Genomic DNA, 70,272 nt, shown 5'->3' with positions numbered 1-70,272 from the left:
AGTGTAGGGTATAGAGTGTAGAGTGTAGGGTATAGAGTGTAGAGTGTAGGGTATAGAGTGTAGGGTATAGAGTGTATGGTATAGAGTAGGGTATAGAGTGTAGGGTATAGAGTGTAGAGTGTAGGGTATAGAGTGTAGAGTGTAAGGTATAGAGTGTAGGGTATAAAGAGTAGAGTGTAGGGTATAGAGTGTAGAGTGTAGGGTATGGAGTGTATGGTATAGAGTGTAGGGTATAGAGTGTAGAGTATAGAGTGTTGGGTATAGAGTGTAGAGTGTAGGGTATAGAGTGTAGGGTATATAGTGTAGGGTATAGAGTGTATGGTATACAGTGTAGAGTGTAGGGATTAGAGTGTAGGGTATAGAGTGTAGGGTGTAGAATGTAGGGTATAGAGTGTAGGGTATAGAGTGTATGGTATAGAGTGTAGGGTATAGAGTGTTGGGTATAGATTGTAGGGTATAGAATGTAGAGTGTAGTGTATAGAGTATAGGGTATAGAGTGTATGGTGTAGAGTGTAGGGTATAGAGTGTATAGTGTAGGGTATAGAGTGCAGGGTATAGAGTGTATGGAATAGAGTGTATGGAATATAGTGTACGGTATAGAGTGTAGAGAGTAGGGTATAGAGTGTAGGGTATAGAGCGTAGGGTGTAGGGTATAGATTGTAGGGTATAGAGTGTAGGGTATAGAGTGTAGAGTGTAGGGTATAGAGTGCATGGTATAGAGTGTAGGGTGTAGAGTGTATGGTATAGAGTGTACAGTATAGAGTGTATGGTATAGAGTGTAGAGTGTAGGGTATAGAGTGTATGGTATAGATTGTAGGGTGTAGAGTGTATAGTATAGAGTGTAGGGTACAGAGTGTAGAGTGTAGGGTATAGAGTGTAGGGTATAGAGTGTAGGGTATAGAGTGTATGGTATAGAGTGTACGGTATAGAGTGTATGATATAGAGTGTATGGTATATAGTGTAGGGTATAGAGTGTTTGGTATAGAGTGTAAGGTATAGAGTGTAGAGTGTAGGGTATAGATTATAGAGTGTAGGGTATAGAGTGTAGGGTGTAGAGTGTAGGGTATAGAGTGTAGGGTATAGAGTGTAGAGTGTAGGGTATAAAGTGTAGGGTATAGAGTGTAGGGTGTAGAGTGTAGGGTATAGAGTGTAGGGTGTAGAGTGTAGGGTATAGAGTGTAGGGTATAGAGTGTATAGTGTAGGGTATATAGTGTAGGGTATAGAGTATAGAGTGTATGGTATAGAGTGTACGGTATAGAGTGTATGATATAGAGTGTATGGTATATAGTGTAGGGTATAGAGTGTTTGGTATAGAGTGTAAGGTATAGAGTGTAGAGTGTAGGGTATAGATTATAGAGTGTAGGGTATAGAGTGTAGGGTGTAGAGTGTTTGGTATAGAGTGTAAGGTATAGAGTGTAGAGTGTAGGGTATAGATTATAGAGTGTAGGGTATAGAGTGTAGGGTGTAGAGTGTAGGGTATAGAGTGTAGGGTATAGAGTGTATAGTGTAGGGTATATAGTGTAGGGTATAGAGTATAGAGTGTAGGGTATAGAGTGTAGGGTATAGAGTGTAGAGTGTAGGGTATAGATTATAGAGTGTAGGGTATAGAGTGTAGGGTGTAGAGTGTAGGGTATAGAGTGTAGGGTATAGAGTGTAGAGTGTAGGGTATAAAGTGTAGGGTATAGAGTGTAGGGTGTAGAGTGTAGGGTATAGAGTGTAGAGTGTAGGGTATAGAGTGTATGGTATAATGTGTAGGGCATAGAGTGTAGGGTGTAGAGTGTAGGGTACAGAGTGTAGGGTATAGAGTGTAGGGTATAGAGTGTAGAGTGTAGGGTATATAGTGTAGGGTATAGAGTATAGAGTGTAGGGTATAGAGTGTAGGGTATAGAGTGTAGAGTGTAGGGTATAGAGTGTAGAGTGTAGGGTATAGAGTGTAGGGTATAGAGTGTATGGTATAGAGTAGGGTATAGAGTGTAGGGTATAGAGTGTAGAGTGTAGGGTATAGAGTGTAGAGTGTAAGGTATAGAGTGTAGGGTATAAAGAGTAGAGTGTAGGGTATAGAGTGTAGAGTGTAGGGTATGGAGTGTATGGTATAGAGTGTAGGGTATAGAGTGTAGAGTATAGAGTGTTGGGTATAGAGTGTAGAGTGTAGGGTATAGAGTGTAGGGTATATAGTGTAGGGTATAGAGTGTATGGTATACAGTGTAGAGTGTAGGGATTAGAGTGTAGGGTATAGAGTGTAGGGTGTAGAATGTAGGGTATAGAGTGTAGGGTATAGAGTGTATGGTATAGAGTGTAGGGTATAGAGTGTTGGGTATAGATTGTAGGGTATAGAATGTAGAGTGTAGTGTATAGAGTATAGGGTATAGAGTGTATGGTGTAGAGTGTAGGGTATAGAGTGTATAGTGTAGGGTATAGAGTGCAGGGTATAGAGTGTATGGAATAGAGTGTATGGAATATAGTGTACGGTATAGAGTGTAGAGAGTAGGGTATAGAGTGTAGGGTATAGAGCGTAGGGTGTAGGGTATAGATTGTAGGGTATAGAGTGTAGGGTATAGAGTGTAGAGTGTAGGGTATAGAGTGCATGGTATAGAGTGTAGGGTGTAGAGTGTATGGTATAGAGTGTACAGTATAGAGTGTATGGTATAGAGTGTAGAGTGTAGGGTATAGAGTGTATGGTATAGATTGTAGGGTGTAGAGTGTATAGTATAGAGTGTAGGGTACAGAGTGTAGAGTGTAGGGTATAGAGTGTAGGGTATAGAGTGTAGGGTATAGAGTGTATGGTATAGAGTGTACGGTATAGAGTGTATGATATAGAGTGTATGGTATATAGTGTAGGGTATAGAGTGTTTGGTATAGAGTGTAAGGTATAGAGTGTAGAGAGTAGGGTATAGATTTTAGAGTGTAGAGTGTAGGGTATAGAGTGTAGGGTATAGAGTGTATGGAATAGAGTGTATAATATAGAGTGTAGGGTGTAGAGTGTAGGGTGTAGAGTGTGGGGTATAGAGTGTAGAGTGTAGGGTATAGAGTGTATGATATAGAGTGTAGGGTATAGAGTGTATGGTATAGATTGCAGGGTATAGAGTGTAGGGTGTAGAGTGTAGGGTATAGAGTGTAGGGTATAGAGTGTATGGTATAGAGTGTATGGTATAGATTGTAGGGTATAGAGTGTAGGGTATAGAGTGTAGAGTGTAGGGTATAGAGTGTAGAAAGTAGGGTATAATGTGTAGGGTATGAAGTGTAGAGTGTAGGGTATAGAGTGTAGGGTATAGAGTGTAGATTGTATGGTATAGAGTGTAGGGTATAGAGTGTATAGTGTAGGGTGTAGAGTGTAGGGTATAGAGTGTAGGGTATAAAGTGTTGGGATATAGAGTGTAGGGTATAGAGTGTAGGGTATAGAGTGTAGGGTATAGATTGTAGGGTATAGAGTGTAGGGTATAGAGTGTAGGGTATAGAGTATATAGTGTAGGGTATAGAGTGTAGGGTATAGAGTGTAGAGTGTAGGGTATAGAGTGTAGGGTATAGAGTGTAGGGTATAGAGTGGAGGGTATAAAGTGTAGAGTGTAGGGTATAGAGTGTAGGGTATAGAGTGTAGGGTATAGAGTGTAGAGTGTAGGGTGTAGAGTGTAGGGTATAGAGTGTAAGATATAGAGTGTAGGGTATAGAGTGTATGTTATAGAGTGTAGGGTATAGAGTGTAGAGTGTAGGGTATAGAGTGTAGGGTATAGAATGTAGGGTATAGAGTGTAGGGTATAGAGTGTAGGGTATAAAGTGTAGAGTGTAGGGTATAGAGTGTAGGGTTTAGAGTGTATGTTATAGAGTGTAGGGTATAGAGTGTAGAGTGTAGGATATAGAGTGTAGAGTGTAGGGTATAAAGTGTAGGGTATATAGTGTAGGGTATAGAGTGTAGGGTATAGAGTGTAGGGTATAGAGTGTATGGTATAGAGTGTATAGTGTAGGGTATAGAGTGTAGGGTATAGAGTGTAGATTGTATGGTATAGAGTGTAGGGTATAGAGTGTATAGTGTAGGGTATAGAGTGTAGAGTGTAGGGTATAGAGTGTAGGGTATAGAGTGTTGGGATATAGAGTGTAGGGTATAGATTGTCGGGTATAGAGTGTAGGGTATAGATTGTAGGGTATAGAGTGTAGGGTATAGAGTATATAGTATAGGGTATAGAGTGTAGGGTATATAGTGTAGAGTGTAGGGTATAGAGTGTAGGGTATAGAGTGTAGAGTGTAGGGTGTAGAGTGGAGAGTGTAGGGTATAGAGTGTAAGGTATAGAGTGTAGGGTATAGAGTGTATGTTATAGAGTGTAGGGTGTAGAGTGTAGGGTATAGAGTGTAGAAAGTAGGGTATAGTGTGTAGGGTATAGAGTGTAGGGTATAGAGTGTATGGTATAGAGTGTAGAGTGTAGGATATAGAGTGTAGAAAGTAGGGTATAGTGTGTAGGGTATAGAGTGTAGAGTGTAGGGTATAGAGTGTAGGGTATAGAGTGTAGATTGTATGGTATAGAGTGTAGGGTATAGAGTGTATAGTGTAGGGTATAGAGTGTAGAGTGTAGGGTATAGAGTGTAGGGTATAGAGTGTTGGGATATAGAGTGTAGGGTATAGATTGTCGGGTATAGAGTGTAGGGTATAGATTGTAGGGTATAGAGTGTAGGGTATAGAGTATATAGTATAGGGTATAGAGTGTAGGGTATATAGTGTAGAGTGTAGGGTATAGAGTGTAGGGTATAGAGTGTAGAGTGTAGGGTGTAGAGTGGAGAGTGTAGGGTATAGAGTGTAAGGTATAGAGTGTAGGGTATAGAGTGTATGTTATAGAGTGTAGGGTGTAGAGTGTAGGGTATAGAGTGTAGAAAGTAGGGTATAGTGTGTAGGGTATAGAGTGTAGGGTATAGAGTGTATGGTATAGAGTGTAGAGTGTAGGATATAGAGTGTAGAAAGTAGGGTATAGTGTGTAGGGTATAGAGTGTAGATTGTATGGTATAGAGTGTAGGGTATAGAGTGTAGAGTGTAGGGTATAGAGTGTAGGGTATAGAGTGTTGGGATATAGAGTGTAGGGTATAGAGTGTAGGGTATAGAGTGTAGTGTATAGATTTTAGGGTATAGAGTGTAGGGTATAAAGTGTAGGGTATAGAGTATATAGTGTAGGGTATAGACTGTAGGGTATAGAGTGTAGAGTTTAGGGTATAGAGTGTAGGGTATAGAGTGTAGGGTATAGAGTGTAGGGTATAAAGTGTAGAGTGTAGGGTATAGAGTGTAGGGTATAGAGTGTAGGGTGTAGAGTGGAGAGTGTAAGGTATAGAGTGTAAGGTATAGAGTGTAGGGTATAGAGTGTATGTTATAGAGTGTAGGGTATAGAGTGTAGAGTGTAGGGTATAGAGTGTAGGGTATAGAGTGTAGGGTATAGAGTGTAGAGTATAAAGTGTAGAGTGTAGGGTATAGAGTGTAGGGTATAGAGTGTAGAGTGTAGGATATAGAGTGTAGAGTGTACGGTATAGAGTGTAGGGTATATAGTGTAGGGTATAGATTGTAGGGTATAGAGTGTAGAGTGTAGGGTATAGAGTGTAGGGTATAGAGTGTAGAATGTAGGGTATAGAGTGTATGGTATAGAGTGTAGGGTGTAGAGTGCATGGTATAGAGTGTAGGGTATAGAGTGTAGAGTGTAGGTTATAGAGTGTAGGGTGTAGAGTGTAGGGTATAGAGTGTAGGGTGTAGAGTGTAGGGTATAAAGTGTAGGGTATAGAGTGTAGGGTGTAGAGTGTAGGGTATAGAGTGTAGAGTGTAGGGTATAGAGTGTATGGTATGATGTGTAGGGTATAGAGTGTAGGGTGTAGAGTGTAGGGTATAGAGTGTAGGGTATAGAGTGTAGGGTATAGAGTGTAGGGTATAGAGTGTAGAGTGTAGGTTATATAGTGTAGGGTATAGAGTATAGAGTGTAGGGTATAGAGTGTAGGGTATAGAGTGTAGAGTGTAGGGTGTAGGGTATAGAGTGTAGAGTGTAGAGTATAGAGTGTAGGGTATAGAGTGTATGGTATAGAGTGTAGGGTATAGAGTGTAGGGTATAGAGTGTAGAGTGTAGGGATTAGAGTGTAGGGTATAGAGTGTATTGTATAGAGTGTAGAGTGTAGGGTATAGAGTGTAGGGTATAGAGTGTACGGTATAGAGTGTTGGGCTATAGAGTGCCATAGAGTATAGGGTATAGAGTGTAGGGTATAGAGTGTAGGGTATACAGTGTAGGGTATAAAGTGTAGAGTGTAGGGTATAGAGTGTAGGGTATAGAGTGTAGGGTATAGAGTGTAGAGTGTAGAGTGTAGGGTATAGAGTGTAGAGTTTAGGGTATAGAGTGTAGGGTATAGAGTGTAGGGTTTAGAGTGTATGGTATAGAGTGTAGGGTATAGAGTGTAGAGTGTAGGGTATAGAGTGTAGGGTATAGAGTGTAGGGTATAGAGTGTATGGTATAGAGTGTACGGTATAGAGTGTAGAGTGTAGGGTATAGAGTGTAGGGTATAAAGTGTAGGGTATAGATTGTAGGGTATAGAGTGTAGAATGTAGGGTATAGAGTATAGGGTATAGAGTGTATGGTGTAGAGTGTAAGGTATAGAGTGTATAGTGTAGGGTATAGAGTGTAGGGTTTAGAGTGTAGGGTATTGAGTGTAGGGTATAGAGTGTAGAGTGTAGGGTATAGAGTGTATGGTATAGAGTGTAGGGTATAGAGTGTAGGGTATAGAGTGTAGGGTATAGAGTGTAGAGTGTAGGGTATAAAGTTTATGGTATAGAGTGTATGGTGTAGAGTGTAGGGTATAGAGTGTAGGGTATAGAGTGTATGGTATAGAGTGTAGGGAAAAGAGTGTAGAGTGTAGGGTATAGAGTATATGGTATAGAGTGTAGCGTATAGAGTGTAGAGTATAGAGTGTAGGGTATAGAGTGTAGGGTATAGAGTGTATGGTATAGAGTGTAGGGAATAGAGTGTAGAGTGTAGGGTATAGAGTGTATGGTATAGAGTGTAGGGTATAGAGTGTAGAGGGTAGAGTGTAGGGTATAGAGTGTAGGGTATAGAGTGTAGAGTGTAGGGTATAGAGTGTAGGGTATAGAGTGTAGGGTATAGAGTGTAGGGTATAGAGTGTAGGGTGTAGAGTGTAGGGTATAAAGTGTAGGGTATAGAGTGTAGGGTGTAGAGTGTAGGGTATAGAGTGTAGAGTGTAGGGTATAGAGTGTATTGTATAATGTGTAGGGTATAGAGTGTAGAGTGTAGGGTATAGAGTGTAGGGTATAGAGTGTAGAGTGTAGGGTATAGAGTTTAGAGTGTAGGGTATAGAGTGTAGGGTATAGAGTGTATGGTATAGAGTGTAGGGTATAGTGTGTAGGGTATAGAGTGTAGGGATTAGAGTGTAGGGTATAGAGTGTAGGGTATAGAGTGTAGAGTGTAGGGTATAGAGTGTAGGGTATAGAGTGTAGGGTATAGAGTGTAGGGTATAGAGTGTAGGGTATACAGTGTAGGGTATAAAGTGTAGAGTGTAGGGTATAGAGTGTAGGGTATAGAGTGTAGGGTATAGAGTGTAGGGTATAGAGTGTAGAGTGTAGGGTATAGAGTGTAGAGTTTAGGGTATAGAGTGTAGGGTATAGAGTGTAGGGTTTAGAGTGTATGGTATAGAGTGTAGGGTATAGAGTGTAGAGTTTAGGGTATAGAGTGTAGGGTATAGAGTGTAGGGTTTAGAGTGTATGGTATAGATTGTAGGGTATAGAGTGTAGAATGTAGGGTATAGAGTATAGGGTATAGAGTGTATGGTGTAGAGTGTAGGGTATAGAGTGTATAGTGTAGGGTATAGAGTGTAGGGTTTAGAGTGTAGGGTATTGAGTGTAGGGTATAGAGTGTAGAGTGTAGGGTATAGAGTGTATGGTATAGAGTGTAGGGTATAGAGTGTATGGTATAGAGTGTAGGGTATAGAGTGTAGAGGGTAGAGTGTAGGGTATAGAGTGTAGGGTATAGAGTGTAGGGTATAGAGTGTAGAGTGTAGGGTATAGAGTGTAGGTATAGAGTGTAGGGTGTAGAGTGTAGGGTATAGAGTGTAGGTTATAGAGTGTAGAGTGTAGGGTATAAAGTGTAGGGTATAGAGTGTAGGGTGTAGAGTGTAGGGTATAGAATGTAGAGTGTAGGGTATAGAGTGTATGGTATAATGTGTAGGGTATAGAGTGTAGAGTGTAGGGTATAGAGTGTAGGGTATAGAGTGTAGGGTATAGAGTGTAGGGTATAGAGTGTAGAGTGTAGGGTATAGAGTGTAGAGTGTAGGGTATAGAGTGTAGGGTATAGAGTGTATGGTATAGAGTGTAGGGTATAGAGTGTAGGGTATAGAGTGTAGAGTGTAGGGATTAGAGTGTAGGGTATAGAGTGTAGGGTATAGAGTGTAGAGTGTAGGGTATAGAGTGTAGGGTATAGAGTGTACGGTATAGAGTGTTGGGCTATAGAGTGTAGGGTATAGAGTGTAGGGTATAGAGTGTAGAGTATAGAGTGTAGGGTATACAGTGTAGGGTATAAAGTGTAGAGTGTAGGGTATAGAGTGTAGGGTATAGAGTGTAGGGTATAGAGTGTAGGGTATAGAGTGTAGAGTGTAGGGTATAGAGTGTAGGGTATAAAGTGTAGGGTATAGATTGTAGGGTATAGAGTGTAGAATGTAGGGTATAGAGTATAGGGTATAGAGTGTATGGTGTAGAGTGTAGGGTATAGAGTGTATAGTGTAGGGTATAGAGTGTAGGGTTTTGAGTGTAGGGTATTGAGTGTAGGGTATAGAGTGTAGAGTGTAGGGTATAGAGTGTATGGTATAGAGTGTAGTGTATAGAGTGTAGGGTATAGAGTGTAGGGTATAGAGTGTAGAGTGTAGGGTATGGAGTTTAGGGTATAGAGTGTATGGTATAGAGTGTAGAGTGTAGGGTATAGAGTGTATAGTGTAGGGTATAGAGTGTAGGGTATAGAGTGTAGGGTATAGAGTGTATGGTATAGAGTGTAGGGAATAGAGTGTAGAGTGTAGGGTATAGAGTGTATGGTATAGAGTGTAGGGTATAGAGTGTAGAGTATAGAGTGTAGGGTATAGAGTGTAGGGTATAGAGTGTAGGGTATAGAATGTATGGTATAGATTGTAGGGAATAGAGTGTAGAGTGTAGGGTATAGAGTGTATGGTATAGAGTGTAGGGTATAGAGTGTAGAGGGTAGAGTGTAGGGTATAGAGTGTAGGGTATAGAGTGTAGGGTATAGAGTTTAGAGTGTAGGGTATAGAGTGTAGGGTATAGAGTGTAGGGTATAGAGTGTAGAGTGTAGGGATTAGAGTGTAGGGTATAGAGTGTAGGGTATAGAGTGTAGAGTGTAGGGTATAGAGTGTAGAGTATAGAGTATAGAGTGTAGGGTATAGATTGTAGGGTATAGAGTGTAAAGTGTAGAGTGTAGAGTATAGAGTGTAGAGTGTAGGGTATAGAGTGTAGGGTATAGAACGTAGGGTGTAGGGTATAGAGTGTAGGGTATAGAGTGTAGGGTATAGAGTGTAGAGTGTAGAGTATAGAGTGTATGGTATAGAGTGTAGGGTGTAGAGTGTAGGGTATAGAGTGTAGAGTGTAGGGTATAGAGTGTAGGGTATATAGTGTATGGTATACAGTGTAGAGTGTAGAGTGTAGGGTATGGAGTGTATATTGTAGGGTATAGAGTGTAGGGTATAGAGTGTATGGTATAGAGTGTAGGGTATAGAGTGTAGAGTGTAGGGTATAGAGTGTAGGGTATAGTGTGTAGGGTATAGAGTGTAGGGTATAGGGTGTAGGTTATAGATTGTAGGGTATAGGGTGTAGGGTATAGAGTATAGAGTGCAGGGTATAGAGTGTAGGGTATATAGTGTAGAGTATAGAGTGTAGGGTATAGAGTGTAGGGTGTAGAGTGTAGGGTATAGAGTGTAGGGTATAGAGTGTAGGGTATAGAGTGTAGAGTGTAGGGTATAGAGTGTAGGGTATAGAGTGTAGAGTGTAGGGTATAGAGTGTAGAGTGTAGGGTATAGAGTGTAGGGTATAGAGTGTAGGGTATAGAGTGTAGGGTATAGAGTGTAGAGTGTAGGGTATAGCGTGTAGGGTATAGAGTGTAGGGTATATAGTGTAGGGTATAGAGTGTAGAGTGTAGGGTATAGAGTGTAGGGTATAGAGTGTATGGAATAGAGTTTAGAGTGTAGAGTGTAGGGTATAGAGTGTAGGGTATAGAGTGTATGGTATAGAGTGTAGGGTATAGAGTGTGGGGTATAGAGTGTAGGGTATAGAGTGTAGAGTGTAGGGATTAGAGTGTAGGGTATAGAGTGTAGGATATAGAGTGTATGGAATAGAGTGTAGGGTATAGAGTGAAGAGTGTAGGGTATAGAGTGTAGGGTATAGAGCGTAGGGTGTAGGGTATAGAGTGTAGGGTATAGAGTGTAGGGTATATAGTGTATGGTATAGAGTGTAGGGTGTAGAGTGTAGGGTATAGAGTGTAGGTTATAGAGTGTAGAGTGTAGGGCATAGAGTGTATGGTATAGAGTGTAGGGTGTAGAGTGTATAGTATAGAGTGTAGGGTATAGATTGTATGGTATAGAGTTTAGAGTGTAGGGTATAGATTGTAGAATATAGAGTGTAGAGTGTAGGGTATAGAGTGTAGGGTATAGAGTGTATGGAATAGAGTGTATGGTATAGAGTGTAGGGTGTAGAGTGTAGGGTATAGAGTGTAGAGTGTGGGGTATAGAGTGTAGAGTGTAGGGTATAGAGTGTATGATATAGAGTGTAGGGTATAGAGTGTATGGTATAGATTGCAGGGTATAAAGTGTAGGGTATAGAGTGTAGGGTATAGAGTGTAGAGTGTAGGGTATAGAGTGTAGGGTATAGAGTGTATGGTATAGAGTGTATGGTATAGATTGTAGGGTATAGAGTGTAGGGTATAGAGTGTAGAGTGTAGGGTATAGAGTGTAGAAAGTAGGGTATAGTGTGTAGGGCATAGAGTGTAGAGTGTAGGGTATAGAGTGTAGGGTATAGAGTGTAGAATGTATGGTATAGAGTGTAGGGTATAGAGTGTATAGTGTAGAGTATAGAGTGTAGGGTATAGAGTGTAGGGTATAGCGTGTAGGGTATAGAGTGTAGGGTATAGAGTATATAGTGTAGGGTATAGAGTGTAGGGTATAGAGTGTAGAGTATAGGGTATAGAGTGTAGGGTATAGAGTGTAGGGTATAGAGTGTAGGGTATAAAGTGTAGAGTGTAGGGTATAGAGTGTAGGGTATAGAGTGTAGAGTGTAGGGTGTAGAGTGTAGAGTGTAGGGTATAGAGTGTAAGGTATAGAGTGTAGGGTATAGAGTATATGTTATAGAGTGTAGGAAATAGAATGTAGAGTGTAGGGTATAGAGTGTAGGGTATAGAGTGTAGGGTATAGAGTGTAGGGTATAGAGTGTAGGGTATAAAGTGTAGAGTGTAGGGTATAGAGTGTAGGGTATAGAGTGTAGGGTATATATTGTAGGGTATAGAGTGTAGAGTGTAGGGTATAGAGTGTAGGGTATAGAGTGTATGGTGTAGAGTGTAGGGTATAGAGTGTATAGTGTAGGGTATAGAGTGTAGGGTATAGAGTGTAGGGTATAGAGTGTATGGTATAGAGTGTACAGTATAGAGTGTATGGTATAGAGTGTAGAGTTTAGGGTATAGAGTGTAGTGTGTAGAGTGTATGGTGTAGTGTGTAGGGTACAGAGTGTAGAGTGTAGGGTATAGAGTGTAGGGTATAGAGTGTAGGGTATAGAGTGTACGGTATAGAGTGTATGATATAGAGTGTATATGGTTAAACTGTGCAATGGTTAAACTCTTCAATATTGTACTGAGTGCCGGCTACTTCCCTCGTACCTGGAACCAAGGCCTCATCACACCCATCCACAAGAGTGGGGACAGGTATGACCCAGCCAACTACAGAGGCATATGCGTCAGCAGCAACCTGGGAAAACTGTTCAACAGTATCCTGAACAAGAGGATCCTCACCTTCCTCACCGAGCACAACGTCCTCAGCAAGAGCCAAGCAGGGTTCATGCCGAACCACCGCACCACTGACCACATCTATACTCTGCACAGCCTCATTCAGAGACACATCTACAATACAAAGAATGGGAAGATATACGCCTGCTTTGTGGACTTTAAAAAGGCCTTTGATTCAGTGTGGCACCCGGGCTTATTCCTGAAACTGCTGGAGAGTGGAATAGGAGGAAAGACCTACGATGTCATCAAAAGCTCCTACACCGAGAGCAGCTGCAGCGTGAGTGTGAGCGGCAAAAGAACGGCTTTTTTCCAGCAGAGCCGCGGAGTAAGACAAGGCTGCAGCCTAAGCCCAACGCTCTTCAACATCTACATCAACGAGCTGGCTACCGCCATGGAATCCTCCTCAGCACCAGGACTCACCCTCCACGACGCTCAGGTGAAATTCCTGCTGTATGCAGATGACCTGCTGCTGCTGTCACCAACCGAGAAAGGCCTCCAGGACAACCTGAAAATCCTAGAGAAATTCAGCTCCACCTGGGCCCTACCGGTCAACCTAAAGAAAACCAACACCATGGTGTTCCAGAGGAGAAAGAGAAGATCAGACCAACACTCATCATTTATCCTCAACAACTGCGACCTCACAGGAACGGACAAATATACCTACCTGGGCCTAGAGATTCACCGGTCAGGGAACTTCAAACAAGCCATAGAGACCCTGAAAGACAAGGCCTGCAAAACCTTCTATGCCATCCGAAGGACACTCTACCATCTGAAGCCACCAGTGAGGGTCTGGCTAAAAATCTTCGACTCCATCATCGCCCCAATCCTCCTGTATGGCAGCGAAGTCTGGGGTCCTCACACCTACCCAGACTGGTCAAAGTGGGACTCCAGTCCAACAGAAATATTCCACCTGGAATTCTGCAAGCACCTTCTCCAGGTCCATCGGAGCACCTCCAACAGTGCTTGTCGGGCCGAGCTGGGCAGATTCCCTCTACACCTGACAGTTCTAAAGAGGGCGCTGTCATTCCGGGCTCACCTGCATAGGAGCAATCCAAGCTCCCATCACCATAAAGCCCTGATACATGAAGGTGAAACAGAAAAACCAGAACCCCCGGAACAGCCCAGCCAAACCCAACCGGAGCAGAACACCAATCAAAACAACCTGACAAAAGCCGGAATTAGGAAGATGGCAGATGAAGGCCAGGAGAGGTATGTCAGTGACTGGAAGAATGATATCATCAGCTCACAGAAACTGACCATGTACCGGAGCCTACAGAGAGACTACAGACTGGCGCCATATCTGGAGAAACTCCCGGACCCCAGAGACCGCCAGATCCTGAGCCGATATAGACTCAGTGCCCACAGTCTGGCCATCGAATGTGGCCGACACAGGCAGAGCTACAAGCCCAGGGAGGAAAGACTGTGCCAACACTGTGACCAGGAGGCCATAGAGGACGAAACCCACTTCCTGCTACACTGCTCCAAATACTCAGCAGTGAGGGACACTCACTTCAGGAGACTCTCACATCTCTTCCCAGACTTCATCACCATGAAGGAGGAAGAGAAAACATATATCTTGCTGGGAGAAGAAGAGAGAGCGGTGGAGATAGCAGCGCGGTATGTGAGCGAATGCCATAGACTGCGAGAAAGAGAACTATGTTGCCATGGACTATAGCCCCCAACCTGGATCTGCCCCATCCACCTCCCCTATGCCATGGACTATAGCCCCCACAATGGACCTGCCCCATCCACCTCCCCTATGCCATGGACTATAGCCCCCAACCTGAACCTGCCCCATCCACCTTCCCTATGCCATGGACTATAGCCCCCAACCTGGATCTGCCCCATCCACCTCCCCTATGCCATGGACTATAGCCCCCAAACCTGGATCTGCCCCATCCACCTCCCCCCACAGCTCCTACCCAACATCCCCACAGTCCCTATCCCTATTGCCTCTATACACTTGCTTTGGCAAAACTGATGTGTATTTGGTCCTGCCAATAAAGCTTCTTTGAATCTTGAATCTTGAGTGTATGGTATATAGTGTAGGGTATAGAGTGTTTGGTATAGAGTGTAGAGAGTAGGGTATAGATTTTAGAGTGTAGAGTGTAGGGTATAGAGTGTAGGGTATAGAGTGTATGGAATAGAGTGTATGGTATAGAGTGTAGGGTGTAGAGTGTAGAGTGTGGTTTATAGAGTGTAGAGTGTAGGGTATAGAGTGTAGAGTGTAGAGTGTAGGGTATAGAGTGTAGGGTATAGAGTGTAGAGTGTAGGGTATAGAGTGTAGGGTATAGAGTGTATGGTATAGAGTGTAGGGTATAGAGTGTAGGCTATAGAGTGTAGAGTGTAGGGATTAGAGTGTAGGGTATAGAGTGTAGGGTATAGAGTGTAGGGTATAGAGTGTTGGGCTATAGAGTGTTGGGTATAGAGTGTAGGGTATAGAGTGTAGGGTGTAGAGTGTAGGGTATACAGTGTAGGGTATAAGGTGTAGAGTGTAGGGTATAGAGTGTAGGGTATAGAGTGTAGGGTATAGAGTGTAGAGTGTAGGGTATAGAGTGTAGAGTTTAGGGTATAGAGTGTAGGGTATAGAGTGTAGGGTATAGAGTGTAGAGTGTAGGGTATAGAGTGTATGATATAGAGTGTAGGGTATAGAGTGTATGGAATAGAGTGTATGGTATAGAGTGTAGGGTGTAGAGTCTAGGGTATAGAGTGTAGAGTGTAGGGTATAGAGTATATGGTATAATGTGTAGGGTATTTAGTGTAGAGTGTAGGGTATAGAGTGTAGGGTATAGAGCATAGAGTGTAGGGTATAGTGTGTAGAGTGTAGGGTATAGAGTGTAGAGTGTAGGGTATAGTGTGTAGAGAATAGAGTGTATGGTATAGAGTGTAGGGTATAGAGTGTAGGGTATAGAGTGTAGAGTGTAGGGATTAGAGTGTAGGGTATAGAGTGTAGAGTGTAGGGTATAGAGTGTAGGGTATAGAGTGTACGGTATAGAGTGTTGGGCTATAGAGTGTAGGGTATAGAGTGTAGGGTATAGAGTGTAGGGTATACAGTGTAGGGTATAAAGTGTAGAGTGTAGGGTATAGAGTGTAGGGTATAGAGTGTAGGGTATAGAGTGTAGGGTATTGAGTGTAGAGTGTAGGGTATAGAGTGTAGAGTTTAGGGTATAGAGTGTAGGGTATAGAATCTAGGGTTTAGAATGTATGGTATAGAGTGTAGGGTATAGAGTGTAGGGTATAGAGTGTAGGGTATAGAGTGTATGGTATAGAGTGTACGGTATAGAGTGTAGAGTGTAGGGTATAGAGTGTAGGGTATAAAGTGTAGGGTATAGATTGTAGGGTATAGAGTGTAGAATGTAGGGTATAGAGTCTAGGGGATAGAGTGTATGGTGTAGAGTGTAGGGTATAGAGTGTATAGTGTAGGGTATAGAGTGTAGGGTTTAGAGTGTAGGGTATAGAGTGTAGGGTATAGAGTGTAGAGTGTAGGGTATAGAGTGTATGGTATAGAGTGTAGGGTATAGAGTGTAAGGTATAGAGTGTAGGGTATAGAGTGTAGGGTATAGAGTGTAGAGTGTAGGGTATAGAGTTAGGGTATAGAGTGTATGGTATAGAGTGTAGGGTATAGAGTGAATAGTGTAGGGTATAGAGTGTAGGGTATATAGTGTAGGGTATAGAGTGTATGGTATAGAGTGTAGGGAATAGAGTGTAGAGTGTAGGGTATAGAGTGTATGGTATAGAGTGTAGGGTATAGAGTGTAGGGTATAGAGTGTAGGGTATAGAGTGTAGGGTATAGAATGTATGGTATAGAGTGTAGGGAATAGAGTGTAGAGTGTAGGGTATAGAGTGTATGGTGTAGAGTGTAGGGTATAGAGTGTATAGTGTAGGGTATAGAGTGCAGGGTATAGAGTGTATGGAATAGAGTGTATGGAATATAGTGTACGGTATAGAGTGTAGAGTGTAGGGTATAGAGTGTAGGGTATAGAGCGTAGGGTGTAGGGTGTAGATTGTAGGGTATAGAGTGTAGGGTATAGAGTGTAGAGTGTAGGGTATAGACTGCATGGTATAGAGTGTAGGGTGTAGAGTGTATGGTATAGAGTGTACAGTATAGAGTGTATGGTATAGAGTGTAGAGTGTAGGGTATAGAGTGTATGGTATAGAGTATAGGGTGTAGAGTGTATAGTATAGAGTGTAGGGTACAGAGTGTAGAGTGTAGGGTATAGAGTGTAGGGTATAGAGTGTAGGGTATAGAGTGTAGGGTATAGAGTGTACGGTATAGAGTGTATGATATAGAGTGTATGGTATATAGTGTAGGGTATAGAGTGTTTGGTATTGAGTGTAAGGTATAGAGTGTAGAGAGTAGGGTATAGATTTTAGAGTGTAGAGTGTAGGGTATAGAGTGTAGGGTATAGAGTGTATGGAATAGAGTGTATGGTATAGAGTGTAGGGTGTAGAGTGTAGGGTATAGAGTGTAGAGTGTGGGGTATAGAGTGTAGAGTGTAGGGTATAGAGTGTATGATATAGAGTGTAGGGTATAGAGTGTATGGTATAGATTGCAGGGTATAGAGTGTAGGATATAGAGTGTAGGGTATAGAGTGTAGAGTGTAGGGTATAGAGTGTAGGGTATAGAGTGTATGGTATAGAGTGTATGGTATAGATTGTAGGGTATAGAGTGTAGGGTATAGAGTGTAGAGTGTAGGGTATAGAGTGTAGAAAGTAGGGTATAGTGTGTAGGGTATAGAGTGTAGAGTGTAGGGTATAGAGTGTAGGGTATAGAGTGTAGATTGTATGGTATAGAGTGTAGGGTATAGAGTGTATAGTGTAGGGTATAGAGTGTAGAGTGTAGGTTATAGAGTGTAGGGTATAGAGTGTTGGGATATAGAGTGTAGGGTATAGAGTGTAGGGTATAGATTGTAGGGTATAGAGTATAGGGTATAGAGTGTAGGGTATAGAGTATATAGTGTAGGGTATAGTGTGTAGGGTATAGAGTGTAGAGTGTAGGGTATAGAGTGTAGGGTATAGAGTGTAGGGTATAGAGTGTAGGGTATAAAGTGTAGAGTGTAGGGTATAGAGTGTAGGGTATAGAATGTAGGGTATAGAGTGTAGGGTATAGAGTGTAGAGTGTAGGATATAGAGTGTAGAGTATAGAGTGTAGAGTGTAGGGTATAGAGTGTAGAGTGTAGGGTATAGAGTGTACGGTATATAGTGTTGGGCTATAGAGTGTAGGGTATAGAGTGTAGGGTATAGAGTATAGGGTATAGAGTGTAGGGTATACAGTGTAGGGTATAAAGTGTAGAGTGTAGGGTATAGAGTGTAGGGTATAGAGTGTAGGGTTTAGAGTGTATGGTATAGAGTGTAGGGTATAGAGTGTAGAGTGTAGGGTATAGAGTGTAGGGTATAGAGTGTAGGGTATAGAGTGTATGGTATAGAGTGTACGGTATAGAGTGTAGAGTGTAGGGTATAGAGTGTAGGGTATAAAGTGTAGGGTATAGATTGTAGGGTATAGAGTGTAGAGTGTAGGGTATAGAGTGTATGGTATAGAGTGTAGGGTATAGAGTGTATAGTGTAGGGTATAGAGTGTAGGGTTTAGAGTGTAGGGTATAGAGTGTAGGGTATAGAGTGTAGAGTGTAGGGTATAGAGTGTATGGTATAGAGTGTAGGGTATAGAGTGTAGGGTATAGAGTGTAGGGTATAGAGTGTAGAGTGTAGGGTATAGAGTTTAGGGTATAGAGTGTATGGTATAGAGTGTAGGGTATAGAGTGTATAGTGTAGGGTATAGAGTGTAGGGTATAGAGTGTAGGGTATAGAGCGTATGGTATAGAGTGTAGGGAATAGAGTGTAGAGTGTAGGGTATAGAGTGTATGGTATAGAGTGTAGGGTATAGAGTGTATAGTGTAGGGTATAGAGTGCAGGGTATAGAGTGTATGGAATAGAGTGTATGGAATATAGTGTACGGTATAGAGTGTAGAGTGTAGGGTATAGAGTGTAGGGTATAGAGCGTAGGGTGTAGGGTATAGATTGTAGGGTATAGAGTGTAGGGTATAGAGTGTAGAGTGTAGGGTATAGAGTGCATGATATAGAGTGTAGGGTGTAGAGTGTATGGTATAGAGTGTACAGTATAGAGTGTATGGTATAGAGTGTAGAGTGTAGGGTATAGAGTGTATGGTATAGAGTGTAGGGTGTAGAGTGTATAGTATAGAGTGTAGGGTACAGAGTGTAGAGTGTAGGGTATAGAGTGTAGGGTATAGAGTGTAGGGTATAGAGTGTAGGGTATATATTGTAGGGTATAGAGTGTAGAGTGTAGGGTATAGAGTGTAGGGTATAGAGTGTATGGTGTAGAGTGTAGGGTATAGAGTGTATAGTGTAGGGTATAGAGTGTAGGGTATAGAGTCTAGGGTATAGAGTGTATGGTATAGAGTGTACAGTATAGAGTGTATGGTATAGAGTGTAGAGTGTAGGGTATAGACTGTAGTGTGTAGAGTGTATGGTATAGTGTGTAGGGTACAGAGTGTAGAGTGTAGGGTATAGAGTGTAGGGTATAGAGTGTGGGGTATAGAGTTTACGGTATAGAGTGTATGATATAGAGTGTATGGTATATAGTGTACGGTATAGAGTGTTTGGTACAGAGTGTAAGGTATAGAGTGTAGAGAGTAGGGTATAGATTTTAGAGTGTAGAGTGTAGGGTATAGAGTGTAGGGTATAGAGTGTATGGAATAGAGTGTATGGTATAGAGTGTAGGGTGTAGAGTGTAGGGTATAGAGTGTAGAGTGTGGTTTATAGAGTGTAGAGTGTAGGGTATAGAGTGTATGGTATAGATTGCAGGGTATAGAGTGTAGGGTATATAGTGTAGGGTATAGAGTATAGAGTGTAGGGTATAGAGTGTAGGGTATAGAGTGTAGAGTGTAGAGTGTAGGGTATAGAGTGTAGAGTGTAGGGTATAGAGTGTAGGGTATAGAGTGTATGGTATAGAGTGTAGGGTATAGAGTGTAGGCTATAGAGTGTAGAGTGTAGGGATTAGAGTGTTGGGTATAGAGTGTAGGGTATAGAGTGTAGGGTATAGAGTGTTGGGCTATAGAGTGTTGGGTATAGAGTGTAGGGTATAGAGTGTAGGGTATAGAGTGTAGGGTATACAGTGTAGGGTATAAGGTGTAGAGTGTAGGGTATAGAGTGTAGGGTATAGAGTGTAGGGTATAGAGTGTAGAGTGTAGGGTATAGAGTGTAGAGTTTAGGGTATAGAGTGTAGGGTATAGAGTGTAGAGTGTAGGGTATAGAGTGTATGATATAGAGTGTAGGGTATAGAGTGTATGGAATAGAGTGTATGGTATAGAGTGTAGGGTGTAGAGTCTAGGGTATAGAGTGTAGAGTGTAGGGTATAGAGTGTATGGTATAATGTGTAGGGTATAGAGTGTAGAGTGTAGGGTATAGAGTGTAGGGTATAGAGTATAGAGTGTAGGGTATAGAGTGTAGAGTGTAGGGTATAGAGTGTAGAGTGTAGGGTATAGAGTGTAGGGTATAGAGTGTATGGTATAGAGTGTAGGGTATAGAGTGTAGGGTATAGAGTGTAGAGTGTAGGGATTAGAGTGTAGGGTATAGAGTGTAGAGTGTAGGGTATAGAGTGTAGGGTATAGAGTGTTGGGCTATAGAGTGTAGGGTATAGAGTGTAGGGTATAGAGTTAAGGGTATACAGTGTAGGGTATAAAGTGTAGAGTGTAGGGTATGGAGTGTAGGGTATAGAGTGTAGGGTATTGAGTGTAGAGTGTAGAGTGTAGGGTATAGAGTGTAGAGTTTAGGGTATAGAGTGTAGGGTATAGAGTCTAGGGTTTAGAGTGTATGGTATAGAGTGTAGGGTATAGAGTGTAGAGTGTAGGGTATAGAGTGTAGGGTATAGAGTGTAGGGTATAGAGTGTATGGTATAGAGTGTACGGTATAGAGTGTAGAGTGTAGGGTATAGAGTGTAGGGTATAAAGTGTAGGGTATAGATTGTGGGGTATAGAGTGTAGAATGTAGGGTATAGGGTATAGAGTGTATGGTGTAGAGTGTAGGGTATAGAGTGTATAGTGTAGGGTATAGAGTGTAGGGTTTAGAGTGTAGGGTATAGAGTGTAGGGTATAGAGTGTAGAGTGTAGGGTATAGAGTGTATGGTATAGAGTGTAGGGTATAGAGTGTAGGGTATAGAGTGTAGGGTATAGAGTGTAGGGTATAGAGTGTAGAGTGTAGGGTATAGAGTTTAGGGTATAGAGTGTATGGTATAGAGTGTAGAGTGTAGGGTATAGAGTGTATAGTGTAGGGTATAGAGTGTAGGGTATAGAGTGTAGGGTATAGAGCGTATGGTATAGAGTGTAGGGAATAGAGTGTAGAGTGTAGGGTATAGAGTGTATGGTATAGAGTGTAGGGTATAGAGTGTATAGTGTAGGGTATAGAGTGCAGGGTATAGAGTGTATGGAATAGAGTGTATGGAATATAGTGTACGGTATAGAGTGTAGAGTGTAGGGTATAGAGTGTAGGGTATTGAGCGTAGGGTGTAGGGTATAGATTGTAGGGTATAGAGTGTAGGGTGTAGAGTGTATAGTATAGAGTGTAGGGTACAGAGTGTAGAGTGTAGGGTATAGAGTGTACGGTATAGTGTGTATGGTATAGAGTGTACGGTATAGAATGTATGATATAGAGTGTATGGTATATAGTGTAGGGTATAGAGTGTTTGGTATAGAGTGTAAGGTATAGAGTGTAGAGAGTAGGGTATAGATTTTAGAGTGTAGAGTGTAGGGTATAGAGTGTAGGGTATAGAGTGTATGGAATAGAGTGTATGGTATAGAGTGTAGGGTGTAGAGTGTAGGGTATAGAGTGTAGAGTGTGGGGTAAAGAGTGTAGAGTGTAGGGTATAGAGTGTATGATATAGAGTGTAGGGTATAGAGTGTATGGTATAGATTGCAGGGTATAGAGTGTAGGGTATAGAGTGTAGGGTACAGAGTGTAGAGTGTAGGGTATAGAGTGTAGGGTATAGAGTGTTTGGTATAGAGTGTATGGTATAGATTGTAGGGTATAGAGTGTAGGGTATGGAGTGTAGAGTGTAGGGTATAGAGTGTAGAAAGTAGGGTATAGTGTGTAGGGTATAGAGTGTAGAGTGTAGGGTATAGAGTGTAGGGTATAGAGTGTAGATTGTATGGTATAGAGTGTAGGGTATAGAGTGTATAGTGTAGGGTATAGAGCGTAGAGTGTAGGGTATAGAGTGTAGGGTATAGAGTGTTGGGATATAGAGTGTAGGGTATAGAGTGTAGGGTATAGATTGTAGGGTATAGAGTGTATTGTATAGGGTATAGAGTGTATGGTGTAGAGTGTAGGGTATAGAGTGTATAGTGTAGGGTATAGAGTGTAGGCTATAGAGTGTATGATATAGAGTGTAGGGTATAGAGTGTATGGTATAGATTGCAGGGTATAGAGTGTAGGGTATAGAGTGTAGGGTATAGAGTGTAGAGTGTAGGGTATAGAGTGTAGGATATAGAGTGTAGGGTATAGAGTGTATGGTATAGAGTGTACGGTATAGAGTGTAGGGTATAGAGTGTAGGGTATAGACTGTAGGGTATAAAGTGTATTGTATAGGGTATAGAGTGTATGGTGTAGAGTGTAGGGTATAGAGTGTATAGTGTAGGGTATAGAGTGTAGGGTATAGAGTGTAGGGTATAGAGTGTAGAGTGTAGGGTATAGAGTGTATGGTATAGAGTGTAGGGTATAGAGTGTATGGTATAGAGTGTAGGGTATAGAGTGTAGAGTGTAGGGTATAGAGTGTAGTGTATAGAGTGTAGGGTATAGAGTGTAGAGTGTAGATATAGAGTTTAGGGTATAGAGTGTATGGTATATAGTGTAGAGTGTAGGGTATAGAGTGTATAGTGTAGGGTATAGAGTGTAGGGTATAGAGTGTAGGGTATAGAGTGTAGGGTATAGAGTGTATGGTATAGAGTGTAGGGAATAGAGTGTAGAGTGTAGGGTATAGAGTGTATGGTATAGAGTGTAGGGTATAGAGTATAGAGTGTAGGGTATAGAGTGTAGGGTATAGAGTGTAGGGTATAGAGTGTATGGTATAGAGTTTAGGGAATAGAGTGTAGAGTGTATGGTATAGAGTGTATGGTATAGAGTGCAGGGTATAGAGGGTAGAGTGTAGGGTATAGAGTGTAGGGTATAGAGTGTAGAGTGTAGGGTATAGAGTGTAGGGTATAGAGTGTAGGGTGTAGAGTGTAGGGTATAGAGTGTAGGGTATAGAGTGTAGAGTGTAGGGTATAAAGTGTAGGGTATAGAGTGTAGGGTGTAGAGTGTAGGGTATAGAGTGTAGAGTGTAGGGTATAGAGTTTAGGGTATAGAGTGTATGGTATAGAGTGTAGAATGTAGGGTATAGAGTGTATAGTGTAGGGTATAGAGTGTAGGGTATAGAGTGTAGGGTATAGAGTGTAGGGTATAGAGTGTAGAGTGTAGGGTATAGAGTTTAGGGTATAGAGTGTATGGTATAGAGTGTAGAGTGTAGGGTATAGAGTGTATAGTGTACGGTATAGAGTGTAGGGTATAGAGTGTAGGGTATAGAGTGTATGGTATAGAGTGTAGGGAATAGAGTGTAGAGTGTAGGGTATAGAGTGTATGGTATAGAGTGTAGGGTATAGAGTGTAGATTATAGAGTGTAGGGTATAGAGTGTAGGGTATAGAGTGTAGGGTATAGAATGTATGGTATAGAGTGTAGGGAATAGAGTGTAGAGTGTAGGGTATAGAGTGTATGGTATAGAGTGTAGGGTATAGAGTGTAGAGGGTAGAGTGTAGGGTATAGAGTGTAGGGTATAGAGTGTAGGGTATAGAGTGTAGAGTGTAGGGTATAGAGTGTAGGGTATAGAGTGTAGAGTGTAGGGATTAGAGTGTAGGGTATAGAGTGTAGGGTATAGAGTGTAGAGTGTAGGGTATAGAGTGTAGAGTATAGAGTGTAGGGTATAGAGTGTAGGGTATAGAGTGTAAAGTGTAGAGTGTAGAGTATAGAGTGTAGAGTGTAGGGTATAGAGTGTAGGGTATAGAACGTAGGGTGTAGGGTATACAGTGTAGGGTATAGAGTGTAGGGTATAGAGTGTAGAGTGTAGAGTATAGAGTGTATGGTATAGAGTGTAGGGTGTAGAGTGTAGGGTATAGAGTGTAGGGTATAGGGTGTAGGTTATAGAGTGTAGGGTATAGAGTGTAGGGTATAGGGTATAGAGTGCAGGGTATAGAGTGTAGGGTATATAGTGTAGAGTATAGAGTGTAGGGTATAGAGTGTAGAGTGTAGGGTATAGAGTGTAGGGTATATAGTGTATGGTATACAGTGTAGAGTGTAGAGTGTAGGGTATAGAGTGTATATTGTAGGGTATAGAGTGTAGGGTATAGAGTGTATGGTATAGAGTGTAGGGTATAGAGTGTAGAGTGTAGGGTATAGAGTGTAGGGTATAGTGTGTAGGGTATAGAGTGTAGGGTATAGGGTGTAGGTTATAGAGTGTAGGGTATAGAGTGTAGGGTATAGAGTATAGAGTGCAGGGTATAGAGTGTAGGGTATATAGTGTAGAGTATAGAGTGTAGGGTATAGAGTGTAGGGTGTAGAGTGTAGAGTGTAGGGTATAGAATGTAGGGTATAGAGTGTAGGGTATAGAGTGTATGGTATAGAGTGTAGAGTGTAGGGTTTAGAGTGTAGGGTATAGAGTGTAGAGTGTAGGGTATAGAGTGTAGGGTATATAGTGTAGGGTATAGAGTGTAGAGTGTAGGGTATAGAGTGTAGGGTATATAGTGTAGGGTATAGAGCGTAGGGTATAGAGTGTAGGGTATAGAGTGCATGGAATAGAGTTTAGAGTGTAGGGTATAGAGTGTAGGGTATAGAGTGTATGGAATAGAGTTTAGAGTGTAGAGTGTAGGGTATAGAGTGTAGGGTACAGAGTGTATGGTATAGAGTGTAGGGTATAGAGGGTGGGGTATAGAGTGTAGGGTATAGAGTGTAGAGTGTAGGGATTAGAGTGTAGGGTATAGAGTGTAGGATATAGAGTGTATGGAATAGAGTGTAGGGTATAGAGTGAAGAGTGTAGGGTATAGAGTGTAGGGTATAGAGCGTAGGGTGTAGGGTATAGAGTGTAGGGTATAGAGTGTAGGGTATAGAGTGTATGGTATAGAGTGTATGGTGTACAGTGTAGGGTATAGAGTGTAGGTTATAGAGTGTAGAGTGTAGGGCATAGAGTGTATGGTATAGAGTGTAGGGTATAGATTGTATGGTATAGAGTTTAGAGTGTAGGGTATAGAGTGTAGAATATAGAGTGTAGAGTGTAGGGTATAGAGTGTAGGGTATAGAGTGTACGGTATAGAGCGTATGATATAGAGTGTATGTTATATAGTGTAGGGTATAGAGTGTTTGGTATAGAGTGTAAGGTATAGAGTGTAGAGAGTAGGGTATAGATTTTAGAGTGTAGAGTGTATGGTATAGCATGTAGGGTATAGAGTGTATGGAATAGAGTGTATGGTATAGAGTGTAGGGTGTAGAGTGTAGGATATAGAGTGTAGAGTGTGGGGTATAGAGTGTAGAGTGTGGGGTATAGAGTGTAGAGTGTAGGGTATAGAGTGTATGATACAGAGTGTAGGGTATAGAGTGTATGGTATAGATTGCAGGGTATAAAGTGTAGGGTATAGAGTGTAGGGTATAGAGTGTAGAGTGTAGGGTATAGAGTGTAGGGTATAGAGTGTATGGTATAGATTGTAGGGTATAGAGTGTAGGGTATAGAGTGTAGAGTGTAGGGTATAGAGTGTAGAAAGTAGGGTATAGTGTGTAGGGCATAGAGTGTAGAGTGTAGGGTATAGAGTGTAGGGTATAGAGTGTAGAGTGTAGGGTATAGAGTGTAGGGTATAGAGTGTAGGGTATAGAGTGTAGGGTATAAAGTGTAGAGTGTAGGGTATAGAGTGTAGGGTATAGAATGTAGGGTATAGAGTGTAGGGTATAGAGTGTAGAGTGTAGGATATAGAGTGTAGAGTATAGAGTGTAGAGTGTAGGGTATAGAGTGTAGAGTGTAGGGTATAGAGTGTAGGGTATAGAGTGTATGGTATAGAGTGTAGGGTATAGAGTGTAGGGTAAAGAGTGTAGAGTGTAGGGATTAGAGTGTAGGGTATAGAGTGTAGGGTATAGAGTGTAGAGTGTTGGGCTATAGAGTGTAGGGTATAGAGTGTAGGGTATAGAGTGTAGGGTATAGAGTGTAGGGTATACAGTGTAGGGTATAAAGTGTAGAGTGTAGGGTATAGAGTGTAGGGTATAGAGTGTAGGGTATAGAGTGTAGGGTATAGAGTGTAGGGTATTGAGTGTAGAGTGTAGAGTGTAGGGTATAGAGTGTAGAGTTTAGGGTATAGAGTGTAGGGTATAGAGTGTAGGGTTTAGAGTGTATGGTATAGAGTGTAGGGTATAGAGTGTAGAGTGTAGGGTATAGAGTGTAGGGTATAGAGTGTAGGGTATAGAGTGTATGGTATAGAGTGTACGGTATAGAGTGTAGAGTGTAGGGTATAGAGTGTAGGGTATAAAGTGTAGGGTATAGATTGTAGGGTATAGAGTGTAGAATGTAGGGTATAGGGTATAGAGTGTATGGTGTAGAGTGTAGGGTATAGAGTGTATAGTGTAGGGTATAGAGTGTAGGGTTTAGAGTGTAGGGTATAGAGTGTAGGGTATAGAGTGTAGAGTGTAGGGTATAGAGTGTATGGTATAGAGTGTAGGGTATAGAGTGTAGGGTATAGAGTGTAGGGTATAGAGTGTAGAGTGTAGGGTATAGAGTTTAGGGTATAGAGTGTATGGTATAGAGTGTAGAGTGTAGGGTATAGAGTGTATAGTGTAGGGTATAGAGTGTAGGGTATAGAGTGTAGGGTATAGAGCGTATGGTATAGAGTGTAGGGAATAGAGTGTAGAGTGTAGGGTATAGAGTGTATGGTATAGAGTGTAGGGTATAGAGTGTATAGTGTAGGGTATAGAGTGCAGGGTATAGAGTGTATGGAATAGAGTGTATGGAATATAGTGTACGGTATAGAGTGTAGAGTGTAGGGTATAGAGTGTAGGGTATTGAGCGTAGGGTGTAGGGTATAGATTGTAGGGTATAGAGTGTAGGGTGTAGAGTGTATAGTATAGAGTGTAGGGTACAGAGTGTAGAGTGTAGGGTATAGAGTGTAGGGTATAGTGTGTATGGTATAGAGTGTACGGTATAGAATGTATGATATAGAGTGTATGGTATATAGTGTAGGGTATAGAGTGTTTGGTATAGAGTGTAAGGTATAGAGTGTAGAGAGTAGGGTATAGATTTTAGAGTGTAGAGTGTAGGGTATAGAGTGTAGGGTATAGAGTGTATGGAATAGAGTGTATGGTATAGAGTGTAGGGTGTAGAGTGTAGGGTATAGAGTGTAGAGTGTGGGGTAAAGAGTGTAGAGTGTAGGGTATAGAGTGTATGATATAGAGTGTAGGGTATAGAGTGTATGGTATAGATTGCAGGGTATAGAGTGTAGGGTATAGAGTGTAGGGTACAGAGTGTAGAGTGTAGGGTATAGAGTGTAGGGTATAGAGTGTATGGTATAGAGTGTATGGTATAGATTGTAGGGTATAGAGTGTAGGGTATAGAGTGTAGAGTGTAGGGTATAGAGTGTAGAAAGTAGGGTATAGTGTGAAGGGTATAGAGTGTAGAGTGTAGGGTATAGAGTGTAGGGTATAGAGTGTAGATTGTATGGTATAGAGTGTAGGGTATAGAGTGTATAGTGTAGGGTATAGAGTGTAGAGTGTAGGGTATAGAGTGTAGGGTATAGAGTGTTGGGATATAGAGTGTAGGGTATAGAGTGTAGGGTATAGATTGTAGGGTATAGAGTGTATTGTATAGGGTATAGAGTGTATGGTGTAGAGTGTAGGGTATAGAGTGTATAGTGTAGGGTATAGAGTGTAGGGTATAGAGTGTAGGGTGTAGAGTGTAGGCTATAGAGTGTATGATATAGAGTGTAGGGTATAGAGTGTATGGTATAGATTGCAGGGTATAGAGTGTAGGGTATAGAGTGTAGGGTATAGAGTGTAGAGTGTAGGGTATAGAGTGTAGGATATAGAGTGTAGGGTATAGAGTGTATGGTATAGAGTGTACGGTATAGAGTGTAGGGTATAGAGTGTAGGGTATAGACTGTAGGGTATAGAGTGTATTGTATAGGGTATAGAGTGTATGGTGTATAGTGTAGGGTATAGAGTGTATAGTGTAGGGTATAGAGTGTAGGGTATATAGTGTAGGGTATAGAGTGTAGAGTGTAGGGTATAGAGTGTATGGTATAGAGTGTAGGGTATAGAGTGTATGGTATAGAGTGTAGGGTATAGAGTGTAGAGTGTAGGGTATAGAGTGTAGTGTATAGAGTGTAGGGTATAGAGTGTAGAGTGTAGGATATAGAGTTTAGGGTATAGAGTGTATGGTATATAGTGTAGAGTGTAGGGTATAGAGTGTATAGTGTAGGGTATAGAGTGTAGGGTATAGAGTGTAGGGTATAGAGTGTAGGGTATAGAGTGTATGGTATAGAGTGTAGGGAATAGAGTGTAGAGTGTAGGGTATAGAGTGTATGGTATAGAGTGTAGGGTATAGAGTGTAGAGTATAGAGTGTAGGGTATAGAGTGTAGGGTATAGAGTGAAGGGTATAGAGTGTATGGTATAGAGTTTAGGGAATAGAGTGTAGAGTGTATGGTATAGAGTGTATGGTATAGAGTGCAGGGTATAGAGTGTAGAGGGTAGAGTGTAGGGTATAGAGTGTAGGGTATAGAGTGTAGAGTGTAGGGTATAGAGTGTAGGGTATAGAGTGTAGGGTGTAGAGTGTAGGGTATAGAGTGTAGGGTATAGAGTGTAGGGTATAAAGTGTAGGGTATAGAGTGTAGGGTGTAGAGTGTAGGGTATAGAGTGTAGAGTGTAGGGTATAGAGTTTAGGGTATAGAGTGTATGGTATAGAGTGTAGAGTGTAGGGTATAGAGTGTATAGTGTAGGGTATAGAGTGTAGGGTATAGAGTGTAGGGTATAGAGTGTAGGGTATAGAGTGTAGAGTGTAGGGTATAGAGTTTAGGGTATAGAGTGTATGGTATAGAGTGTAGAGTGTAGGGTATAGAGTGTATAGTGTAGGGTATAGAGTGTAGGGTATAGAGTGTATGGTATAGAGTGTAGGGAATAGAGTGTAGAGTGTAGGGTATAGAGTGTATGGTATAGAGTGTAGGGTATAGAGTGTAGAGTATAGAGTGTAGGGTATAGAGTGTAGGGTATAGAGTGTAGGGTATAGAATGTATGGTATAGAGTGTAGGGAATAGAGTGTAAAGTGTAGGGTATAGAGTGTATGGTATAGAGTGTAGGGTATAGAGTGTAGAGGGTAGAGTGTAGGGTATAGAGTGTAGGGTATAGAGTGTAGAGTGTAGGGTATAGAGTGTAGGGTATAGAGTGTAGAGTGTAGGGATTAGAGTGTAGGGTATAGAGTGTAGGGTATAGAGTGTAGAGTGTAGGGTATAGAGTGTAGAGTATAGAGTGTAGGGTATAGAGTGTAGGGTATAGAGTGTAAAGTGTAGAGTGTAGAGTATAGAGTGTAGAGTGTAGGGTATAGAGTGTAGGGTATAGAGTGTAGAGTATAGAGTGTAGGGTATAGAGTGTAGGGTATAGAGTGTAAAGTGTAGAGTGTAGAGTATAGAGTGTAGAGTGTAGGGTATAGAGTGTAGGGTATAGAACGTAGGGTGTAGGGTATACAGTGTAGGGTATAGAGTGTAGGGTATAGAGTGTAGAGTGTAGAGTATAGAGTGTATGGTATAGAGTGTAGGGTGTAGAGTGTAGGGTATAGAGTGTAGGGTATAGGGTGTAGGTTATAGAGTGTAGGGTATAGAGTGTAGGGTATAGGGTATAGAGTGCAGGGTATAGAGTGTAGGGTATATAGTGTAGAGTATAGAGTGTAGGGTATAGAGTGTAGAGTGTAGGGTATAGAGTGTAGGGTATATAGTGTATGGTATACAGTGTAGAGTGTAGAGTGTAGGGTATAGAGTGTATATTGTAGGGTATAGAGTGTAGGGTATAGAGTGTATGGTATAGAGTGTAGGGTATAGAGTGTAGAGTGTAGGGTATAGAGTGTAGGGTATAGTGTGTAGGGTATAGAGTGTAGGGTATAGGGTGTAGGTTATAGAGTGTAGGGTATAGAGTGTAGGGTATAGAGTATAGAGTGCAGGGTATAGAGTGTAGGGTATATAGTGTAGAGTATAGAGTGTAGGGTATAGAGTGTAGGGTGTAGAGTGTAGAGTGTAGGGTATAGAGTGTAGGGTATAGAGTGTAGGGTATAGAGTGTAGGGTATAGAGTGTAGAGTGTAGGGTATAGAGTGTAGGGTATAGAGTGTAGAGTGTAGGGATTAGAGTGTAGGGTATAGAGTGTAGGGTATAGAGTGTAGAGTGTAGGGTATAGAGTGTAGAGTATAGAGTGTAGGGTATAGAGTGTAGGGTATAGAGTGTAAAGTGTAGAGTGTAGAGTATAGAGTGTAGAGTGTAGGGTATAGAGTGTAGGGTATAGAACGTAGGGTGTAGGGTATACAGTGTAGGGTATAGAGTGTAGGGTATAGAGTGTAGAGTGTAGAGTATAGAGTGTATGGTATAGAGTGTAGGGTGTAGAGTGTAGGGTATAGAGTGTAGGGTATAGGGTGTAGGTTATAGAGTGTAGGGTATAGAGTGTAGGGTATAGGGTATAGAGTGCAGGGTATAGAGTGTAGGGTATATAGTGTAGAGTATAGAGTGTAGGGTATAGAGTGTAGAGTGTAGGGTATAGAGTGTAGGGTATATAGTGTATGGTATACAGTGTAGAGTGTAGAGTGTAGGGTATAGAGTGTATATTGTAGGGTATAGAGTGTAGGGTATAGAGTGTATGGTATAGAGTGTAGGGTATAGAGTGTAGAGTGTAGGGTATAGAGTGTAGGGTATAGTGTGTAGGGTATAGAGTGTAGGGTATAGGGTGTAGGTTATAGAGTGTAGGGTATAGAGTGTAGGGTATAGAGTATAGAGTGCAGGGTATAGAGTGTAGGGTATATAGTGTAGAGTATAGAGTGTAGGGTATAGAGTGTAGGGTGTAGAGTGTAGAGTGTAGGGTATAGAGTGTAGGGTATAGAGTGTAGGGTATAGAGTGTAGGGTATAGAGTGTAGAGTGTAGGGTATAGAGTGTAGAGTGTAGGGTATAGAGTGTAGAGTGTAGGGTATAGAGTGTAGGGTATATAGTGTAGGGTATAGAGTGTAGAGTGTAGGGTATAGAGTGTAGGGTATATAGTGTAGTGTATAGAGTGTAGGGTATAGAGTGTAGGGTATAGAGTGCATGGAATAGAGTTTAGAGTGTAGGGTATAGAGTGTAGGGTATAGAGTGTATGGAATAGAGTTTAGAGTGTAGAGTGTAGGGTATAGAGTGTAGGGTATAGAGTGTATGGTATAGAGTGTAGGGTATAGAGTGTAGAGTGTAGGGATTAGAGTGTAGGGTATAGAGTGTAGGATATAGAGTGTATGGAATAGAGTGTAGGGTATAGAGTGAAGAGTGTAGGGTATAGAGTGTAGGGTATAGAGCGAAGGGTGTAGGGTATAGAGTGTAGGGTATAGAGTGTATGGTATAGAGTGTAGGGTGTACAGTGTAGGGTATAGAGTGTAGGTTATAGAGTGTAGAGTGTAGGGCATAGAGTGTATGGTATAGAGTGTAGGGTATAGATTGTATGGTATAGAGTTTAGAGTGTAGGGTATAGAGTGTAGAATATAGAGTGTAGAGTGTAGGGTATAGAGTGTAGGGTATAGAGTGTACGGTATAGAGCGTATGATATAGAGTGTATGTTATATAGTGTAGGGTATAGAGTGTTTGGTATAGAGTGTAAGGTATAGAGTGTAGAGAGTAGGGTATAGATTTTAGAGTGTAGAGTGTAGGGTATAGCATGTAGGGTATAGAGTGTATGGAATAGAGTGTATGGTATAGAGTGTAGGGTGTAGAGTGTAGGATATAGAGTGTAGAGTGTGGGGTATAGAGTGTAGAGTGTGGGGTATAGAGTGTAGAGTGTAGGGTATAGAGTGTATGATATAGAGTGTAGGGTATAGAGTGTATGGTATAGATTGCAGGGTATAAAGTGTAGGGTATAGAGTGTAGGGTATAGAGTGTAGAGTGTAGGGTATAGAGTGTAGGGTATAGAGTGTATGGTATAGATTGTAGGGTATAGAGTGTAGGGTATAGAGTGTAGAGTGTAGGGTATAGAGTGTAGAAAGTAGGGTATAGTGTGTAGGGCATAGAGTGTAGAGTGTAGGGTATAGAGTGTAGGGTATATAGTGTATGGTATACAGTGTAGAGTGTAGAGTGTAGGGTATAGAGTGTATATTGTAGGGTATAGAGTGTAGGGTATAGAGTGTATGGTATAGAGTGTAGGGTATAGAGTGTAGAGTGTAGGGTATAGAGTGTAGGGTATAGTGTGTAGGGTATAGAGTGTAGGGTATAGGGTGTAGGTTATAGAGTGTAGGGTATAGAGTGTAGGGTATAGAGTATAGAGTGCAGGGTATAGAGTGTAGGGTATATAGTGTAGAGTATAGAGTGTAGGGTATAGAGTGTAGGGTGTAGAGTGTAGAGTGGGTATAGAATGTAGGGTATAGAGTGTAGGGTATAGAGTGTATGGTATAGAGTGTAGAGTGTAGGGTTTAGAGTGTAGGGTATAGAGTGTAGAGTGTAGGGTATAGAGTGTAGGGTATATAGTGTAGGGTATAGAGTGTAGAGTGTAGGGTATAGAGTGTAGGGTATATAGTGTAGGGTATAGAGCGTAGGGTATAGAGTGTAGGGTATAGAGTGCATGGAATAGAGTTTAGAGTGTAGGGTATAGAGTGTAGGGTATAGAGTGTATGGAATAGAGTTTAGAGTGTAGAGTGTAGGGTATAGAGTGTAGGGTATAGAGTGTATGGTATAGAGTGTAGGGTATAGAGGGTGGGGTATAGAGTGTAGGGTATAGAGTGTAGAGTGTAGGGATTAGAGTGTAGGGTATAGAGTGTAGGATATAGAGTGTATGGAATAGAGTGTAGGGTATAGAGTGAAGAGTGTAGGGTATAGAGTGTAGGGTATAGAGCGTAGGGTGTAGGGTATAGAGTGTAGGGTATAGAGTGTAGGGTATAGAGTGTATGGTATAGAGTGTATGGTGTACAGTGTAGGGTATAGAGTGTAGGTTATAGAGTGTAGAGTGTAGGGCATAGAGTGTATGGTATAGAGTGTAGGGTATAGATTGTATGGTATAGAGTTTAGAGTGTAGGGTATAGAGTGTAGAATATAGAGTGTAGAGTGTAGGGTATAGAGTGTAGGGTATAGAGTGTACGGTATAGAGCGTATGATATAGAGTGTATGTTATATAGTGTAGGGTATAGAGTGTTTGGTATAGAGTGTAAGGTATAGAGTGTAGAGAGTAGGGTATAGATTTTAGAGTGTAGAGTGTAGGGTATAGCATGTAGGGTATAGAGTGTATGGAATAGAGTGTATGGTATAGAGTGTAGGGTGTAGAGTGTAGGATATAGAGTGTAGAGTGTGGGGTATAGAGTGTAGAGTGTGGGGTATAGAGTGTAGAGTGTAGGGTATAGAGTGTATGATACAGAGTGTAGGGTATAGAGTGTATGGTATAGATTGCAGGGTATAAAGTGTAGGGTATAGAGTGTAGGGTATAGAGTGTAGAGTGTAGGGTATAGAGTGTAGGGTATAGAGTGTATGGTATAGATTGTAGGGTATAGAGTGTAGGGTATAGAGTGTAGAGTGTAGGGTATAGAGTGTAGAAAGTAGGGTATAGTGTGTAGGGCATAGAGTGTAGAGTGTAGGGTATAGAGTGTAGGGTATAGAGTGTAGAGTGTAGGGTATAGAGTGTAGGGTATAGAGTGTAGGGTATAGAGTGTAGGGTATAAAGTGTAGAGTGTAGGGTATAGAGTGTAGGGTATAGAATGTAGGGTATAGAGTGTAGGGTATAGAGTGTAGAGTGTAGGATATAGAGTGTAGAGTATAGAGTGTAGAGTGTAGGGTATAGAGTGTAGAGTGTAGGGTATAGAGTGTAGGGTATAGAGTGTATGGTATAGAGTGTAGGGTATAGAGTGTAGGGTAAAGAGTGTAGAGTGTAGGGATTAGAGTGTAGGGTATAGAGTGTAGGGTATAGAGTGTAGAGTGTAGGGTATAGAGTGTAGGGTATAGAGTGTACGGTATAGAGTGTTGGGCTATAGAGTGTAGGGTATAGAGTGTAGGGTATAGAGTGTAGGGTATAGAGTGTAGGGTATAAAGTGTAGAGTGTAGGGTATAGAGTGTAGGGTATAGAATGTAGGGTATAGAGTGTAGGGTATAGAGTGTAGAGTGTAGGATATAGAGTGTAGAGTATAGAGTGTAGAGTGTAGGGTATAGAGTGTAGAGTGTAGGGTATAGAGTGTAGGGTATAGAGTGTATGGTATAGAGTGTAGGGTATAGAGTGTAGGGTAAAGAGTGTAGAGTGTAGGGATTAGAGTGTAGGGTATAGAGTGTAGGGTATAGAGTGTAGAGTGTAGGGTATAGAGTGTAGGGTATAGAGTGTACGGTATAGAGTGTTGGGCTATAGAGTGTAGGGTATAGAGTGTAGGGTATAGAGTGTAGGGTATAGAGTGTAGGGTATACAGTGTAGGGTATAAAGTGTAGAGTGTAGGGTATAGAGTGTAGGGTATAGAGTGTAGGGTATAGAGTGTAGGGTATAGAGTGTAGGGTATTGAGTGTAGAGTGTAGAGTGTAGGGTATAGAGTGTAGAGTTTAGGGTATAGAGTGTAGGGTATAGAGTGTAGGGTTTAGAGTGTATGGTATAGAGTGTAGGGTATAGAGTGTAGAGTGTAGGGTATAGAGTGTAGGGTATAGAGTGTAGGGTATAGAGTGTATGGTATAGAGTGTACGGTATAGAGTGTAGAGTGTAGGGTATAGAGTGTAGGGTATAAAGTGTAGGGTATAGATTGTAGGGTATAGAGTGTAGAATGTAGGGTATAGGGTATAGAGTGTATGGAGTAGAGTGTAGGGTATAGAGTGTATAGTGTAGGGTATAGAGTGTAGGGTTTAGAGTGTAGGGTATAGAGTGTAGGGTATAGAGTGTAGAGTGTAGGGTATAGAGTGTATGGTATAGAGTGTAGGGTATAGAGTGTAGGGTATAGAGTGTAGGGTATAGAGTGTAGAGTGTAGGGTATAGAGTTTAGGGTATAGAGTGTATGGTATAGAGTGTAGAGTGTAGGGTATAGAGTGTATAGTGTAGGGTATAGAGTGTAGGGTATAGAGTGTAGGGTATAGAGCGTATGGTATAGAGTGTAGGGAATAGAGTGTAGAGTGTAGGGTATAGAGTGTATGGTATAGAGTGTAGGGTATAGAGTGTATAGTGTAGGGTATAGAGTGCAGGGTATAGAGTGTATGGAATAGAGTGTATGGAATATAGTGTACGGTATAGAGTGTAGAGTGTAGGGTATAGAGTGTAGGGTATTGAGCGTAGGGTGTAGGGTATAGATTGTAGGGTATAGAGTGTAGGGTGTAGAGTGTATAGTATAGAGTGTAGGGTACAGAGTGTAGAGTGTAGGGTATAGAGTGTAGGGTATAGTGTGTATGGTATAGAGTGTACGGTATAGAATGTATGATATAGAGTGTATGGTATATAGTGTAGGGTATAGAGTGTTTGGTATAGAGTGTAAGGTATAGAGTGTAGAGAGTAGGGTATAGATTTTAGAGTGTAGAGTGTAGGGTATAGAGTGTAGGGTATAGAGTGTATGGAATAGAGTGTATGGTATAGAGTGTAGGGTGTAGAGTGTAGGGTATAGAGTGTAGAGTGTGGGGTAAAGAGTGTAGAGTGTAGGGTATAGAGTGTATGATATAGAGTGTAGGGTATAGAGTGTATGGTATAGATTGCAGGGTATAGAGTGTAGGGTATAGAGTGTAGGGTACAGAGTGTAGAGTGTAGGGTATAGAGTGTAGGGTATAGAGTGTATGGTATAGAGTGTATGATATAGATTGTAGGGTATAGAGTGTAGGGTATAGAGTGTAGAGTGTAGGGTATAGAGTGTAGAAAGTAGGGTATAGTGTGAAGGGTATAGAGTGTAGAGTGTAGGGTATAGAGTGTAGGGTATAGAGTGTAGATTGTATGGTATAGAGTGTAGGGTATAGAGTGTATAGTGTAGGGTATAGAGTGTAGAGTGTAGGGTATAGAGTGTAGGGTATAGAGTGTTGGGATATAGAGTGTAGGGTATAGAGTGTAGGGTATAGATTGTAGGGTATAGAGTGTATTGTATAGGGTATAGAGTGTATGGTGTAGAGTGTAGGGTATAGAGTGTATAGTGTAGGGTATAGAGTGTAGGGTATAGAGTGTAGGGTGTAGAGTGTAGGCTATAGAGTGTATGATATAGAGTGTAGGGTATAGAGTGTATGGTATAGATTGCAGGGTATAGAGTGTAGGGTATAGAGTGTAGGGTATAGAGTGTAGAGTGTAGGGTATAGAGTGTAGGATATAGAGTGTAGGGTATAGAGTGTATGGTATAGAGTGTACGGTATAGAGTGTAGGGTATAGAGTGTAGGGTATAGACTGTAGGGTATAGAGTGTATTGTATAGGGTATAGAGTGTATGGTGTATAGTGTAGGGTATAGAGTGTATAGTGTAGGGTATAGAGTGTAGGGTATATAGTGTAGGGTATAGAGTGTAGAGTGTAGGGTATAGAGTGTATGGTATAGAGTGTAGGGTATAGAGTGTATGGTATAGAGTGTAGGGTATAGAGTGTAGAGTGTAGGGTATAGAGTGTAGTGTATAGAGTGTAGGGTATAGAGTGTAGAGTGTAGGATATAGAGTTTAGGGTATAGAGTGTATGGTATATAGTGTAGAGTGTAGGGTATAGAGTGTATAGTGTAGGGTATAGAGTGTAGGGTATAGAGTGTAGGGTATAGAGTGTAGGGTATAGAGTGTATGGTATAGAGTGTAGGGAATAGAGTGTAGAGTGTAGGGTATAGAGTGTATGGTATAGAGTGTAGGGTATAGAGTGTAGAGTATAGAGTGTAGGGTATAGAGTGTAGGGTATAGAGTGAAGGGTATAGAGTGTATGGTATAGAGTTTAGGGAATAGAGTGTAGAGTGTATGGTATAGAGTGTATGGTATAGAGTGCAGGGTATAGAGTGTAGAGGGTAGAGTGTAGGGTATAGAGTGTAGGGTATAGAGTGTAGAGTGTAGGGTATAGAGTGTAGGGTATAGAGTGTAGGGTGTAGAGTGTAGGGTATAGAGTGTAGGGTATAGAGTGTAGAGTGTAGGGTATAAAGTGTAGAGTATAGAGTGTAGGGTGTAGAGTGTAGGGTATAGAGTGTAGAGTGTAGGGTATAGAGTTTAGGGTATAGAGTGTATGGTATAGAGTGTAGAGTGTAGGGTATAGAGTGTATAGTGTAGGGTATAGAGTGTAGGGTATAGAGTGTAGGGTATAGAGTGTAGGGTATAGAGTGTAGAGTGTAGGGTATAGAGTTTAGGGTATAGAGTGTATGGTATAGAGTGTAGAGTGTAGGGTATAGAGTGTATAGTGTAGGGTATAGAGTGTAGGGTATAGAGTGTATGGTATAGAGTGTAGGGAATAGAGTGTAGAGTGTAGGGTATAGAGTGTATGGTATAGAGTGTAGGGTATAGAGTGTAGAGTATAGAGTGTAGGGTATAGAGTGTAGGGTATAGAGTGTAGGGTATAGAATGTATGGTATAGAGTGTAGGGAATAGAGTGTAAAGTGTAGGGTATAGAGTGTATGGTATAGAGTGTAGGGTATAGAGTGTAGAGGGTAGAGTGTAGGGTATAGAGTGTAGGGTATAGAGTGTAGAGTGTAGGGTATAGAGTGTAGGGTATAGAGTGTAGAGTGTAGGGATTAGAGTGTAGGGTATAGAGTGTAGGGTATAGAGTGTAGAGTGTAGGGTATAGAGTGTAGGGTATAGAGTGTAGGGTATAGAGTGTAGGGTATAGAGTGTAAAGTGTAGAGTGTAGAGTATAGAGTGTAGAGTGTAGGGTATAGAGTGTAGGGTATAGAGTGTAGAGTATAGAGTGTAGGGTATAGAGTGTAGGGTATAGAGTGTAAAGTGTAGAGTGTAGAGTATAGAGTGTAGAGTGTAGGGTATAGAGTGTAGGGTATAGAACGTAGGGTGTAGGGTATACAGTGTAGGGTATAGAGTGTAGGGTATAGAGTGTAGAGTGTAGAGTATAGAGTGTATGGTATAGAGTGTAGGGTGTAGAGTGTAGGGTATAGAGTGTAGGGTATAGGGTGTAGGTTATAGAGTGTAGGGTATAGAGTGTAGGGTATAGGGTATAGAGTGCAGGGTATAGAGTGTAGGGTATATAGTGTAGAGTATAGAGTGTAGGGTATAGAGTGTAGAGTGTAGGGTATAGAGTGTAGGGTATATAGTGTATGGTATACAGTGTAGAGTGTAGAGTGTAGGGTATAGAGTGTATATTGTAGGGTATAGAGTGTAGGGTATAGAGTGTATGGTATAGAGTGTAGGGTATAGAGTGTAGAGTGTAGGGTATAGAGTGTAGGGTATAGTGTGTAGGGTATAGAGTGTAGGGTATAGGGTGTAGGTTATAGAGTGTAGGGTATAGAGTGTAGGGTATAGAGTATAGAGTGCAGGGTATAGAGTGTAGGGTATATAGTGTAGAGTATAGAGTGTAGGGTATAGAGTGTAGGGTGTAGAGTGTAGAGTGTAGGGTATAGAGTGTAGGGTATAGAGTGTAGGGTATAGAGTGTAGGGTATAGAGTGTAGAGTGTAGGGTATAGAGTGTAGGGTATAGAGTGTAGAGTGTAGGGATTAGAGTGTAGGGTATAGAGTGTAGGGTATAGAGTGTAGAGTGTAGGGTATAGAGTGTAGAGTATAGAGTGTAGGGTATAGAGTGTAGGGTATAGAGTGTAAAGTGTAGAGTGTAGAGTATAGAGTGTAGAGTGTAGGGTATAGAGTGTAGGGTATAGAACGTAGGGTGTAGGGTATACAGTGTAGGGTATAGAGTGTAGGGTATAGAGTGTAGAGTGTAGAGTATAGAGTGTATGGTATAGAGTGTAGGGTGTAGAGTGTAGGGTATAGAGTGTAGGGTATAGGGTGTAGGTTATAGAGTGTAGGGTATAGAGTGTAGGGTATAGGGTATAGAGTGCAGGGTATAGAGTGTAGGGTATATAGTGTAGAGTATAGAGTGTAGGGTATAGAGTGTAGAGTGTAGGGTATAGAGTGTAGGGTATATAGTGTATGGTATACAGTGTAGAGTGTAGAGTGTAGGGTATAGAGTGTATATTGTAGGGTATAGAGTGTAGGGTATAGAGTGTATGGTATAGAGTGTAGGGTATAGAGTGTAGAGTGTAGGGTATAGAGTGTAGGGTATAGTGTGTAGGGTATAGAGTGTAGGGTATAGGGTGTAGGTTATAGAGTGTAGGGTATAGAGTGTAGGGTATAGAGTATAGAGTGCAGGGTATAGAGTGTAGGGTATATAGTGTAGAGTATAGAGTGTAGGGTATAGAGTGTAGGGTGTAGAGTGTAGAGTGTAGGGTATAGAGTGTAGGGTATAGAGTGTAGGGTATAGAGTGTAGGGTATAGAGTGTAGAGTGTAGGGTATAGAGTGTAGAGTGTAGGGTATAGAGTGTAGAGTGTAGGGTATAGAGTGTAGGGTATATAGTGTAGGGTATAGAGTGTAGAGTGTAGGGTATAGAGTGTAGGGTATATAGTGTAGTGTATAGAGTGTAGGGTATAGAGTGTAGGGTATAGAGTGCATGGAATAGAGTTTAGAGTGTAGGGTATAGAGTGTAGGGTATAGAGTGTATGGAATAGAGTTTAGAGTGTAGAGTGTAGGGTATAGAGTGTAGGGTATAGAGTGTATGGTATAGAGTGTAGGGTATAGAGTGTAGAGTGTAGGGATTAGAGTGTAGGGTATAGAGTGTAGGATATAGAGTGTATGGAATAGAGTGTAGGGTATAGAGTGAAGAGTGTAGGGTATAGAGTGTAGGGTATAGAGCGAAGGGTGTAGGGTATAGAGTGTAGGGTATAGAGTGTATGGTATAGAGTGTAGGGTGTACAGTGTAGGGTATAGAGTGTAGGTTATAGAGTGTAGAGTGTAGGGCATAGAGTGTATGGTATAGAGTGTAGGGTATAGATTGTATGGTATAGAGTTTAGAGTGTAGGGTATAGAGTGTAGAATATAGAGTGTAGAGTGTAGGGTATAGAGTGTAGGGTATAGAGTGTACGGTATAGAGCGTATGATATAGAGTGTATGTTATATAGTGTAGGGTATAGAGTGTTTGGTATAGAGTGTAAGGTATAGAGTGTAGAGAGTAGGGTATAGATTTTAGAGTGTAGAGTGTAGGGTATAGCATGTAGGGTATAGAGTGTATGGAATAGAGTGTATGGTATAGAGTGTAGGGTGTAGAGTGTAGGATATAGAGTGTAGAGTGTGGGGTATAGAGTGTAGAGTGTGGGGTATAGAGTGTAGAGTGTAGGGTATAGAGTGTATGATATAGAGTGTAGGGTATAGAGTGTATGGTATAGATTGCAGGGTATAAAGTGTAGGGTATAGAGTGTAGGGTATAGAGTGTAGAGTGTAGGGTATAGAGTGTAGGGTATAGAGTGTATGGTATAGATTGTAGGGTATAGAGTGTAGGGTATAGAGTGTAGAGTGTAGGGTATAGAGTGTAGAAAGTAGGGTATAGTGTGTAGGGCATAGAGTGTAGAGTGTAGGGTATAGAGTGTAGGGTATAGAGTGTAGATTGTATGGTATAGAGTGTAGGGTATAGAGTGTATAGTGTAGAGCATAGAGTGTAGAGTGTAGGGTATAGAGTGTAGGGTATAGAGTGTTGGGATATAGAGTGTAGGGTGTAGAGTGTAGAGTATAGAGTGTAGAGTGTAGGGTATAGAGTGTAGGGTATAGAGTTTAGGGTATAGAGTGTAGGGTATAAAGTGTAGAGTGTAGGGTATAGAGTGTAGGGTATAGAGTGTAGAGTGTAGGGTGTAGAGTGTAGAGTGTAGGGTATAGAGTGTAAGGTATAGAGTGTAGGGTATAGAGTATATGTTATAGAGTGTAGGGTATAGAGTGTAGAGTGTAGGGTATAGAGTGTAGGGTATAGAGTGTAGGGTATAGAGTGTAGGGTATAAAGTGTAGAGTGTAGGGTATAGAGTGTAGGGTATAGAGTGTATGGTATAGATTGTTTGGTATAGAGTGTAGAGTGTAGGGTATAGAGTGTAGGGTATAGCGTGTCTGGTATAGAGTGTAGGGTATAGAGTATATAGTGTATGGTATAGAGTGTAGGGTATAGAGTGTAGAGTGTAGGGTATAGAGTGTAGGGTATAGAGTTTAGGGTATAGAGTGTAGGGTATAAAGTGTAGAGTGTAGGGTATAGAGTGTAGGGTATAGAGTGTAGAGTGTAGGGTGTAGAGTGTAGAGTGTAGGGTATAGAGTGTAAGGTATAGAGTGTAGGGTATAGAGTATATGTTATAGAGTGTAGGGTATAGAGTGTAGAGTGTAGGGTATAGAGTGTAGGGTATAGAGTGTAGGGTATAGAGTGTAGGGTATAAAGTGTAGAGTGTAGGGTATAGAGTGTAGGGTATAGAGTGTAGGGTATAGAGTGTATGGTATAGATTGTATGGTATATAGTGTAGAGTGTAGGGTATAGAGTGTAGGGTATAGAGTGTAGGGTATATATTGTAGGGTATAGAGTATAGAGTGTAGGGTATAGAGTGTAGGGTATAGAGTGTATGGTGTAGAGTGTAGGGTATAGAGTGTATAGTGTAGGGTATAGAGTGTAGGGTATAGAGTGTAGGGTATAGAGTGTATGGTATAGAGTGTACAGTATAGAGTGTATGGTATAGAGTGTAGAGTGTTGGGTATAGAGTGTATGGTATAGAGTGTAGTGTGTAGAGTGTATGGTATAGTGTGTAGGGTACAGAGTGTAGAGTGTAGGGTATAGAGTGTAGGGTATAGAGTGTAGAGTGTAGGGTATAGAGTGTATGATATAGAGTGTAGGGTATAGAGTGTATGGTATAGATTGCAGGGTATAAAGTGTAGGGTATAGAGTGTAGGGTATAGAGTGTAGAGTGTAGGGTATAGAGTGTAGGGTATAGAGTGTATGGTATAGATTGTAGGGTATAGAGTGTAGGGTATAGAGTGTAGAGTGTAGGGTATAGAGTGTAGAAAGTAGGGTATAGTGTGTAGGGCATAGAGTGTAGAGTGTAGGGTATAGAGTGTAGGGTATAGAGTGTAGATTGTATGGTATAGAGTGTAGGGTATAGAGTGTATAGTGTAGAGCATAGAGTGTAGAGTGTAGGGTATAGAGTGTAGGGTATAGAGTGTTGGGATATAGAGTGTAGGGTATAGAGTGTAGAGTATAGAGTGTAGGGTATAGAGTGTAGGGTATAGCGTGTAGGGTATAGAGTGTAGGGTATAGAGTATATAGTGTAGGGTATAGAGTGTAGGGTATAGAGTGTAGAGTGTAGGGTATAGAGTGTAGGGTATAGAGTGTAGGGTATAGAGTGTAGGGTATAGAGTGTAGAGTGTAGGGTATAGAGTGTAGGGTATAGAGTGTAGAGTGTAGGGTGTAGAGTGTAGAGTGTAGGGTATAGAGTGTAAGGTATAGAGTGTAGGGTATAGAGTATATGTTATAGAGTGTAGGGTATAGAGTGTAGAGTGTAGGGTATAGAGTGTAGGGTATAGAGTGTAGGGTATAGAGTGTAGGGTATAGAGTGTGGGGTATAAAGTGTAGAGTGTAGGGTATAGAGTGTAGGGTATAGAGTGTATGGTATAGATTGTATGGTATAGAGTGTAGAGTGTAGGGTATAGAGTGTAGGGTATAGAGTGTAGGGTATATATTGTAGGGTATATAGTGTAGAGTGTAGGGTATAGAGTGTAGGGTATAGAGTGTATGGTGTAGAGTGTAGGGTATAGAGTGTATAGTGTAGGGTATAGAGTGTAGGGTATAGAGTGTAGGGTATAGAGTGTATGGTATAGAGTGTACAGTATAGAGTGTATGGTATAGAGTGTAGAGTGTAGGGTATAGAGTGTATGGTATAGAGTGTAGTGTGTAGAGTGTATGGTATAGTGTGTAGGGTACAGAGTGTAGAGTGTAGGGTATAGAGTGTAGGGTATAGAGTGTAGAGTGTAGGGTATAGAGTGTATGATATAGAGTGTAGGGTATAGAGTGTATGGTATAGATTGCAGGGTATAAAGTGTAGGGTATAGAGTGTAGGGTATAGAGTGTAGAGTGTAGGGTATAGAGTGTAGGGTATAGAGTGTATGGTATAGATTGTAGGGTATAGAGTGTAGGGTATAGAGTATAGAGTGTAGGGTATAGAGTGTAGAAAGTAGGGTATAGTGTGTAGTTCATAGAGTGTAGAGTGTAGGGTATAGAGTGTAGGGTATAGAGTGTAGATTGTATGGTATAGAGTGTAGGGTATAGAGTGTTTGGTATAGAGTGTAAGGTATAGAGTGTAGAGAGTAGGGTATAGATTTTAGAGTGTAGAGTGTAGGGTATAGCATGTAGGGTATAGAGTGTATGGAATAGAGTGTATGGTATAGAGTGTAGGGTGTAGAGTGTAGGATATAGAGTGTAGAGTGTGGGGTATAGAGAGTAGAGTGTGGGGTATAGAGTGTAGAGTGTAGGGTATAGAGTGTATGATATAGAGTGTAGGGTATAGAGTGTATGGTATAGATTTCAGGGTATAAAGTGTAGGGTATAGAGTGTAGGGTATAGAGTGTAGAGTGTAGGGTATAGAGTGTAGGGTATAGAGTGTATGGTATAGATTGTAGGGTATAGAGTGTAGGGTATAGAGTGTAGAGTGTAGGATATAGAGTGTAGAAAGTAGGGTATAGTGTGTAGGGCATAGAGTGTAGAGTGTAGGGTATAGAGTGTAGGGTATAGAGTGTAGATTGTATGGTATAGAGTGTAGGGTATAGAGTGTAGAGTATAGAGTGTAGGGTATAGAGTGTAGGGTATAGCGTGTAGGGTATAGAGTGTAGGGTATAGAGTATATAGTGTAGGGTATAGAGTGTAGGGTATAGAGTGTAGAGTGTAGGGTATAGAGTGTAGGGTATAGAGTGTAGGGTATAGAGTGTAGGGTATAAAGTGTAGAGTGTAGGGTATAGAGTGTAGGGTATAGAGTGTAGAGTGTAGGGTGTAGAGTGTAGAGTGTAGGGTATAGAGTGTAAGGTATAGAGTGTAGGGTATAGAGTATATGTTATAGAGTGTAGGGTATAGAGTGTAGAGTGTAGGGTATAGAGTGTAGGGTATAGAGTGTAGGGTATAGAGTGTAGGGTATAGAGTGTAGGGTATAAAGTGTAGAGTGTAGGGTATAGAGTGTAGGGTATAGAGTGTAGGGTATAGAGTGTATGGTATAGATTGTATGGTATAGAGTGTAGAGTGTAGGGTATAGAGTGTAGGGTATAGAGTGTAGGGTATATATTGTAGGGTATAGAGTGTAGAGTGTAGGGTATAGAGTGTAGGGTATAGAGTGTATGGTGTAGAGTGTAGGGTATAGAGTGTATAGTGTAGGGTATAGAGTGTAGGGTATAGAGTGTAGGGTATAGAGTGTATGGTATAGAGTGTACAGTATAGAGTGTATGGTATAGAGTGTAGAGTGTAGGGTATAGAGTGTATGGTATAGAGTGTAGTGTGTAGAGTGTATGGTATAGTGTGTAGGGTACAGAGTGTAGAGTGTAGGGTATAGAGTGTAGGGTATAGAGTGTAGAGTGTAGGGTATAGAGTGTATGATATAGAGTGTAGGGTATAGAGTGTATGGTATAGATTGCAGGGTATAAAGTGTAGGGTATAGAGTGTAGGGTATAGAGTGTAGAGTGTAGGGTATAGAGTGTAGGGTATAGAGTGTATGGTATAGATTGTAGGGTATAGAGTGTAGGGTATAGAGTGTAGAGTGTAGGGTATAGAGTGTAGAAAGTAGGGTATAGTGTGTAGGGCATAGAGTGTAGAGTGTAGGGTATAGAGTGTAGGGTATAGAGTGTAGATTGTATGGTATAGAGTGTAGGGTATAGAGTGTATAGTGTAGAGCATAGAGTGTAGAGTGTAGGGTACAGAGTGTAGGGTATAGAGTGTTGGGATATAGAGTGTAGGGTATAGAGTGTAGAGTATAGAGTATAGAGTGTATGATATAGAGTGTAGGGTATAGAGTGTATGGTATAGATTGCAGGGTATAAAGTGTAGGGTATAGAGTGTAGGGTATAGAGTGTAGAGTGTAGGGTATAGAGTGTAGGGTATAGAGTGTATGGTATAGATTGTAGGGTATAGAGTGTAGGGTATAGAGTGTAGAGTGTAGGGTATAGAGTGTAGAAAGTAGGGTATAGTGTGTAGGGCATAGAGTGTAGAGTGTAGGGTATAGAGTGTAGGGTATAGAGTGTAGATTGTATGGTATAGAGTGTAGGGTATAGAGTGTATAGTGTAGAGCATAGAGTGTAGAGTGTAGGGTATAGAGTGTAGGGTATAGAGTGTTGGGATATAGAGTGTAGGGTATAGAGTGTAGAGTATAGAGTGTAGGGTATAGAGTGTAGGGTATAGCGTGTAGGGTATAGAGTGTAGGGTATAGAGTATATAGTGTAGGGTATAGAGTGTAGGGTATAGAGTGTAGAGTGTAGGGTATAGAGTGTAGGGTACAGAGTGTAGGGTATAGAGTGTAGGGTATAGAGTGTAGAGTGTAGGGTATAGAGTGTAGGGTATAGAGTGTAGAGTGTAGGGTGTACAGTGTAGAGTGTAGGGTATAGAGTGTAAGGTATAGAGTGTAGGGTATAGAGTATATGTTATAGAGTGTAGGGTATAGAGTGTAGAGTGTAGGGTATAGAGTGTAGGGTATAGAGTGTAGGGTATAGAGTGTAGGGTATAAAGTGTAGAGTGTAGGGTATAGAGTGTAGGGTATAGATTGTAGGGTATAGAGTGTATGGTATAGATTGTATGGTATAGAGTGTAGAGTGTAGGGTATAGAGTGTAGGGTATAGAGTGTAGGGTATATATTGTAGGGTATAGAGTGTAGAGTGTAGGGTATAGAGTGTAGGGTATAGAGTGTATGGTGTAGAGTGTAGGGTATAGAGTGTATAGTGTAGGGTATAGAGTGTAGGGTATAGAGTGTAGGGTATAGAGTGTATGGTATAGAGTGTACAGTATAGAGTGTATGGTATAGAGTGTAGAGTGTAGGGTATAGAGTGTATGGTATAGAGTGTAGTGTGTAGAGTGTATGGTATAGTGTGTAGGGTACAGAGTGTAGAGTGTAGGGTATAGAGTGTAGGGTATAGAGTGTAGAGTGTAGGGTATAGAGTGTATGATATAGAGTGTAGGGTATAGAGTGTATGGTATAGATTGCAGGGTATAAAGTGTAGGGTATAGAGTGTAGGGTATAGAGTGTAGAGTGTCGGGTATAGAGTGTAGGGTATAGAGTGTATGGTATAGATTGTAGGGTATAGAGTGTAGGGTATAGAGTGTAGAGTGTAGGGTATCGAGTGTAGAAAGTAGGGTATAGTGTGTAGTTCATAGAGTGTAGAGTGTAGGGTATAGAGTGTAGGGTATAGAGTGTAGATTGTATGGTATAGAGTGTAGGGTATAGAGTGTTTGGTATAGAGTGTAAGGTATAGAGTGTAGAGAGTAGGGTATAGATTTTAGAGTGTAGAGTGTAGGGTATAGCATGTAGGGTATAGAGTGTATGGAATAGAGTGTATGGTATAGAGTGTAGGGTGTAGAGTGTAGGATATAGAGTGTAGAGTGTGGGGTATAGAGAGTAGAGTGTGGGGTATAGAGTGTAGAGTGTAGGGTATAGAGTGTATGATATAGAGTGTAGGGTATAGAGTGTATGGTATAAATTTCAGGGTATAAAGTGTAGGGTATAGAGTGTAGGGTATAGAGTGTAGAGTGTAGGGTATAGAGTGTAGGGTATAGAGTGTATGGTATAGATTGTAGGGTATAGAGTGTAGGGTATAGAGTGTAGAGTGTAGGGTATAGAGTCTAGAAAGTAGGGTATAGTGTGTAGGGCATAGAGTGTAGAGTGTAGGGTATAGAGTGTAGGGTATAGAGTGTAGATTGTATGGTATAGAGTGTAGGGTATAGAGTGTAGAGTATAGAGTGTAGGGTATAGAGTGTAGGGTATAGCGTGTAGGGTATAGAGTGTAGGGTATAGAGTATATAGTGTAGGGTATAGAGTGTAGGGTATAGAGTGTAGAGTGTAGGGTATAGAGTGTAGGGTATAGAGTGTAGGGTATAGAGTGTAGGGTATAAAGTGTAGAGTGTAGGGTATAGAGTGTAGGGTATAGAGTGTAGAGTGTAGGGTGTAGAGTGTAGAGTGTAGGGTATAGAGTGTAAGGTATAGAGTGTAGGGTATAGAGTATATGTTATAGAGTGTAGGGTATAGAGTGTAGAGTGTAGGGTATAGAGTGTAGGGTATAGAGTGTAGGGTATAGAGTGTAGGGTATAGAGTGTAGGGTATAAAGTGTAGAGTGTAGGGTATAGAGTGTAGGGTATAGAGTGTAGGGTATAGAGTGTATGGTATAGATTGTATGGTATAGAGTGTAGAGTGTAGGGTATAGAGTGTAGGGTATAGAGTGTAGGGTATATATTGTAGGGTATAGAGTGTAGAGTGTAGGGTATAGAGTGTAGGGTATAGAGTGTATGGTGTAGAGTGTAGGGTATAGAGTGTATAGTGTAGGGTATAGAGTGTAGGGTATAGAGTGTAGGGTATAGAGTGTATGGTATAGAGTGTACAGTATAGAGTGTATGGTATAGAGTGTAGAGTGTAGGGTATAGAGTGTATGGTATAGAGTGTAGTGTGTAGAGTGTATGGTATAGTGTGTAGGGTACAGAGTGTAGAGTGTAGGGTATAGAGTGTAGGGTATAGAGTGTAGAGTGTAGGGTATAGAGTGTATGATATAGAGTGTAGGGTATAGAGTGTATGGTATAGATTGCAGGGTATAAAGTGTAGGGTATAGAGTGTAGGGTATAGAGTGTAGAGTGTAGGGTATAGAGTGTAGGGTATAGAGTGTATGGTATAGATTGTAGGGTATAGAGTGTAGGGTATAGAGTGTAGAGTGTAGGGTATAGAGTGTAGAAAGTAGGGTATAGTGTGTAGGGCATAGAGTGTAGAGTGTAGGGTATAGAGTGTAGGGTATAGAGTGTAGATTGTATGGTATAGAGTGTAGGGTATAGAGTGTATAGTGTAGAGCATAGAGTGTAGAGTGTAGGGTACAGAGTGTAGGGTATAGAGTGTTGGGATATAGAGTGTAGGGTATAGAGTGTAGAGTATAGAGTGTAGGGTATAGAGTGTAGGGTATAGCGTGTAGGGTATAGAGTGTAGGGTATAGAGTATATAGTGTAGGGTATAGAGTGTAGGGTATAGAGTGTAGAGTGTAGGGTATAGAGTGTAGGGTATAGAGTGTAGGGTATAGAGTGTAGGGTATAAAGTGTAGAGTGTAGGGTATAGAGTGTAGGGTATAGAGTGTAGAGTGTAGGGTGTAGAGTGTAGAGTGTAGGGTATAGAGTGTAAGGTATAGAGTGTAGGGTATAGAGTATATGTTATAGAGTGTAGGGTATAGAGTGTAGAGTGTAGGGTATAGAGTGTAGGGTATAGAGTGTAGGGTATAGAGTGTAGGGTATAGAGTGTAGGGTATAAAGTGTAGAGTGTAGGGTATAGAGTGTAGGGTATAGAGTGTATGGTATAGAGTGTAGGGTATAGAGTGTAGGGTATATATTGTAGGGTATAGAGTGTAGAGTGTAGGGTATAGAGTGTAGGGTATAGAGTGTATGGTGTAGAGTGTAGGGTATAGAGTGTATAGTGTAGGGTATAGAGTGTAGGGTATAGAGTGTAGGGTATAGAGTGTATGGTATAGAGTGTACAGTATAGAGTGTATGGTATAGAGTGTAGAGTGTAGGGTATAGAGTGTATGGTATAGAGTGTAGTGTGTAGAGTGTATGGTATAGTGTGTAGGGTACAGTGTGTAGAGTGTAGGGTATAGAGTGTAGGGTATAGAGTGTAGAGTGTAGGGTATAGAGTGTATGATATAGAGTGTAGGGTATAGAGTGTATGGTATAGATTGCAGGGTATAAAGTGTAGGGTATAGAGTGTAGGGTATAGAGTGTAGAGTGTAGGGTATAGAGTGTAGGGTATAGAGTGTATGGTATAGATTGTAGGGTATAGAGTGTAGGGTATAGAGTGTAGAGTGTAGGGTATAGAGTGTAGAAAGTAGGGTATAGTGTGTAGGGCATAGAGTGTAGAGTGTAGGGTATAGAGTGTAGGGTATAGAGTGTAGATTGTATGGTATAGAGTGTAGGGTATAGAGTGTATAGTGTAGAGCATAGAGTGTAGAGTGTAGGGTATAGAGTGTAGGGTATAGAGTGTAGGGTATAGAGTGTAGGGTATAGAGTGTAGAGTGTAGGGTATAGAGTGTATGATATAGAGTGTAGGGTATAGAGTGTATGGTATAGATTGCAGGGTATAAAGTGTAGGGTATAGAGTGTAGGGTATAGAGTGTAGAGTGTAGGGTATAGAGTGTAGGGTATAGAGTGTATGGTATAGATTGTAGGGTATAGAGTGTAGGGTATAGAGTGTAGAGTGTAGGGTATAGAGTGTAGAAAGTAGGGTATAGTGTGTAGGGCATAGAGTGTAGAGTGTAGGGTATAGAGTGTAGGGTATAGAGTGTAGATTGTATGGTATAGAGTGTAGGGTATAGAGTGTATAGTGTAGAGCATAGAGTGTAGAGTGTAGGGTACAGAGTGTAGGGTATAGAGTGTTGGGATATAGAGTGTAGGGTATAGAGTGTAGAGTATAGAGTGTAGGGTATAGAGTGTAGGGTATAGCGTGTAGGGTATAGAGTGTAGGGTATAGAGTATATAGTGTAGGGTATAGAGTGTAGGGTATAGAGTGTAGAGTGTAGGGTATAGAGTGTAGGGTATAGAGTGTAGGGTATAGAGTGTAGGGTATAAAGTGTAGAGTGTAGGGTATAGAGTGTAGGGTATAGAGTGTAGAGTGTAGGGTGTAGAGTGTAGAGTGTAGGGTATAGAGTGTAAGGTATAGAGTGTAGGGTATAGAGTATATGTTATAGAGTGTAGGGTATAGAGTGTAGAGTGTAGGGTATAGAGTGTAGGGTATAGAGTGTAGGGTATAGAGTGTAGGGTATAGAGTGTAGGGTATAAAGTGTAGAGTGTAGGGTATAGAGTGTAGGGTATAGAGTGTATGGTATAGAGTGTAGGGTATAGAGTGTAGGGTATATATTGTAGGGTATAGAGTGTAGAGTGTAGGGTATAGAGTGTAGGGTATAGAGTGTAGAGTATATAGTGTAGGGTATAGAGTGTAGGGTATAGAGTGTAGAGTGTAGGGTATAGAGTGTAGGGTATAGAGTGTAGGGTATAGAGTGTAGGGTATAAAGTGTAGAGTGAAGGGTATAGAGTGTAGGGTATAGAGTGTAGAGTGTAGGGTGTAGAGTGTAGAGTGTAGGGTATAGAGTGTAAGGTATAGAGTGTAGGGTATAGAGTATATGTTATAGAGTGTAGGGTATAGAGTGTAGAGTGTAGGGTATAGAGTGTAGGGTATAGAGTGTAGGGTATAGAGTGTAGGGTATAGAGTGTAGGGTATAAAGTGTAGAGTGTAGGGTATAGAGTGTAGGGTATAGAGTGTATGGTATAGAGTGTAGGGTATAGAGTGTAGGGTATATATTGTAGGGTATAGAGTGTAGAGTGTAGGGTATAGAGTGTAGGGTATAGAGTGTATGGTGTAGAGTGTAGGGTATAGAGTGTATAGTGTAGGGTGTAGAGTGTAGGGTATAGAGTGTAGGGTATAGAGTGTATGGTATAGAGTGTACAGTATAGAGTGTATGGTATAGAGTGTAGAGTGTAGGGTATAGAGTGTAGGGTATAGAGTGTAGGGTATAGAGTGTAGAGTGTAGGGTATAGAGTGTATGATATAGAGTGTAGGGTATAGAGTGTATGGTATAGATTGCAGGGTATAAAGTGTAGGGTATAGAGTGTAGGGTATAGAGTGTAGAGTGTAGGGTATAGAGTGTAGGGTATAGAGTGTATGGTATTGATTGTAGGGTATAGAGTGTAGGGTATAGAGTGTAGAGTGTAGGGTATAGAGTGTAGAAAGTAGGGTATAGTGTGTAGGGCATAGAGTGTAGAGTGTAGGGTATAGAGTGTAGGGTATAGAGTGTAGATTGTATGGTATAGAGTGTAGGGTATAGAGTGTATAGTGTAGAGCATAGAGTGTAGAGTGTAGGGTATAGAGTGTAGGGTATAGAGTGTTGGGATATAGAGTGTAGGGTATAGAGTGTAGAGTATAGAGTGTAGGGTATAGAGTGTAGGGTATAGCGTGTAGGGTATAGAGTGTAGGGTATAGAGTATATAGTGTAGGGTATAGAGTGTAGGGTATAGAGTGTAGAGTGTAGGGTATAGAGTGTAGGGTATAGAGTGTAGGGTATAGAGTGTAGGGTATAAAGTGTAGAGTGTAGGGTATAGAGTGTAGGGTATAGAGTGTAGAGTGTAGGGTGTAGAGTGTAGAGTGTAGGGTATAGAGTGTAAGGTATAGAGTGTAGGGTATAGAGTATATGTTATAGAGTGTAGGGTATAGAGTGTAGAGTGTAGGGTGTAGAGTGTAGAGTGTAGGGTATAGAGTGTAAGGTATAGAGTGTAGGGTATAGAGTATATGTTATAGAGTGTAGGGTATAGAGTGTAGAGTGTAGGGTATAGAGTGTAGGGTATAGAGTGTAGGGTATAGAGTGTAGGGTATAAAGTGTAGAGTGTAGGGTATAGAGTGTAGGGTATAGAGTGTAGGGTATAGAGTGTATGGTATAGATTGTATGGTATAGAGTGTAGAGTGTAGGGTATAGAGTGTAGGGTATAGTGTGTAGGGTATATATTGTAGGGTATAGAGTGTAGAGTGTAGGGTATAGAGTGTAGGGTATAGAGTGTATGGTGTAGAGTGTAGGGTATAGAGTGTATAGTGTAGGGTATAGAGTGTAGGGTATAGAGTGTAGGGTATAGAGTGTATGGTATAGAGTGTAGAGTATAGAGTGTATGGTATAGAGTGTAGAGTGTAGGGTATAGAGTGTATGGTATAGATTGCAGGGTATAGAGTGTAGGGTATATAGTGTAGGGTATAGAGTATAGAGTGTAGGGTATAGAGTGTAGGGTATAGAGTGTAGAGTGTAGGGTATAGAGTGTAGGGTATAGAGTGTATGGTAGAGTGTAGAGTATAGAGTGTAGGGTATAGAGTGTAGGGTATATATTGTAGGGTATAGAGTGTAGAGTGTAGGGTATAGAGTGTAGGGTATAGAGTGTATGGTGTAGAGTGTAGGGTATAGAGTGTATAGTGTAGGGTATAGAGTGTAGGGTATAGAGTGTAGGGTATAGAGTGTATGCTATAGAGTGTACAGTATAGAGTGTATGGTATAGAGTGTAGAGTGTAGGGTATAGAGTGTAGGGTATAGAGTGTAGGGTATAGAGTGTACGGTATAGAGTGTATGATATAGAGTGTATGGTATACAGTGTAGGGTATAGAGTGTTTGGTATAGAGTGTAAGGTATAGAGTGTAGAGAGTAGGGTATAGATTTTAGAGTGTAGAGTGTATGGTTTAGAGTGTAGGGTATAGAGTGTATGGAATAGAGTGTATGGTATAGAGTGTAGGGTGTAGAGTGTAGGGTATAGAGTGTAGAGTGTGGTTTATAGAGTGTAGAGTGTAGGGTATAGAGTGTATGGTATAGATTGCAGGGTATAGAGTGTAGGGTATATAGTGTAGGGTATAGAGTATAGAGTGTAGGATATAGAGTGTAGGGTATAGAGTGTAGAGTGTAGAGTGTAGGGTATAGAGTGTAGAGTGTAGGGTATAGAGTGTAGGGAATAGAGTGTATGGTATAGAGTGTAGGGTATAGAGTGTAGGCTATAGAGTGTAGAGTGTATGGATTAGAGTGTAGGGTATAGAATGTAGGGTATAGAGTGTAGAGTGTAGAATATAGAGTGTAGGGTATAGAGTGTACGGTATAGAGTGTTGGGCTATAGAGTGTTGGGTATAGAGTGTAGGGTATAGAGTGTACGGTATAGAGTGTAGGGTATAGAGTGTAGGGTATAGAGTGTATGGTATAGATTGTATGGTATAGAGTGTAGAGTGTAGGGTATAGAGTGTAGGGTATAGAGTGTAGGGTATATATTGTAGGGTATAGAGTGTAGAGTGTAGGGTATAGAGTGTAGGGTATAGAGTGTATGGTGTAGAGTGTAGGGTATAGAGTGTATAGTGTAGGGTATAGAGTGTAGGGTATAGAGTGTAGGGTATAGAGTGTATGGTATAGAGTGTACAGTATAGAGTGTATGGTATAGAGTGTAGAGTGTAGGGTATAGAGTGTATGGTATAGAGTGTAGTGTGTAGAGTGTATGGTATAGTGTGTAGGGTACAGAGTGTAGAGTGTAGGGTATAGAGTGTAGGGTATAGAGTGTAGAGTGTAGGGTATAGAGTGTATGATATAGAGTGTAGGGTATAGAGTGTATGGTATAGATTGCAGGGTATAAAGTGTAGGGTATAGAGTGTAGGGTATAGAGTGTAGAGTGTAGGGTATAGAGTGTAGGGTATAGAGTGTATGGTATAGATTGTAGGGTATAGAGTGTAGGGTATAGAGTGTAGAGTGTAGGGTATAGAGTGTAGAAAGTAGGGTATAGTGTGTAGGGCATAGAGTGTAGAGTGTAGGGTATAGAGTGTAGGGTATAGAGTGTAGATTGTATGGTATAGAGTGTAGGGTATAGAGTGTATAGTGTAGAGCATAGAGTGTAGAGTGTAGGGTACAGAGTGTAGGGTATAGAGTGTTGGGATATAGAGTGTAGGGTATAGAGTGTAGAGTATAGAGTGTAGGGTATAGAGTGTAGGGTATAGCGTGTAGGGTATAGAGTGTAGGGTATAGAGTATATAGTGTAGGGTATAGAGTGTAGGGTATAGAGTGTAGAGTGTAGGGTATAGAGTGTAGGGTATAGAGTGTAGGGTATAGAGTGTAGGGTATAAAGTGTAGAGTGTAGGGTATAGAGTGTAGGGTATAGAGTGTAGAGTGTAGGGTGTAGAGTGTAGAGTGTAGGGTATAGAGTGTAAGGTATAGAGTGTAGGGTATAGAGTATATGTTATAGAGTGTAGGGTATAGAGTGTAGAGTGTAGGGTATAGAGTGTAGGGTATAGAGTGTAGGGTATAGAGTGTAGGGTATAGAGTGTAGGGTATAAAGTGTAGAGTGTAGGGTATAGAGTGTAGGGTATAGAGTGTATGGTATAGAGTGTAGGGTATAGAGTGTAGGGTATATATTGTAGGGTATAGAGTGTAGAGTGTAGGGTATAGAGTGTAGGGTATAGAGTGTATGGTGTAGAGTGTAGGGTATAGAGTGTATAGTGTAGGGTATAGAGTGTAGGGTATAGAGTGTAGGGTATAGAGTGTATGGTATAGAGTGTACAGTATAGAGTGTATGGTATAGAGTGTAGAGTGTAGGGTATAGAGTGTATGGTATAGAGTGTAGTGTGTAGAGTGTATGGTATAGTGTGTAGGGTACAGTGTGTAGAGTGTAGGGTATAGAGTGTAGGGTATAGAGTGTAGAGTGTAGGGTATAGAGTGTATGATATAGAGTGTAGGGTATAGAGTGTATGGTATAGATTGCAGGGTATAAAGTGTAGGGTATAGAGTGTAGGGTATAGAGTGTAGAGTGTAGGGTATAGAGTGTAGGGTATAGAGTGTATGGTATAGATTGTAGGGTATAGAGTGTAGGGTATAGAGTGTAGAGTGTAGGGTATAGAGTGTAGAAAGTAGGGTATAGTGTGTAGGGCATAGAGTGTAGAGTGTAGGGTATAGAGTGTAGGGTATAGAGTGTAGATTGTATGGTATAGAGTGTAGGGTATAGAGTGTATAGTGTAGAGCATAGAGTGTAGAGTGTAGGGTATAGAGTGTAGGGTATAGAGTGTAGGGTATAGAGTGTAGGGTATAGAGTGTAGAGTGTAGGGTATAGAGTGTATGATATAGAGTGTAGGGTATAGAGTGTATGGTATAGATTGCAGGGTATAAAGTGTAGGGTATAGAGTGTAGGGTATAGAGTGTAGAGTGTAGGGTATAGAGTGTAGGGTATAGAGTGTATGGTATAGATTGTAGGGTATAGAGTGTAGGGTATAGAGTGTAGAGTGTAGGGTATAGAGTGTAGAAAGTAGGGTATAGTGTGTAGGGCATAGAGTGTAGAGTGTAGGGTATAGAGTGTAGGGTATAGAGTGTAGATTGTATGGTATAGAGTGTAGGGTATAGAGTGTATAGTGTAGAGCATAGAGTGTAGAGTGTAGGGTACAGAGTGTAGGGTATAGAGTGTTGGGATATAGAGTGTAGGGTATAGAGTGTAGAGTATAGAGTGTAGGGTATAGAGTGTAGGGTATAGCGTGTAGGGTATAGAGTGTAGGGTATAGAGTATATAGTGTAGGGTATAGAGTGTAGGGTATAGAGTGTAGAGTGTAGGGTATAGAGTGTAGGGTATAGAGTGTAGGGTATAGAGTGTAGGGTATAAAGTGTAGAGTGTAGGGTATAGAGTGTAGGGTATAGAGTGTAGAGTGTAGGGTGTAGAGTGTAGAGTGTAGGGTATAGAGTGTAAGGTATAGAGTGTAGGGTATAGAGTATATGTTATAGAGTGTAGGGTATAGAGTGTAGAGTGTAGGGTATAGAGTGTAGGGTATAGAGTGTAGGGTATAGAGTGTAGGGTATAGAGTGTAGGGTATAAAGTGTAGAGTGTAGGGTATAGAGTGTAGGGTATAGAGTGTATGGTATAGAGTGTAGGGTATAGAGTGTAGGGTATATATTGTAGGGTATAGAGTGTAGAGTGTAGGGTATAGAGTGTAGGGTATAGAGTGTAGAGTATATAGTGTAGGGTATAGAGTGTAGGGTATAGAGTGTAGAGTGTAGGGTATAGAGTGTAGGGTATAGAGTGTAGGGTATAGAGTGTAGGGTATAAAGTGTAGAGTGAAGGGTATAGAGTGTAGGGTATAGAGTGTAGAGTGTAGGGTGTAGAGTGTAGAGTGTAGGGTATAGAGTGTAAGGTATAGAGTGTAGGGTATAGAGTATATGTTATAGAGTGTAGGGTATAGAGTGTAGAGTGTAGGGTATAGAGTGTAGGGTATAGAGTGTAGGGTATAGAGTGTAGGGTATAGAGTGTAGGGTATAAAGTGTAGAGTGTAGGGTATAGAGTGTAGGGTATAGAGTGTATGGTATAGAGTGTAGGGTATAGAGTGTAGGGTATATATTGTAGGGTATAGAGTGTAGAGTGTAGGGTATAGAGTGTAGGGTATAGAGTGTATGGTGTAGAGTGTAGGGTATAGAGTGTATAGTGTAGGGTGTAGAGTGTAGGGTATAGAGTGTAGGGTATAGAGTGTATGGTATAGAGTGTACAGTATAGAGTGTATGGTATAGAGTGTAGAGTGTAGGGTATAGAGTGTATGGTATAGAGTGTAGTGTGTAGAGTGTATGGTATAGTGTGTAGGGTACAGAGTGTAGAGTGTAGGGTATAGAGTGTAGGGTATAGAGTGTAGAGTGTAGGGTATAGAGTGTATGATATAGAGTGTAGGGTATAGAGTGTATGGTATAGATTGCAGGGTATAAAGTGTAGGGTATAGAGTGTAGGGTATAGAGTGTAGAGTGTAGGGTATAGAGTGTAGGGTATAGAGTGTATGGTATTGATTGTAGGGTATAGAGTGTAGGGTATAGAGTGTAGAGTGTAGGGTATAGAGTGTAGAAAGTAGGGTATAGTGTGTAGGGCATAGAGTGTAGAGTGTAGGGTATAGAGTGTAGGGTATAGAGTGTAGATTGTATGGTATAGAGTGTAGGGTATAGAGTGTATAGTGTAGAGCATAGAGTGTAGAGTGTAGGGTATAGAGTGTAGGGTATAGAGTGTTGGGATATAGAGTGTAGGGTATAGAGTGTAGAGTATAGAGTGTAGGGTATAGAGTGTAGGGTATAGCGTGTAGGGTATAGAGTGTAGGGTATAGAGTATATAGTGTAGGGTATAGAGTGTAGGGTATAGAGTGTAGAGTGTAGGGTATAGAGTGTAGGGTATAGAGTGTAGGGTATAGAGTGTAGGGTATAAAGTGTAGAGTGTAGGGTATAGAGTGTAGGGTATAGAGTGTAGAGTGTAGGGTGTAGAGTGTAGAGTGTAGGGTATAGAGTGTAAGGTATAGAGTGTAGGGTATAGAGTATATGTTATAGAGTGTAGGGTATAGAGTGTAGAGTGTAGGGTGTAGAGTGTAGAGTGTAGGGTATAGAGTGTAAGGTATAGAGTGTAGGGTATAGAGTATATGTTATAGAGTGTAGGGTATAGAGTGTAGAGTGTAGGGTATAGAGTGTAGGGTATAGAGTGTAGGGTATAGAGTGTAGGGTATAAAGTGTAGAGTGTAGGGTATAGAGTGTAGGGTATAGAGTGTAGGGTATAGAGTGTATGGTATAGATTGTATGGTATAGAGTGTAGAGTGTAGGGTATAGAGTGTAGGGTATAGTGTGTAGGGTATATATTGTAGGGTATAGAGTGTAGAGTGTAGGGTATAGAGTGTAGGGTATAGAGTGTATGGTGTAGAGTGTAGGGTATAGAGTGTATAGTGTAGGGTATAGAGTGTAGGGTATAGAGTGTAGGGTATAGAGTGTATGGTATAGAGTGTAGAGTATAGAGTGTATGGTATAGAGTGTAGAGTGTAGGGTATAGAGTGTATGGTATAGATTGCAGGGTATAGAGTGTAGGGTATATAGTGTAGGGTATAGAGTATAGAGTGTAGGGTATAGAGTGTAGGGTATAGAGTGTAGAGTGTAGGGTATAGAGTGTAGGGTATAGAGTGTATGGTAGAGTGTAGAGTATAGAGTGTAGGGTATAGAGTGTAGGGTATATATTGTAGGGTATAGAGTGTAGAGTGTAGGGTATAGAGTGTAGGGTATAGAGTGTATGGTGTAGAGTGTAGGGTATAGAGTGTATAGTGTAGGGTATAGAGTGTAGGGTATAGAGTGTAGGGTATAGAGTGTATGCTATAGAGTGTACAGTATAGAGTGTATGGTATAGAGTGTAGAGTGTAGGGTATAGAGTGTAGGGTATAGAGTGTAGGGTATAGAGTGTACGGTATAGAGTGTATGATATAGAGTGTATGGTATACAGTGTAGGGTATAGAGTGTTTGGTATAGAGTGTAAGGTATAGAGTGTAGAGAGTAGGGTATAGATTTTAGAGTGTAGAGTGTATGGTTTAGAGTGTAGGGTATAGAGTGTATGGAATAGAGTGTATGGTATAGAGTGTAGGGTGTAGAGTGTAGGGTATAGAGTGTAGAGTGTGGTTTATAGAGTGTAGAGTGTAGGGTATAGAGTGTATGGTATAGATTGCAGGGTATAGAGTGTAGGGTATATAGTGTAGGGTATAGAGTATAGAGTGTAGGATATAGAGTGTAGGGTATAGAGTGTAGAGTGTAGAGTGTAGGGTATAGAGTGTAGAGTGTAGGGTATAGAGTGTAGGGAATAGAGTGTATGGTATAGAGTGTAGGGTATAGAGTGTAGGCTATAGAGTGTAGAGTGTATGGATTAGAGTGTAGGGTATAGAATGTAGGGTATAGAGTGTAGAGTGTAGAATATAGAGTGTAGGGTATAGAGTGTACGGTATAGAGTGTTGGGCTATAGAGTGTTGGGTATAGAGTGTAGGGTATAGAGTGTACGGTATAGAGTGTAGGGTATACAGTGTAGGGTATAAGGTGTAGAGTGTAGGGTATAGAGTGTAGGGTATAGAGTGTAGGGTATAGAGTGTAGAGTGTAGGGTATAGAGTGGAGAGTTTAGGGTATAGAGTGTAGGGTATAGAGTGTAGGGTATAGAGTGTATGGTATAGAGTGTACGGTATAGAGTGTAGAGTGTAGGGTATAGAGTGTAGGGTATAGATTGTAGGGTATAGAGTGTATTGTATAGGGTATAGAGTGTATGGTGTAGATTGTAGGGTATAGAGTGTATAGTGTAGGGTATAGAGTGTAGGGTATAGAGTGTAGGGTATAGAGTGTAGAGTGTAGGGTATAGAGTGTATGGTATAGAGTGTAGGGTATAGAGTGTATGGTATAGAGTGTAGGGTATAGAGTGTAGAGTGTAGGGTATAGAGTGTAGGGTATAGAGTGTAGGGTATAGAGTGTAGAGTGTAGGGTATAGAGTTTAGGGTATAGAGTGTATGGTATAGAGTGTGGAGTGTAGGGTATAGAGTGTATAGTGTAGGGTATAGATTGTAGGGTATAGAGTGTAGGGTATAGAGTGTATGGTATAGAGTGTAGGGAATAGAGTGTAGAGGGTAGAGTGTAGGGTATAGAGTGTAGGGTATAGAGTGTAGGGTATAGAGTGTAGAGTGTAGGGTATAGAGTGTAGGGTGTAGAGTGTAGGGTATAGAGTGTAGGGTATAGAGTGTAGAGTGTAGGGTATAAAGTGTAGGGTATAGAGTGTAGGGTGTAGAGTCTAGGGTATAGAGTGTAGAGTGTAGGGTATAGAGTGTATGGTATAATGTGTAGGGTATAGAGTGTAGAGTGTAGGGTATAGAGTGTAGGGTATAGAGTGTAGGGTATAGAGTGTATGCTATAGAGTGTACAGTAAAGAGTGTATGGTATAGAGTGTAGAGTGTAGGGTATAGAGTGTATGGTATAGAGTGTAGTGTGTAGAGTGTATGGTATAGTGTGTAGTGTACAGAGTGTAGAGTGTAGGGTATAGAGTGTAGGGTATAGAGTGTAGGGTATAGAGTGTACGGTATAGAGTGTATGATATAGAGTGTATGGTATATAGTGTAGGGTATAGAGTGTTTGGTATAGAGTGTAAGGTATAGAGTGTAGAGAGTAGGGTATAGATTTTAGAGTGTAGAGTGTATGGTTTAGAGTGTAGGGTATAGAGTGTATGGAATAGAGTGTATGGTATAGAGTGTAGGGTGTAGAGTGTAGGGTATAGAGTGTAGAGTGTGGTTTATAGAGTGTAGAGTGTAGGGTATAGAGTGTATGGTATAGATTGCAGGGTATAGAGTGTAGGGTATATAGTGTAGGGTATAGAGTATAGAGTGTAGGGTATAGAGTGTAGAGTGTAGAGTGTAGGGTATAGAGTGTAGAGTGTAGGGTATAGAGTGTAGGGAATAGAGTGTATGGTATAGAGTGTAGGGTATAGAGTGTAGGCTATAGAGTGTAGAGTGTATGGATTAGAGTGTAGGGTATAGAATGTAGGGTATAGAGTGTAGAGTGTAGGGTATAGAGTGTAGGGTATAGAGTGTACGGTATAGAGTGTTGGGCTATAGAGTGTTGGGTATAGAGTGTAGGGTATAGAGTGTACGGTATAGAGTGTAGGGTATACAGTGTAGGGTATAAGGTGTAGAGTGTAGGGTATAGAGTGTAGGGTATAGAGTGTAGGGTATAGAGTGTAGAGTGTAGGGTATAGAGTGTAGAGTTTAGGGTATAGAGTGTAGGGTATAGAGTGTAGGGTATAGAGTGTATGGTATAGAGTGTACGGTATAGAGTGTAGAGTGTAGGGTATAGAGTGTAGGGTATAGATTGTAGGGTATAGAGTGTATTGTATAGGGTATAGAGTGTATGGTGTAGATTGTAGGGTATAGAGTGTATAGTGTAGGGTATAGAGTGTAGGGTATAGAGTGTAGGGTATAGAGTGTAGAGTGTAGGGTATAGAGTGTATGGTATAGAGTGTAGGGTATAGAGTGTATGGTATAGAGTGTAGGGTATAGAGTGTAGAGTGTAGGGTATAGAGTGTAGGGTATAGAGTGTAGGGTATAGAGTGTAGAGTGTAGGGTATAGAGTTTAGGGTATAGAGTGTATGGTATAGAGTGTGGAGTGTAGGGTATAGAGTGTATAGTGTAGGGTATAGATTGTAGGGTATAGAGTGTAGGGTATAGAGTGTATGGTATAGAGTGTAGGGAATAGAGTGTAGAGGGTAGAGTGTAGGGTATAGAGTGTAGGGTATAGAGTGTAGGGTATAGAGTGTAGAGTGTAGGGTATAGAGTGTAGGGTGTAGAGTGTAGGGTATAGAGTGTAGGGTATAGAGTGTAGAGTGTAGGGTATAAAGTGTAGGGTATAGAGTGTAGGGTGTAGAGTCTAGGGTATAGAGTGTAGAGTGTAGGGTATAGAGTGTATGGTATAATGTGTAGGGTATAGAGTGTAGAGTGTAGGGTATAGAGTGTAGGGTATAGAGTATAGAGTGTAGGGTATAGAGTGTAGAGTGTAGGGTATAGAGTGTAGGGTATAGAGTTTAGGGTATAGAGTGTAGGGTATAAAGTGTAGAGTGTAGGGTATAGAGTGTAGGGTATAGAGTGTAGAGTGTAGGGTGTAGAGTGTAGAGTGTAGGGTATAGAGTGTAAGGTATAGAGTGTAGGGTATAGAGTATATGTTATAGAGTGTAGGGTATAGAGTGTAGAGTGTAGGGTATAGAGTGTAGGGTATAGAGTGTAGGGTATAGAGTGTAGGGTATAAAGTGTAGAGTGTAGGGTATAGAGTGTAGGGTATAGAGTGTAGGGTATAGAGTGTATGGTATAGATTGTATGGTATATAGTGTAGAGTGTAGGGTATAGAGTGTAGGGTATAGAGTGTAGGGTATATATTGTAGGGTATAGAGTATAGAGTGTAGGGTATAGAGTGTAGGGTATAGAGTGTATGGTGTAGAGTGTAGGGTATAGAGTGTATAGTGTAGGGTATAGAGTGTAGGGTATAGAGTGTAGGGTATAGAGTGTATGGTATAGAGTGTACAGTATAGAGTGTATGGTATAGAGTGTAGAGTGTTGGGTATAGAGTGTATGGTATAGAGTGTAGTGTGTAGAGTGTATGGTATAGTGTGTAGGGTACAGAGTGTAGAGTGTAGGGTATAGAGTGTAGGGTATAGAGTGTAGAGTGTAGGGTATAGAGTGTATGATATAGAGTGTAGGGTATAGAGTGTATGGTATAGATTGCAGGGTATAAAGTGTAGGGTATAGAGTGTAGGGTATAGAGTGTAGAGTGTAGGGTATAGAGTGTAGGGTATAGAGTGTATGGTATAGATTGTAGGGTATAGAGTGTAGGGTATAGAGTGTAGAGTGTAGGGTATAGAGTGTAGAAAGTAGGGTATAGTGTGTAGGGCATAGAGTGTAGAGTGTAGGGTATAGAGTGTAGGGTATAGAGTGTAGATTGTATGGTATAGAGTGTAGGGTATAGAGTGTATAGTGTAGAGCATAGAGTGTAGAGTGTAGGGTATAGAGTGTAGGGTATAGAGTGTTGGGATATAGAGTGTAGGGTATAGAGTGTAGAGTATAGAGTGTAGGGTATAGAGTGTAGGGTATAGCGTGTAGGGTATAGAGTGTAGGGTATAGAGTATATAGTGTAGGGTATAGAGTGTAGGGTATAGAGTGTAGAGTGTAGGGTATAGAGTGTAGGGTATAGAGTGTAGGGTATAGAGTGTAGGGTATAGAGTGTAGAGTGTAGGGTATAGAGTGTAGGGTATAGAGTGTAGAGTGTAGGGTGTAGAGTGTAGAGTGTAGGGTATAGAGTGTAAGGTATAGAGTGTAGGGTATAGAGTATATGTTATAGAGTGTAGGGTATAGAGTGTAGAGTGTAGGGTATAGAGTGTAGGGTATAGAGTGTAGGGTATAGAGTGTAGGGTATAGAGTGTAGGGTATAAAGTGTAGAGTGTAGGGTATAGAGTGTAGGGTATAGAGTGTATGGTATAGATTGTATGGTATAGAGTGTAGAGTGTAGGGTATAGAGTGTAGGGTATAGAGTGTAGGGTATATATTGTAGGGTATATAGTGTAGAGTGTAGGGTATAGAGTGTAGGGTATAGAGTGTATGGTGTAGAGTGTAGGGTATAGAGTGTATAGTGTAGGGTATAGAGTGTAGGGTATAGAGTGTAGGGTATAGAGTGTATGGTATAGAGTGTACAGTATAGAGTGTATGGTATAGAGTGTAGAGTGTAGGGTATAGAGTGTATGGTATAGAGTGTAGTGTGTAGAGTGTATGGTATAGTGTGTAGGGTACAGAGTGTAGAGTGTAGGGTATAGAGTGTAGGGTATAGAGTGTAGAGTGTAGGGTATAGAGTGTATGATATAGAGTGTAGGGTATAGAGTGTATGGTATAGATTGCAGGGTATAAAGTGTAGGGTATAGAGTGTAGGGTATAGAGTGTAGAGTGTAGGGTATAGAGTGTAGGGTATAGAGTGTATGGTATAGATTGTAGGGTATAGAGTGTAGGGTATAGAGTATAGAGTGTAGGGTATAGAGTGTAGAAAGTAGGGTATAGTGTGTAGTTCATAGAGTGTAGAGTGTAGGGTATAGAGTGTAGGGTATAGAGTGTAGATTGTATGGTATAGAGTGTAGGGTATAGAGTGTTTGGTATAGAGTGTAAGGTATAGAGTGTAGAGAGTAGGGTATAGATTTTAGAGTGTAGAGTGTAGGGTATAGCATGTAGGGTATAGAGTGTATGGAATAGAGTGTATGGTATAGAGTGTAGGGTGTAGAGTGTAGGATATAGAGTGTAGAGTGTGGGGTATAGAGAGTAGAGTGTGGGGTATAGAGTGTAGAGTGTAGGGTATAGAGTGTATGATATAGAGTGTAGGGTATAGAGTGTATGGTATAGATTTCAGGGTATAAAGTGTAGGGTATAGAGTGTAGGGTATAGAGTGTAGAGTGTAGGGTATAGAGTGTAGGGTATAGAGTGTATGGTATAGATTGTAGGGTATAGAGTGTAGGGTATAGAGTGTAGAGTGTAGGATATAGAGTGTAGAAAGTAGGGTATAGTGTGTAGGGCATAGAGTGTAGAGTGTAGGGTATAGAGTGTAGGGTATAGAGTGTAGATTGTATGGTATAGAGTGTAGGGTATAGAGTGTAGAGTATAGAGTGTAGGGTATAGAGTGTAGGGTATAGCGTGTAGGGTATAGAGTGTAGGGTATAGAGTATATAGTGTAGGGTATAGAGTGTAGGGTATAGAGTGTAGAGTGTAGGGTATAGAGTGTAGGGTATAGAGTGTAGGGTATAGAGTGTAGGGTATAAAGTGTAGAGTGTAGGGTATAGAGTGTAGGGTATAGAGTGTAGAGTGTAGGGTGTAGAGTGTAGAGTGTAGGGTATAGAGTGTAAGGTATAGAGTGTAGGGTATAGAGTATATGTTATAGAGTGTAGGGTATAGAGTGTAGAGTGTAGGGTATAGAGTGTAGGGTATAGAGTGTAGGGTATAGAGTGTAGGGTATAGAGTGTAGGGTATAAAGTGTAGAGTGTAGGGTATAGAGTGTAGGGTATAGAGTGTAGGGTATAGAGTGTATGGTATAGATTGTATGGTATAGAGTGTAGAGTGTAGGGTATAGAGTGTAGGGTATAGAGTGTAGGGTATATATTGTAGGGTATAGAGTGTAGAGTGTAGGGTATAGAGTGTAGGGTATAGAGTGTATGGTGTAGAGTGTAGGGTATAGAGTGTATAGTGTAGGGTATAGAGTGTAGGGTATAGAGTGTAGGGTATAGAGTGTATGGTATAGAGTGTACAGTATAGAGTGTATGGTATAGAGTGTAGAGTGTAGGGTATAGAGTGTATGGTATAGAGTGTAGTGTGTAGAGTGTATGGTATAGTGTGTAGGGTACAGAGTGTAGAGTGTAGGGTATAGAGTGTAGGGTATAGCGTGTAGAGTGTAGGGTATAGAGTGTATGATATAGAGTGTAGGGTATAGAGTGTATGGTATAGATTGCAGGGTATAAAGTGTAGGGTATAGAGTGTAGGGTATAGAGTGTAGAGTGTAGGGTATAGAGTGTAGGGTATAGAGTGTATGGTATAGATTGTAGGGTATAGAGTGTAGGGTATAGAGTGTAGAGTGTAGGGTATAGAGTGTAGAAAGTAGGGTATAGTGTGTAGGGCATAGAGTGTAGAGTGTAGGGTATAGAGTGTAGGGTATAGAGTGTAGATTGTATGGTATAGAGTGTAGGGTATAGAGTGTATAGTGTAGAGCATAGAGTGTAGAGTGTAGGGTACAGAGTGTAGGGTATAGAGTGTTGGGATATAGAGTGTAGGGTATAGAGTGTAGAGTATAGAGTATAGAGTGTATGATATAGAGTGTAGGGTATAGAGTGTATGGTATAGATTGCAGGGTATAAAGTGTAGGGTATAGAGTGTAGGGTATAGAGTGTAGAGTGTAGGGTATAGAGTGTAGGGTATAGAGTGTATGGTATAGATTGTAGGGTATAGAGTGTAGGGTATAGAGTGTAGAGTGTAGGGTATAGAGTGTAGAAAGTAGGGTATAGTGTGTAGGGCATAGAGTGTAGAGTGTAGGGTATAGAGTGTAGGGTATAGAGTGTAGATTGTATGGTATAGAGTGTAGGGTATAGAGTGTATAGTGTAGAGCATAGAGTGTAGAGTGTAGGGTATAGAGTGTAGGGTATAGAGTGTTTGGATATAGAGTGTAGGGTATAGAGTGTAGAGTATAGAGTGTAGGGTATAGAGTGTAGGGTATAGCGTGTAGGGTATAGAGTGTAGGGTATAGAGTATATAGTGTAGGGTATAGAGTGTAGGGTATAGAGTGTAGAGTGTAGGGTATAGAGTGTAGGGTACAGAGTGTAGGGTATAGAGTGTAGGGTATAGAGTGTAGAGTGTAGGGTATAGAGTGTAGGGTATAGAGTGTAGAGTGTAGGGTGTACAGTGTAGAGTGTAGGGTATAGAGTGTAAGGTATAGAGTGTAGGGTATAGAGTATATGTTATAGAGTGTAGGGTATAGAGTGTAGAGTGTAGGGTATAGAGTGTAGGGTGTAGAGTGTAGGGTATAGAGTGTAGGGTATAAAGTGTAGAGTGTAGGGTATAGAGTGTAGGGTATAGATTGTAGGGTATAGAGTGTATGGTATAGATTGTATGGTATAGAGTGTAGAGTGTAGGGTATAGAGTGTAGGGTATAGAGTGTAGGGTATATATTGTAGGGTATAGAGTGTAGAGTGTAGGGTATAGAGTGTAGGGTATAGAGTGTATGGTGTAGAGTGTAGGGTATAGAGTGTATAGTGTAGGGTATAGAGTGTAGGGTATAGAGTGTAGGGTATAGAGTGTATGGTATAGAGTGTACAGTATAGAGTGTATGGTATAGAGTGTAGAGTGTAGGGTATAGAGTGTATGGTATAGAGTGTAGTGTGTAGAGTGTATGGTATAGTGTGTAGGGTACAGAGTGTAGAGTGTAGGGTATAGAGTGTAGGGTATAGAGTGTAGAGTGTAGGGTATAGAGTGTATGATATAGAGTGTAGGGTATAGAGTGTATGGTATAGATTGCAGGGTATAAAGTGTAGGGTATAGAGTGTAGGGTATAGAGTGTAGAGTGTAGGGTATAGAGTGTAGGGTATAGAGTGTATGGTATAGATTGTAGGGTATAGAGTGTAGGGTATAGAGTGTAGAGTGTAGGGTATCGAGTGTAGAAAGTAGGGTATAGTGTGTAGTTCATAGAGTGTAGAGTGTAGGGTATAGAGTGTAGGGTATAGAGTGTAGATTGTATGGTATAGAGTGTAGGGTATAGAGTGTTTGGTATAGAGTGTAAGGTATAGAGTGTAGAGAGTAGGGTATAGATTTTAGAGTGTAGAGTGTAGGGTATAGCATGTAGGGTATAGAGTGTATGGAATAGAGTGTATGGTATAGAGTGTAGGGTGTAGAGTGTAGGATATAGAGTGTAGAGTGTGGGGTATAGAGAGTAGAGTGTGGGGTATAGAGTGTAGAGTGTAGGGTATAGAGTGTATGATATAGAGTGTAGGGTATAGAGTGTATGGTATAAATTTCAGGGTATAAAGTGTAGGGTATAGAGTGTAGGGTATAGAGTGTAGAGTGTAGGGTATAGAGTGTAGGGTATAGAGTGTATGGTATAGATTGTAGGGTATAGAGTGTAGGGTATAGAGTGTAGAGTGTAGGGTATAGAGTCTAGAAAGTAGGGTATAGTGTGTAGGGCATAGAGTGTAGAGTGTAGGGTATAGAGTGTAGGGTATAGAGTGTAGATTGTATGGTATAGAGTGTAGGGTATAGAGTGTAGAGTATAGAGTGTAGGGTATAGAGTGTAGGGTATAGCGTGTAGGGTATAGAGTGTAGGGTATAGAGTATATAGTGTAGGGTATAGAGTGTAGGGTATAGAGTGTAGAGTGTAGGGTATAGAGTGTAGGGTATAGAGTGTAGGGTATAGAGTGTAGGGTATAAAGTGTAGAGTGTAGGGTATAGAGTGTAGGGTATAGAGTGTAGAGTGTAGGGTGTAGAGTGTAGAGTGTAGGGTATAGAGTGTAAGGTATAGAGTGTAGGGTATAGAGTATATGTTATAGAGTGTAGGGTATAGAGTGTAGAGTGTAGGGTATAGAGTGTAGGGTATAGAGTGTAGGGTATAGAGTGTAGGGTATAGAGTGTAGGGTATAAAGTGTAGAGTGTAGGGTATAGAGTGTAGGGTATAGAGTGTAGGGTATAGAGTGTATGGTATAGATTGTATGGTATAGAGTGTAGAGTGTAGGGTATAGAGTGTAGGGTATAGAGTGTAGGGTATATATTGTAGGGTATAGAGTGTAGAGTGTAGGGTATAGAGTGTAGGGTATAGAGTGTATGGTGTAGAGTGTAGGGTATAGAGTGTATAGTGTAGGGTATAGAGTGTAGGGTATAGAGTGTAGGGTATAGAGTGTATGGTATAGAGTGTACAGTATAGAGTGTATGGTATAGAGTGTAGAGTGTAGGGTATAGAGTGTATGGTATAGAGTGTAGTGTGTAGAGTGTATGGTATAGTGTGTAGGGTACAGAGTGTAGAGTGTAGGGTATAGAGTGTAGGGTATAGAGTGTAGAGTGTAGGGTATAGAGTGTATGATATAGAGTGTAGGGTATAGAGTGTATGGTATAGATTGCAGGGTATAAAGTGTAGGGTATAGAGTGTAGGGTATAGAGTGTAGAGTGTAGGGTATAGAGTGTAGGGTATAGAGTGTATGGTATAGATTGTAGGGTATAGAGTGTAGGGTATAGAGTGTAGAGTGTAGGGTATAGAGTGTAGAAAGTAGGGTATAGTGTGTAGGGCATAGAGTGTAGAGTGTAGGGTATAGAGTGTAGGGTATAGAGTGTAGATTGTATGGTATAGAGTGTAGGGTATAGAGTGTATAGTGTAGAGCATAGAGTGTAGAGTGTAGGGTACAGAGTGTAGGGTATAGAGTGTTGGGATATAGAGTGTAGGGTATAGAGTGTAGAGTATAGAGTGTAGGGTATAGAGTGTAGGGTATAGCGTGTAGGGTATAGAGTGTAGGGTATAGAGTATATAGTGTAGGGTATAGAGTGTAGGGTATAGAGTGTAGAGTGTAGGGTATAGAGTGTAGGGTATAGAGTGTAGGGTATAGAGTGTAGGGTATAAAGTGTAGAGTGTAGGGTATAGAGTGTAGGGTATAGAGTGTAGAGTGTAGGGTGTAGAGTGTAGAGTGTAGGGTATAGAGTGTAAGGTATAGAGTGTAGGGTATAGAGTATATGTTATAGAGTGTAGGGTATAGAGTGTAGAGTGTAGGGTATAGAGTGTAGGGTATAGAGTGTAGGGTATAGAGTGTAGGGTATAGAGTGTAGGGTATAAAGTGTAGAGTGTAGGGTATAGAGTGTAGGGTATAGAGTGTATGGTATAGAGTGTAGGGTATATATTGTAGGGTATAGAGTGTAGAGTGTAGGGTATAGAGTGTAGGGTATAGAGTGTATGGTGTAGAGTGTAGGGTATAGAGTGTATAGTGTAGGGTATAGAGTGTAGGGTATAGAGTGTAGGGTATAGAGTGTATGGTATAGAGTGTACAGTATAGAGTGTATGGTATAGAGTGTAGAGTGTAGGGTATAGAGTGTATGGTATAGAGTGTAGTGTGTAGAGTGTATGGTATAGTGTGTAGGGTACAGTGTGTAGAGTGTAGGGTATAGAGTGTAGGGTATAGAGTGTAGAGTGTAGGGTATAGAGTGTATGATATAGAGTGTAGGGTATAGAGTGTATGGTATAGATTGCAGGGTATAAAGTGTAGGGTATAGAGTGTAGGGTATAGAGTGTAGAGTGTAGGGTATAGAGTGTAGGGTATAGAGTGTATGGTATAGATTGTAGGGTATAGAGTGTAGGGTATAGAGTGTAGAGTGTAGGGTATAGAGTGTAGAAAGTAGGGTATAGTGTGTAGGGCATAGAGTGTAGAGTGTAGGGTATAGAGTGTAGGGTATAGAGTGTAGATTGTATGGTATAGAGTGTAGGGTATAGAGTGTATAGTGTAGAGCATAGAGTGTAGAGTGTAGGGTATAGAGTGTAGGGTATAGAGTGTAGGGTATAGAGTGTAGGGTATAGAGTGTAGAGTGTAGGGTATAGAGTGTATGATATAGAGTGTAGGGTATAGAGTGTATGGTATAGATTGCAGGGTATAAAGTGTAGGGTATAGAGTGTAGGGTGTAGAGTGTAGAGTGTAGGGTATAGAGTGTAGGGTATAGAGTGTATGGTATAGATTGTAGGGTATAGAGTGTAGGGTATAGAGTGTAGAGTGTAGGGTATAGAGTGTAGAAAGTAGGGTATAGTGTGTAGGGCATAGAGTGTAGAGTGTAGGGTATAGAGTGTAGGGTATAGAGTGTAGATTGTATGGTATAGAGTGTAGGGTATAGAGTGTATAGTGTAGAGCATAGAGTGTAGAGTGTAGGGTACAGAGTGTAGGGTATAGAGTGTTGGGATATAGAGTGTAGGGTATAGAGTGTAGAGTATAGAGTGTAGGGTATAGAGTGTAGGGTATAGCGTGTAGGGTATAGAGTGTAGGGTATAGAGTATATAGTGTAGGGTATAGAGTGTAGGGTATAGAGTGTAGAGTGTAGGGTATAGAGTGTAGGGTATAGAGTGTAGGGTATAGAGTGTAGGGTATAAAGTGTAGAGTGTAGGGTATAGAGTGTAGGGTATAGAGTGTAGAGTGTAGGGTGTAGAGTGTAGAGTGTAGGGTATAGAGTGTAAGGTATAGAGTGTAGGGTATAGAGTATATGTTATAGAGTGTAGGGTATAGAGTGTAGAGTGTAGGGTATAGAGTGTAGGGTATAGAGTGTAGGGTATAGAGTGTAGGGTATAGAGTGTAGGGTATAAAGTGTAGAGTGTAGGGTATAGAGTGTAGGGTATAGAGTGTATGGTATAGAGTGTAGGGTATAGAGTGTAGGGTATATATTGTAGGGTATAGAGTGTAGAGTGTAGGGTATAGAGTGTAGGGTATAGAGTGTAGAGTATATAGTGTAGGGTATAGAGTGTAGGGTATAGAGTGTAGAGTGTAGGGTATAGAGTGTAGGGTATAGAGTGTAGGGTATAGAGTGTAGGGTATAAAGTGTAGAGTGAAGGGTATAGAGTGTAGGGTATAGAGTGTAGAGTGTAGGGTGTAGAGTGTAGAGTGTAGGGTATAGAGTGTAAGGTATAGAGTGTAGGGTATAGAGTATATGTTATAGAGTGTAGGGTATAGAGTGTAGAGTGTAGGGTATAGAGTGTAGGGTATAGAGTGTAGGGTATAGAGTGTAGGGTATAGAGTGTAGGGTATAAAGTGTAGAGTGTAGGGTATAGAGTGTAGGGTATAGAGTGTATGGTATAGAGTGTAGGGTATAGAGTGTAGGGTATATATTGTAGGGTATAGAGTGTAGAGTGTAGGGTATAGAGTGTAGGGTATAGAGTGTATGGTGTAGAGTGTAGGGTATAGAGTGTATAGTGTAGGGTGTAGAGTGTAGGGTATAGAGTGTAGGGTATAGAGTGTATGGTATAGAGTGTACAGTATAGAGTGTATGGTATAGAGTGTAGAGTGTAGGGTATAGAGTGTATGGTATAGAGTGTAGTGTGTAGAGTGTATGGTATAGTGTGTAGGGTACAGAGTGTAGAGTGTAGGGTATAGAGTGTAGGGTATAGAGTGTAGAGTGTAGGGTATAGAGTGTATGATATAGAGTGTAGGGTATAGAGTGTATGGTATAGATTGCAGGGTATAAAGTGTAGGGTATAGAGTGTAGGGTATAGAGTGTAGAGTGTAGGGTATAGAGTGTAGGGTATAGAGTGTATGGTATAGATTGTAGGGTATAGAGTGTAGGGTATAGAGTGTAGAGTGTAGGGTATAGAGTGTAGAAAGTAGGGTATAGTGTGTAGGGCATAGAGTGTAGAGTGTAGGGTATAGAGTGTAGGGTATAGAGTGTAGATTGTATGGTATAGAGTGTAGGGTATAGAGTGTATAGTGTAGAGCATAGAGTGTAGAGTGTAGGGTATAGAGTGTAGGGTATAGAGTGTTGGGATATAGAGTGTAGGGTATAGAGTGTAGAGTATAGAGTGTAGGGTATAGAGTGTAGGGTATAGCGTGTAG

Source organism: Ranitomeya imitator, unplaced genomic scaffold (assembly GCF_032444005.1).
Source record: "Ranitomeya imitator isolate aRanImi1 unplaced genomic scaffold, aRanImi1.pri SCAFFOLD_152, whole genome shotgun sequence".
NCBI lineage: Eukaryota > Metazoa > Chordata > Amphibia > Anura > Dendrobatidae > Ranitomeya > Ranitomeya imitator.
This window is presented reverse-complemented; position numbering follows the sequence as displayed.